This window comes from Oncorhynchus kisutch, unplaced genomic scaffold (genome assembly GCF_002021735.2).
Source record: "Oncorhynchus kisutch isolate 150728-3 unplaced genomic scaffold, Okis_V2 scaffold884, whole genome shotgun sequence".
Lineage (NCBI taxonomy): Eukaryota > Metazoa > Chordata > Actinopteri > Salmoniformes > Salmonidae > Oncorhynchus > Oncorhynchus kisutch.
The window spans coordinates 1-63,873 of NW_022262829.1; the positions used below are offsets into that span (position 1 = coordinate 1).

Below are 63,873 nucleotides of genomic sequence, written 5' to 3' on the forward strand. Positions count from 1 at the left end.
ACCACCACCCCACTACCACTATCAGATAAGAGCCATAAGGGAGCCAATACATCTACCACCCCATTTACCACTATTCAGATATAAGAGCCATAAGGGAGACTAGACAATCGTACCCACCCCACTACCCACTATAAGATTAGCGCCATAATGTAGACTAGACATCTACCACCCCACTAACCACTATCAGATTAGAACCACAAGGTAGCCTAGACATCTACCACCCACTACCACTATCAGATTAGAGCCATAAAGGAGACTAGACATCTACCACCCCAACTACCACTATCAGATTAGAGCCATAAGGGATACTAGACATCTACCACCCCACTACCACTGTCAGATTAGAGCCATAAGGGAGCCTAGACATCTACCACCCACTACCACTATCAGATTAGAACCCATAAGGTACACTAGACATCTACCACCCCATTACCACAATCACATAGAGTCATAAGGGAGCCTAGACATCTACCACCCAATTACAACTATCGATTAGAGCCATAAGGGAGACTAGACATCTTCCACTCCATACCACTATCAGATTAGAGCCATAAGGGAGACTAGAAATCTACCAACCCACTACCACAATCAATTAGAACCATAAGGGAGCCTAGACATCTACCAACCCACTACCACTATCACATTAGAGTCATAAGGGAGCCTAGACATCTACCACCCAATTACCACTATCAGATTAGAACCATAAGGGAGACTAGACATCTACCACCCCACTACCACTATCAGATTAGAGCCATAAAGCAGACTAGGCTTATACCAATGTCAGATTAGAGCCATAAAGGAGATTAGACATCTTCCACTCCATTACCACTATCAGATTAGAGCCATAAGGGAGACTAGAAATCTACCAACCCACTACCACTATCAGATTAGAACCATAAGGGAGCCTAGACATCTACCACCCCACTACCACTATCAGATTAGAGCCATAAGGGATACTAGGCATCTACCACCCCACTACCACTGTCAGATTAGAGCCATAAGGGAGCCTAGACATCTACCACCCCACTACCACTATCAGATTAGAACCATAATGTACACTAGACATCTACCACCCCATTACCACAATCACATTAGAGTCATAAGGGAGCCTAGACATCTTCCACCCAATTACAACTATCAGATTAGAGCCATAAGGGAGACTAGACATCTTCCACTCCATTACCACTATCAGATTAGAGCCATAAGGGAGACTAGAAATCTACCAACCCACTACCACTATCAGATTAGAGCCATAAGGGAGCCTAGACATCTACCACCCAATTACCACTATCAGATTAGAACCATAAGGGGGACTAGACATCTACCACCCCACTATCACTATCAGATTAGACCCATAAGGGAGACTAGACATATTCTACCCCACTACCACTATTAGATTAGAACCATAAGGGAGATTAGACATCTACCACCCAATTACCACTATCAGATTAGAGCCTTAAGGGAGACTAGACATCTACAACCCTACTACCACTATCAGATTAGAACCATAAGGGAGAATAGACATCTACCACCCCACTATCACTATCAGATTAGAGCCATAAGGGAGACTAGACCTATTCTACCCCACTACCACTATTAGATTAGAACCATAAGGGAGATTAGACATCTACCACCCAATTACCACAATCAGATTAGAGCCATAAGGGAGACTAGACATCTACCACCGCATTACCACTATCAGATTAGAGGCCTAAAGCAGACTGGGCATATAACACTACCAGATTAGAGCCATAAGGGACACTAGACATCTACCACCCCATTACCACTATCAGATTAGAGCCACCAAGCAGACTAGGCATCTACCACTATCAGATTATAGCCAAAAGGGAGATTAGACCTCCACTACCCCACTACCACTATCAGATTAGAGCCATAAGGGAGACTAGACATCTACCACCGCATTACCACTATCAGATTAGAGCCAAATGGGAGACTAGACGTCTTCCACCCCGCTTCCACTATCAGATTAGAGCAATAAAGCAGACTAGGTTTATACCACTATCAGATTAGAGCCATAAAGGAGACTAGACATCTACAACCCCACCACCACTATGAGATTAGAGCCATAAGGGAGACTAGACATATTCTACCCCACTACCACTATTAGATTAGAACCATAAGGGAGACTAGACATCTACAACCCCACCACCACTATCAGATTAGAGCCATAAGGGAGACTAGACATATTCTACCCCACTACCACTATTAGATTAGAACCATAAGGGAGACTAGACATCTACCACCCCACTATCACTATCAGATTAGAGCCATAAAGCAGACTAGGCTTATACCACTATCAGATTAGAGCCATAAAGGAGACTAGAAATCTACCAACCCATTACCACTATCACATTAGAGTCATAAGGGAGACTAGACATCTACAACCCTACTAACACTATCAGATTAGAACCATAAGGGAGACTAGACATCTACCACTATCAGATTATAGCCAAAAGGGAGATTAGACCTCCACTACCCCACTACCACTATCAGATTAGAGCCATAAGGGAGACTAGACATCTACCACCGCATTACCACTATCAGATTAGAGCCAAATGGGAGACTAGACGTCTTCCACCCCGCTTCCACTATCAGATTAGAGCCATAAAGCAGACTAGGCTTATACCACTATCAGATTAGAGCCATAAAGGAGACTAGACATCTACAACCCCACCACCACTATCAGATTAGAGCCATAAGGGAGACTAGACATATTCTACCCCACTACCACTATTAGATTAGAACCATAAGGGAGACTAGACATCTACAACCCCACCACCACTATCAGATTAGAGCCATAAGGGAGACTAGACATATTCTACCCCACTACCACTATTAGATTAGAACCATAAGGGAGACTAGACATCTACCACCCCACTACCACTATAACATTAGAGTCATAAAGGAGCCTAGACATCTACCACCCAATTACCACTATCAGATTAGAGCCATAAGGGAGACTAGACATCTACAACCCCACTACCACTATCACATTAGAGCCATAAGGGAGCCTAGACATCTACCACTATCAGATTATAGCCAAAAGGGAGATTAGACCTCCACTACCCCACTACCACTATCAGATTAGAGCCATAAGGGAGACTAGACATCTACCACCGCATTACCACTATCAGATTAGAGGCCTAAAGCAGACTGGGCATATAACACTACCAGAGCCATAAGGGACACTAGACATCTACCACCCCATTACCACTATCAGATTAGAGCCACCAAGCAGACTAGGCATCTACCACTATCAGATTATAGCCAAAAGGGAGATTAGACCTCCACTACCCCACTACCACTATCAGATTAGAGCCATAAGGGAGACTAGACATCTACCACCGCATTACCACTATCAGATTAGAGCCAAATGGGAGACTAGACGTCTTCCACCCCGCTTCCACTATCAGATTAGAGCAATAAAGCAGACTAGGTTTATACCACTATCAGATTAGAGCCATAAAGGAGACTAGACATCTACAACCCCACCACCACTATGAGATTAGAGCCATAAGGGAGACTAGACATATTCTACCCCACTACCACTATTAGATTAGAACCATAAGGGAGACTAGACATCTACAACCCCACCACCATTATCAGATTAGAGCCATAAGGGAGACTAGACATATTCTACCCCACTACCACTATTAGATTAGAACCATAAGGGAGACTAGACATCTACCACCCCACTATCACTATCAGATTAGAGCCATAAAGCAGACTAGGCTTATACCACTATCAGATTAGAGCCATAAAGGAGACTAGAAATCTACCAACCCATTACCACTATCACATTAGAGTCATAAGGGAGACTAGACATCTACAACCCTACTAACACTATCAGATTAGAACCATAAGGGAGACTAGACATCTACCACTATCAGATTATAGCCAAAAGGGAGATTAGACCTCCACTACCCCACTACCACTATCAGATTAGAGCCATAAGGGAGACTAGACATCTACCACCGCATTACCACTATCAGATTAGAGCCAAATGGGAGACTAGACGTCTTCCACCCCGCTTCCACTATCAGATTAGAGCCATAAAGCAGACTAGGCTTATACCACTATCAGATTAGAGCCATAAAGGAGACTAGACATCTACAACCCCACCACCACTATCAGATTAGAGCCATAAGGGAGACTAGACATATTCTACCCCACTACCACTATTAGATTAGAACCATAAGGGAGACTAGACATCTACCACCCCACTACCACTATAACATTAGAGTCATAAAGGAGCCTAGACATCTACCACCCAATTACCACTATCAGATTAGAGCCATAAGGGAGACTAGACATCTACAACCCCACTACCACTATCACATTAGAGCCATAAGGGAGCCTAGACATCTACCACTATCAGATTATAGCCAAAAGGGAGATTAGACCTCCACTACCCCAATAACCACTATCAGATTAGAGCCCTAAAGCAGACTGGGCATATAACACTACCAGATTAGAGCCATAAGGGACACTAGACATCTACCACCCCATTACCACTATCAGATTAGAGCCACCAAGCAGACTAGGCATCTACCACTATCAGATTATAGCCAAAAGGGAGATTAGACATCCACTACCCCACTACCACTATCAGATTAGAGCCATAAGGGAGACTAGACATCTACCACCGCATTACCACTATCAGATTAGAGCCAAATGGGAGACTAGACGTCTTCCACCCCGCTTCCACTATCAGAATAGAGCCATAAAGCAGACTAGACATCTACCACCCCACTATCACTATCAGATTAGAGCCATAAAGCAGACTAGGCTTATACCACTATCAGATTAGAGCCATAAAGGAGACTAGAAATCTACCAACCCATTACCACTATCACATTAGAGTCATAAGGTAGACTAGACATCTACAACCCTACTAACACTATCAGATTAGAACCATAAGGGAGACTAGACATCTTCCACCCCACTATCACTATCAGATTAGAGCCATAAGGGAGCCTAGACATCTACCACTATCAGATTATAGCCAAAAGGGAGATTAGACCTCCACTACCCCACTACCATTATCAGATTAGAGCCATAAGGGAGACTAGACATCTACCACCGCATTACCACTATCAGATTAGAGGCCTAAAGCAGACTGGGCATATAACACTACCAGATTAGAGCCATAAGGGAGATTAGACCTCCACTACCCCACTACCACTATCAGATTAGAGCCATAAGGGAGACTAGACATATTCTACCCCACTACCACTATTAGATTAGAACCATAAGGGAGACTAGACATCTACCACCCCACTATCACTATCAGATTAGAGCCATAAAGCAGACTAGGCTTATACCACTATCAGATTAGAGCCATAAAGGAGACTAGAAATCTACCAACCCATTACCACTATCACATTAGAGTCATAAGGGAGACTAGACATCTACAACCCTACTAACACTATCAGATTAGAACCATAAGGGAGACTAGACATCTTCCACCCCACTATCACTATCAGATTAGAGCCATAAGGGAGACTAGACATATTCTACCCCACTACCACTATTAGATTAGAACCATAAGGGAGACTAGACATCTACCACCCCACTACCACTATCAGATTAGAGCCATACGGGTTACTAGACATCTACCACCCAATTACCACTATCAGATTAGAGCCATAAGGGAGACTAGACATCTACCACCCCACTACCACTATCAGATTAGAGCCATAAAGGAGACTAGACATCTACCACCCCATTACCACAATCACATTAGAGTCATAAGGGAGCCTAGACATCTACCACCCAATTACCACTATCAGATTAGAGCCATAAGGGACAATAGACATCTACCATCCAATTACCACTATCAGATTAGAGCCATAAGGGAGACTAGACATCTTCCACTCCATTACCACTATCAGATTAGAGCCATAAGGGAGACTAGAAATCTACCAACCCACTACCACAATCAGATTAGAACCATAAGGGAGCCCAGACATCTACCAACCCACTACCACTATCAGATTAGAACCATAAGGGAGACTAGACATCTACAACCCCACTACCACTATCACATTTAGAGCCATAAGGGAGCCTAGACATCTACCACCCAATAACCACTATCAGATTAGAGCCCTAAAGCAGACTGGGCATATAACACTACCAGATTAGAGCCATAAGGGACACTAGACATCTACCACCCCATTACCACTATCAGATTAGAGCCACCAAGCAGACTAGGCATCTACCACTATCAGATTATAGCCAAAAGGGAGATTAGACATCCACTACCCCAGTATCACTATCAGATTAGAGCCATAAGGGAGACTAGACATCTACCACCGCATTACCACTATCAGATTAGAGCCAAATGGGAGACTAGACGTCTTCCACCCCGCTTCCACTATCAGAATAGAGCCATAAAGCAGACTAGACATCTACAACCCCACCACCACTATCAGATTAGAGCCATAAGGGAGACTAGACATATTCTACCCCACTACCACTATTAGATTAGAACCATAAGGGAGACTAGACATCTACCACCCCACTATCACTATCAGATTAGAGCCATAAAGCAGACTAGTCTTATACCACTATCAGATTAGAGCCATAAAGGAGACTAGAAATCTACCAACCCACTACCACTATCAGATTAGAACCATAAGGGAGCCTAGACATCTACCAACCCACTACCACAATCAGATTAGAACCATAAGGGAGCCCAGACATCTACCAACCCACTACCACTATCAGATTAGAACCATAAGGGAGACTAGACATCTACAACCCCACTACCACTATCACATTTAGAGCCATAAGGGAGCCTAGACATCTACCACCCAATAACCACTATCAGATTAGAGCCCTAAAGCAGACTGGGCATATAACACTACCAGATTAGAGCCATAAGGGACACTAGACATCTACCACCCCATTACCACTATCAGATTAGAGCCACCAAGCAGACTAGGCATCTACCACTATCAGATTATAGCCAAAAGGGAGATTAGACATCCACTACCCCAGTATCACTATCAGATTAGAGCCATAAGGGAGACTAGTCTTATACCACTATCAGATTAGAACCATACGGGAGCCTAGACATCTACCACCCAATTATCACTATCAGATTAGAGCCAAAGGGGAGACTAGACATCTACAACCCCACCACCACTATCAGATTAGAGCAATAAGGGAGACTAGACATATTCTACCCCACTACCACTATTAGATTAGAACCATAAGGGAGACTAGACATCTACCACCCCACTATCACTATCAGATTAGAGCCATAAAGCAGACTAGTCTTATACCACTATCAGATTAGAACCATACGGGAGCCTAGACATCTACCACCCAATTATCACTATCAGATTAGAGCCAAAGGGGAGACTAGACATCTACAACCCCACCACCACTATCAGATTAGAGCAATAAGGGAGACTAGACATATTCTACCCCACTACCACTATTAGATTAGAACCATAATGGAGACTAGACATCTACCACCCCACTATCACTATCAGATTAGAGCCATAAAGCAGACTAGGCTTATACCACTATCAGATTAGAGCCATAAAGGAGACTAGAAATCTACCAACCCATTACCACTATCACATTAGAGTCATAAGGGAGACTAGACATCTACAACCCTACTAACACTATCAGATTAGAACCATAAGGGAGACTAGACATCTTCCACCCCACTATCACTATCAGATTAGAGCCATAAGGGAGACTAGACATATTCTACCCCACTACCACTATTAGATTAGAACCATAAGGGAGACTAGACATCTACCACCCCACTACCACTATCAGATTAGAGCCATACGGGTTACTAGACATCTACCACCCAATTACCACTATCAGATTAGAGCCATAAGCTAGACTAGACATCTACCACCCCACTACCACTATCAGATTAGAGCCATAAAGGAGACTAGACATCTACCACCCCATTACCACAATCACATTAGAGTCATAAGGGAGCCTAGACATCTACCACCCAATTACCACTATCAGATTAGAGCCATAAGCTAGACTAGACATCTACCACCCCACTACCACTATCAGATTAGAGCAATAAGGGAGACTAGACATATTCTACCCCACTACCACTATTAGATTAGAACCATAAGGGAGACTAGACATCTACCACCCCACTATCACTATCAGATTAGAGCCATAAAGCAGACTAGTCTTATACCACTATCAGATTAGAACCATACGGGAGCCTAGACATCTACCACCCAATTATCACTATCAGATTAGAGCCAAAGGGGAGACTAGACATCTACAACCCCACCACCACTATCAGATTAGAGCAATAAGGGAGACTAGACATATTCTACCCCACTACCACTATTAGATTAGAACCATAATGGAGACTAGACATCTACCACCCCACTATCACTATCAGATTAGAGCCATAAAGCAGACTAGGCTTATACCACTATCAGATTAGAGCCATAAAGGAGACTAGAAATCTACCAACCCATTACCACTATCACATTAGAGTCATAAGGGAGACTAGACATCTACAACCCTACTAACACTATCAGATTAGAACCATAAGGGAGACTAGACATCTTCCACCCCACTATCACTATCAGATTAGAGCCATAAGGGAGACTAGACATATTCTACCCCACTACCACTATTAGATTAGAACCATAAGGGAGACTAGACATCTACCACCCCACTACCACTATCAGATTAGAGCCATACGGGTTACTAGACATCTACCACCCAATTACCACCATCAGATTAGAGCCATAAGCTAGACTAGACATCTACCACCCCACTACCACTATCAGATTAGAGCCATAAAGGAGACTAGACATCTACCACCCCATTACCACAATCACATTAGAGTCATAAGGGAGCCTAGACATCTACCACCCAATTACCACTATCAGATTAGAGCCATAAGGGACAATAGACATCTACCATCCAATTACCACTATCAGATTAGAGCCATAAGGGAGACTAGACATCTTCCACTCCATTACCACTATCAGATTAGAGCCATAAGGGAGACTAGAAATCTACCAACCCACTACCACAATCAGATTAGAACCATAAGGGAGCCCAGACATCTACCAACCCACTACCACTATCAGATTAGAACCATAAGGGAGACTAGACATCTACAACCCCACTACCACTATCACATTTAGAGCCATAAGGGAGCCTAGACATCTACCACCCAATAACCACTATCAGATTAGAGCCCTAAAGCAGACTGGGCATATAACACTACCAGATTAGAGCCATAAGGAACACTAGACATCTACCACCCCATTACCACTATCAGATTAGAGCCACCAAGCAGACTAGGCATCTACCACTATCAGATTATAGCCAAAAGGGAGATTAGACATCCACTACCCCAGTATCACTATCAGATTAGAGCCATAAGGGAGACTAGACATCTACCACCGCATTACCACTATCAGATTAGAGCCAAATGGGAGACTAGACGTCTTCCACCCCGCTTCCACTATCAGAATAGAGCCATAAAGCAGACTAGACATCTACAACCCCACCACCACTATCAGATTAGAGCCATAAGGGAGACTAGACATATTCTACCCCACTACCACTATTAGATTAGAACCATAAGGGAGACTAGACATCTACCACCCCACTATCACTATCAGATTAGAGCCATAAAGCAGACTAGTCTTATACCACTATCAGATTAGAGCCATAAAGGAGACTAGAAATCTACCAACCCACTACCACTATCAGATTAGAACCATAAGGGAGCCTAGACATCTACCAACCCACTACCACAATCAGATTAGAACCATAAGGGAGCCCAGACATCTACCAACCCACTACCACTATCAGATTAGAACCATAAGGGAGACTAGACATCTACAACCCCACTACCACTATCACATTTAGAGCCATAAGGGAGCCTAGACATCTACCACCCAATAACCACTATCAGATTAGAGCCCTAAAGCAGACTGGGCATATAACACTACCAGATTAGAGCCATAAGGGACACTAGACATCTACCACCCCATTACCACTATCAGATTAGAGCCACCAAGCAGACTAGGCATCTACCACTATCAGATTATAGCCAAAAGGGAGATTAGACATCCACTACCCCAGTATCACTATCAGATTAGAGCCATAAGGGAGACTAGTCTTATACCACTATCAGATTAGAACCATACGGGAGCCTAGACATCTACCACCCAATTATCACTATCAGATTAGAGCCAAAGGGGAGACTAGACATCTACAACCCCACCACCACTATCAGATTAGAGCAATAAGGGAGACTAGACATATTCTACCCCACTACCACTATTAGATTAGAACCATAAGGGAGACTAGACATCTACCACCCCACTATCACTATCAGATTAGAGCCATAAAGCAGACTAGTCTTATACCACTATCAGATTAGAACCATACGGGAGCCTAGACATCTACCACCCAATTATCACTATCAGATTAGAGCCAAAGGGGAGACTAGACATCTACAACCCCACCACCACTATCAGATTAGAGCAATAAGGGAGACTAGACATATTCTACCCCACTACCACTATTAGATTAGAACCATAAGGGAGACTAGACATCTACCACCCCACTATCACTATCAGATTAGAGCCATAAAGCAGACTAGGCTTATACCACTATCAGATTAGAGCCATAAAGGAGACTAGAAATCTACCAACCCATTACCACTATCACATTAGAGTCATAAGGGAGACTAGACATCTACAACCCTACTAACACTATCAGATTAGAACCATAAGGGAGACTAGACATCTTCCACCCCACTATCACTATCAGATTAGAGCCATAAGGGAGACTAGACATATTCTACCCCACTACCACTATTAGATTAGAACCATAAGGGAGACTAGACATCTACCACCCCACTACCACTATCAGATTAGAGCCATACGGGTTACTAGACATCTACCACCCAATTACCACTATCAGATTAGAGCCATAAGCTAGACTAGACATCTACCACCCCACTACCACTATCAGATTAGAGCCATAAAGGAGACTAGACATCTACCACCCCATTACCACAATCACATTAGAGTCATAAGGGAGCCTAGACATCTACCACCCAATTACCACTATCAGATTAGAGCCATAAGCTAGACTAGACATCTACCACCCCACTACCACTATCAGATTAGAGCAATAAGGGAGACTAGACATATTCTACCCCACTACCACTATTAGATTAGAACCATAAGGGAGACTAGACATCTACCACCCCACTATCACTATCAGATTAGAGCCATAAAGCAGACTAGTCTTATACCACTATCAGATTAGAACCATACGGGAGCCTAGACATCTACCACCCAATTATCACTATCAGATTAGAGCCAAAGGGGAGACTAGACATCTACAACCCCACCACCACTATCAGATTAGAGCAATAAGGGAGACTAGACATATTCTACCCCACTACCACTATTAGATTAGAACCATAAGGGAGACTAGACATCTACCACCCCACTATCACTATCAGATTAGAGCCATAAAGCAGACTAGGCTTATACCACTATCAGATTAGAGCCATAAAGGAGACTAGAAATCTACCAACCCATTACCACTATCACATTAGAGTCATAAGGGAGACTAGACATCTACAACCCTACTAACACTATCAGATTAGAACCATAAGGGAGACTAGACATCTTCCACCCCACTATCACTATCAGATTAGAGCCATAAGGGAGACTAGACATATTCTACCCCACTACCACTATTAGATTAGAACCATAAGGGAGACTAGACATCTACCACCCCACTACCACTATCAGATTAGAGCCATACGGGTTACTAGACATCTACCACCCAATTACCACTATCAGATTAGAGCCATAAGCTAGACTAGACATCTACCACCCCACTACCACTATCAGATTAGAGCCATAAAGGAGACTAGACATCTACCACCCCATTACCACAATCACATTAGAGTCATAAGGGAGCCTAGACATCTACCACCCAATTACCACTATCAGATTAGAGCCATAAGGGACAATAGACATCTACCATCCAATTACCACTATCAGATTAGAGCCATAAGGGAGACTAGACATCTTCCACTCCATTACCACTATCAGATTAGAGCCATAAGGGAGACTAGAAATCTACCAACCCACTACCACAATCAGATTAGAACCATAAGGGAGCCCAGACATCTACCAACCCACTACCACTATCAGATTAGAACCATAAGGGAGACTAGACATCTACAACCCCACTACCACTATCACATTTAGAGCCATAAGGGAGCCTAGACATCTACCACCCAATAACCACTATCAGATTAGAGCCCTAAAGCAGACTGGGCATATAACACTACCAGATTAGAGCCATAAGGAACACTAGACATCTACCACCCCATTACCACTATCAGATTAGAGCCACCAAGCAGACTAGGCATCTACCACTATCAGATTATAGCCAAAAGGGAGATTAGACATCCACTACCCCAGTATCACTATCAGATTAGAGCCATAAGGGAGACTAGACATCTACCACCGCATTACCACTATCAGATTAGAGCCAAATGGGAGACTAGACGTCTTCCACCCCGCTTCCACTATCAGAATAGAGCCATAAAGCAGACTAGACATCTACAACCCCACCACCACTATCAGATTAGAGCCATAAGGGAGACTAGACATATTCTACCCCACTACCACTATTAGATTAGAACCATAAGGGAGACTAGACATCTACCACCCCACTATCACTATCAGATTAGAGCCATAAAGCAGACTAGTCTTATACCACTATCAGATTAGAGCCATAAAGGAGACTAGAAATCTACCAACCCACTACCACTATCAGATTAGAACCATAAGGGAGCCTAGACATCTACCAACCCACTACCACAATCAGATTAGAACCATAAGGGAGCCCAGACATCTACCAACCCACTACCACTATCAGATTAGAACCATAAGGGAGACTAGACATCTACAACCCCACTACCACTATCACATTTAGAGCCATAAGGGAGCCTAGACATCTACCACCCAATAACCACTATCAGATTAGAGCCCTAAAGCAGACTGGGCATATAACACTACCAGATTAGAGCCATAAGGGACACTAGACATCTACCACCCCATTACCACTATCAGATTAGAGCCACCAAGCAGACTAGGCATCTACCACTATCAGATTATAGCCAAAAGGGAGATTAGACATCCACTACCCCAGTATCACTATCAGATTAGAGCCATAAGGGAGACTAGTCTTATACCACTATCAGATTAGAACCATACGGGAGCCTAGACATCTACCACCCAATTATCACTATCAGATTAGAGCCAAAGGGGAGACTAGACATCTACAACCCCACCACCACTATCAGATTAGAGCAATAAGGGAGACTAGACATATTCTACCCCACTACCACTATTAGATTAGAACCATAAGGGAGACTAGACATCTACCACCCCACTATCACTATCAGATTAGAGCCATAAAGCAGACTAGTCTTATACCACTATCAGATTAGAACCATACGGGAGCCTAGACATCTACCACCCAATTATCACTATCAGATTAGAGCCAAAGGGGAGACTAGACATCTACAACCCCACCACCACTATCAGATTAGAGCAATAAGGGAGACTAGACATATTCTACCCCACTACCACTATTAGATTAGAACCATAAGGGAGACTAGACATCTACCACCCCACTATCACTATCAGATTAGAACCATAAGCGAGCCTAGACATCTACCAACCCACTACCACTATCAGATTAGAACCATACGGGAGCCTAGACATCTACCACCCAATTACCACTATCAGATTAGAGCCAAAAGGGAGACTAGACATCTACAACCCCACCACCACTATCAGATTAGAGCCATAAGGGAGACTAGACATATTGTACCCCACTACCACTATTATATTAGAACCATAAGGGAGACTAGACATCTACAACCCCACCACCACTATCAGATTAGAGCCATAAGGGAGACTAGACATATTCTACCCCACTACCACTATTAGATTAGAACCATAAGGGAGACTAGACATCTACCACCCCATTACCACTATCAGATTAGAGCCATAAAGGAGCCTAGACATCTACCACCCCACTACCACTATCAGATTAGAGCCATCAAGTAGACTAGGCATCTACCACTATCAGATTATAGCCAAAAGGGAGATTAGACATCCACTACCCCACTACCACTATCAGATTAGAGCCATAAGGGAGACTAGACATCTACCACCCCATTACCACTATCAGATTAGAGCCAAATGGGAGACTAGACGTCTTCCACCCCACTTCCACTATCAGATTAGAGCCATAAAGCAGACTAGCCTTGTACCACTATCAGATTAGAGCCATAAAGGAAACTAGACATCTTCCAGATCTTAACATTGAAAGTCAAAATATATAAAAAATATTTAAATAAATAAAAAGAGTTCTTAACAGGGCGTGTTTTTTTTTACCCACGCAGGTGTCGTCTCCTTCAGACATGAGCTCGTCGTCAGAGCAGATGTTGAGCACGTTAACCAGCATCTCTGTCACTTTCTCGAAAGATGAGATCTGCTTTTTTCCATCTACGTAACATTGCAAAAATCTGAAACTTTCTGTCCAAAAATGATGCAGAAAAATTAATCCATGCTTTTGTCACTTCTAGGTTAGACTACTGCAATGCTCTATTTTCTGGCTACCCGGATAAAGCACTAAATAAACTTCAGTTAGTGCTAAATACGGCTGCTAGAATCCTGACTAGAACCAAAAAATGTGATCATATTACTCCAGTGCTAGCCTCTCTACACTGGCTTCCTGTCAAAGCAAGGGCTGATTTCAAGGTTTTACTGCTAACCTACAAAGCATTACATGGGCTTGCTCCTACCTATCTCTCTGATTTGGTCCTGCCGTACATACCTATACGTACGCTACGGTCACAAGACGCAGGCCTCCTAATTGTCCCTAGAATTTCTAAGCAAACAGCTGGAGGCAGGGCTTTCTCCTATAGAGCTCCATTTTTATGGAACGGTCTGCCTACCCATGTCAGAGACGCAAACTCGGTCTCAACCTTTAAGTCTTTACTGAAGACTCATCTCTTCAGTGGGTCATATGATTGAGTGTAGTCTGGCCCAGGAGTGGGAAGGTGAACGGAAAGGCTCTGGAGCAACGAACCGCCCTTGCTGTCTCTGCCTGGCCGGTTCCCCTCTTTCCACTGGGATTCTCTGCCTCTAACCCTATTACAGGTCACTGGCTTGTCACTGGCTTGCTGGGGCTCTCTCATGCCGTCCCTGGAGGGGGTGCGTCACCTGAGTGGGTTGATTCACTGTTGTGGTCATCCTGTCTGGGTTTGCGCCCCCCCTTGGGTTGTGCCGTGGCAGAGATCTTTGTGGGCTATACTCAGCCTTGTCTCAGGATGGTAAGTTGGTGGTTGAAGATATCCCTCTAGTGGTGTGGGGGCTGTGCTTTGGCAAAGTGGGTGGGGTTATATCCTTCCTGTTTGGCCCTGTCCGGGGGTGTCCTCGGATGGGGCCACAGTGTCTCCTGACCCCTCCTGTCTCAGCCTCCAGTATTTATGCTGCAGTAGTTTATGTGTCGGGGGGCTGGGGTCAGTTTGTTATATCTGGAGTACTTCTCCTGTCTATTCGGTGTCCTGTGTGAATCTAAGTGTGCGTTCTCTAATTCTCTCCTTCTCTCTTTCTTTCTCTCTCTCGGAGGACCTGAGCCCTAGGACCATGCCCCAGGACTACCTGACATGATGACTCCTTGCTGTCCCCAGTCCACCTGGCCATGCTGCTGTTCCAGTTTCAACTGACCTGAGCCATAGGACCATGCCCCAGGACTACCTGACATGATGACTCCTTGCTGTCCCCAGTCCACCTGGCCATGCTGCTGCTCCAGTTTCAACTTCCACCTGACTGTGCTGCTGCTCCAGTTTCAACTGTTCTGCCTTATTATTATTCGACAATGCTGGTCATTTATGAACATTTGAACATCTTGGCCATGTTCTGTTATAATCTCCACCCGGCACAGCCAGAAGAGGACTGGCCACCCCGCATAGCCTGGTTCCTCTCTAGGTTTCTTCCTAGGTATTGGCCTTTCTAGGGAGTTTTTCCTAGCCACCGTGCTTCTACACCTGCATTGCTTGCTGTTTGGGGTTTTAGGCTGGGTTTCTGTACAGCACTTTGAGATATCAGCTGATGTACGAAGGGCTATATAAATAAATGTGATTTGATTTGATTCCAGTCCATTACCACTATCAGATTAGAGCCATAAAGGAGACTAGAAATCTACCAACCCACTACCACTATCAGATTAGAACCATAACGGAGCCAAGACATCTACCAACCCACTACCACTATCAGATTAGAACCATAAGGGAGCCTAGACATCTACCACCCACTACCACTATCAGATTAGAACCATGTGGGAGACTAGACATCTACCACCCCATCACCACTATCACATTAGAGTCATAAGGGAGCCTAGACATCTACCACCCAATTACCACTATCAGATTAGAGCCATAAGGGATACTAGACATCTACCACCCCACTACCAATGTCAGATTAGAGCCATAAGGGAGACTAGACATCTACCACCCCACTACCACTATCAGAATAGAACCATAAGGGACAGTAGACATCTACCACTCCATTACCACAATCACATTAGAGTCATAAGGGAGCCTAGACATCTACCACCCCACTACCACTATCAGAATAGAACCATAAGGGACACTAGACATCTACCACGCCATTACCACAATCACATTAGAGTCATAAGGGAGCCTAGACATCTACCACCCAATTACCACAATCAGATTAGAGCCATAAGGGAGACTAGACATCTTCCAATCCATTACCACTATCAGATTAGAGCCATAGGGGATACTAGACATCTACCACCCTATTACCACTATCAGATTAGAGCCAAATGGGAGACTAGACATCTACCAACCCACTACCACTATCAGATTAGAACCATAAGGGAGCCCAGACATCTACCAACCCACTACCACTATCAGATTAGAACCATAAGGGAGACTAGACATCTACCACCCCATTACCACTATCACATTAGAGTCATAAGGGAGCCTCGACATCTACCACCCCATTACCACTATCAGATTAGAGCCAAATGGGAGACTAGACGTCTTCCACCCCACTGCCACTATCAGATTAGAGCCATAAAGCAGACTAGGTTTATACCACTATCAGATTAGAGCCATAAAGGAGACTAGACATCTTCCACTCCATTACCACTATCAGATTAGAGCCATAAGGGATAGTAGACATCTACCACCCCACTACCAATGTCAGATTAGAGCCATAAGGGAGCCTAGACATCTACCACCCCACTACCACTATCAGATTAGAACCATAAGGGACACTAGACATCTACCACCCCATTACCACAATCACATTAGAGTCATAAGGGAGCCTAGACATCTACCACCCAATTACCACTATCAGATTAGAGCCATAAGGGAGACTAGACATCTTCCACTCCATTACCACTATCAGATTAGAGCCATAAGGGAGACTAGAAATCTACCAACCCACTACCACAATCAGATTAGAACCATAAGGGAGCCCAGACATCTACCAACCCACTACCACTATCAGATTAGAACCATAAGGGAGACTAGACATGTACCACCCATTACCACTATCACATTAGAGTCATAAGGGAGCCTAGACATCTACCACCCAATTACCACTATCAGATTAGAGCCATAAGGGAGACTAAACATCTTCCACTCCATTACCACTATCAGATTAGAGCCATAAGGGAGACTAGAAATCTACCAACCCACTACCACAATCAAATTAGAACCATAAGGGAGCCTAGACATCTACCAACCCACTACCACTATCACATTAGAGTCGTAAGGGAGCCTAGAATCTACCACCCAATTACCACTATCAGATTAGAACCATAAGGGAGACTAGACATCTACTACCCCACTATCACTATCAGATTAGAGCCATAAGGGAGACTAGACATATTCTACCCCACTACCACTATTAGATTAGAACCATAAGGGAGATTAGACATCTACCACCCAATTACCACTATCAGATTAGAGCCATAAGGGAGACTAGACATCTACCACCCCACTACCACGATCAGATTAGAGCCGTCAAGCAGACTTGGCATCTACCACTATCAGATTATAGCCAAAAGGGAGACTAGAAATCCACTGTCCCACTACCACTATCATAGAGCCATAATGTAGACTAGACATCTACCACCCCACTAAACACTATCAGATTAGAGCCATGAGGGAGACTAGACATCTACCACTCCACTAACACTATCAGATTAGAGCCATAAGGGAGCTTAGACATCTACCACCCCACTACCACTATCAGATTAGAGCCATAAGGGAGTCTAGACATCTACCACCCCATTACCACTATCACATTAGAGTCATAAGGGATACTAGACATCTACCACCCCACTACCACTATCAGATAAGAGCCATAAGGGAGCCAATACATCTACCACCCCATTACCACTATCAGATAAGAGCCATAAGGGAGACTAGACATCTACCACCCCACTACCACTATAAGATTAGAGCCATAATGTAGACTAGACATCTACCACCCCACTAACCACTATCAGATTAGAACCACAAGGTAGCCTAGACATCTACCACCCCACTACCACTATCAGATTAGAGCCATAAAGGAGACTAGACATCTACCACCCCACTACCACTATCAGATTAGAGCCATAAGGGATACTAGACATCTACCACCCCACTACCACTGTCAGATTAGAGCCATAAGGGAGCCTAGACATCTACCACCCCACTACCACTATCAGATTAGAACCATAAGGTACACTAGACATCTACCACCCCATTACCACAATCACATTAGAGTCATAAGGGAGCCTAGACATCTACCACCCAATTACAACTATCAGATTAGAGCCATAAGGGAGACTAGACATCTTCCACTCCATTACCACTATCAGATTAGAGCCATAAGGGAGACTAGAAATCTACCAACCCACTACCACAATCAAATTAGAACCATAAGGGAGCCTAGACATCTACCAACCCACTACCACTATCACATTAGAGTCATAAGGGAGCCTAGACATCTACCACCCAATTACCACTATCAGATTAGAACCATAAGGGAGACTAGACATCTACCACCCCACTACCACTATCAGATTAGAGCCATAAAGCAGACTAGGCTTATACCAATGTCAGATTAGAGCCATAAAGGAGATTAGACATCTTCCACTCCATTACCACTATCAGATTAGAGCCATAAGGGAGACTAGAAATCTACCAACCCACTACCACTATCAGATTAGAACCATAAGGGAGCCTAGACATCTACCACCCCACTACCACTATCAGATTAGAGCCATAAGGGATACTAGGCATCTACCACCCCACTACCACTGTCAGATTAGAGCCATAAGGGAGCCTAGACATCTACCACCCCACTACCACTATCAGATTAGAACCATAATGTACACTAGACATCTACCACCCCATTACCACAATCACATTAGAGTCATAAGGGAGCCTAGACATCTTCCACCCAATTACAACTATCAGATTAGAGCCATAAGGGAGACTAGACATCTTCCACTCCATTACCACTATCAGATTAGAGCCATAAGGGAGACTAGAAATCTACCAACCCACTACCACTATCAGATTAGAGCCATAAGGGAGCCTAGACATCTACCACCCAATTACCACTATCAGATTAGAACCATAAGGGGGACTAGACATCTACCACCCCACTATCACTATCAGATTAGACCCATAAGGGAGACTAGACATATTCTACCCCACTACCACTATTAGATTAGAACCATAAGGGAGATTAGACATCTACCACCCAATTACCACTATCAGATTAGAGCCTTAAGGGAGACTAGACATCTACAACCCTACTACCACTATCAGATTAGAACCATAAGGGAGAATAGACATCTACCACCCCACTATCACTATCAGATTAGAGCCATAAGGGAGACTAGACCTATTCTACCCCACTACCACTATTAGATTAGAACCATAAGGGAGATTAGACATCTACCACCCAATTACCACAATCAGATTAGAGCCATAAGGGAGACTAGACATCTACCACCCCACTACCACTATCAGATTAGAGCCATAAAGGAGACTAGACATCTACCACCCCACTACCACTATCAGATTAGAGCCATAAGGGATACTAGACATCTACCACCCCACTACCACTGTCAGATTAGAGCCATAAGGGAGACTAGACATCTACCACCCCACTACCACTATCAGATTAGAACCATAAGGTACACTAGACATCTACCACCCCATTACCACAATCACATTAGAGTCATAAGGGAGCCTAGACATCTACCACCCAATTACAACTATCAGATTAGAGCCATAAGGGAGACTAGACATCTTCCACTCCATTACCACTATCAGATTAGAGCCATAAGGGAGACTGGAAATCTACCAACCCACTACCACTATCAGATTAGAGCCATAATGTAGACTAGACATCTACCACCGCCCTAAAAACTATCAGATTAGAGCCATAAGGGATACTAGACATCTACCACCCCACTACCACTGTCAGATTAGAGCCATAAGGGAGCCTAGACATCTACCACCCCACTACCACTATCAGATTAGAACCATAAGGTACACTAGACATCTACCACCCCATTACCACAATCACATTAGAGTCATAAGGGAGCCTCGACAACTACCACCACATTACCACTATCAGATTAGAGCCAAATGGGAGACTAGACGTCTTCCACCCCACTTCCACTATCAGATTAGAGCCATAAAGCAGACTAGGTTTATACCACTATCAGATTAGAGCCATAAGGAGACTAGACATCTTCCACTCCATTACCACTATCAGATTAGAGCCATAAGGGATACTAGACATCTACCACCGCACTACCACTATCAGATTAGAACCATAAGGGACACTAGACATCTACCACCCCATTACCACAATCACATTAGAGTCATAAGGGAGCCTAGACATCTACCACCCAATTAACACTATCAGATTAGAGCCATAAGGGAGACTAGACATCTTCCACTCCATTACCACTATCAGATTAGAGCCATAAGGGAGACTAGAAATCTACCAACCCACTACCACAATCAAATTAGAACCATAAGGGAGCCTAGACATCTACCAACCCACTACCACTATCACATTAGAGTCATAAGGGAGCCTAGACATCTACCACCCCACTACCACTATCAGATTAGAGCCATAAAGCAGACTAGGCTTATACCACTATCAGATTAGAGCCATAAAGGAGACTAGACATCTTCCACTCCATTACCACTAACAAGGTTATGAGTTCAAGCCCCACCAGGAGCAAGTATTCTTCTGAAGCCTCTGCCGGTCTATTTCTTGTCAAGAAAAGGAGCATTTACTCAATCCATTTAGGAGTACAATTCATCTGTAATGGGGATGTCATTGAGATGACAGGTCAGAGTGCAGGCAGAGATAGAATTCAAATTATTAGCCTTCTGTATCACCAGCTATGCAGGGTGGCAAGACTCCTCGAAATTCCAAGCAGATGGTTGTTTGCGAAGTGAGTTGGTGTTTGGCAGAGAAAATAATCACCTAACGTGGGGCTCGAACACAGACCCTGAGATTAAGAGTCTCTGCTCTACGACTGAGCTAGCCAGGTACCTCTATATTATTTTTGACTTTTTCGAAAATAGTACATCCAGTTTCTGATAAATATGGTGATCAGTGAGTGTTGTTGATGGATCTGTGGTGCAATCTGTTAGCGTGTTGTACTTATACAGCAGAATACAGCAATTAGATGACAAGGTTATGAGTTCAAGCCCCACCAGGAGCAAGTTCTTCTTGAAGCCTCTGCCTGTCTATTTTGTCAAGAAAAGGAGCATTTACTCAATCCATTTAGGAGTACAATTCATCTGTAATGGGGATGTCATTGAGATGACAGGTCAGAGTGCAGGCAGAGATAGAATTCAAATTCTTAGCCTTCTGTATCACCAGCTATGCAGGGTGGCAAGACTCCTCAAAATTCCAAGCCGATGGTTGTTTGCGAAGAAGTGAGTTGGTGTTTCGGCAGAGAAAATAATCACCTAACGTGGGGCTCGAACACACAACCTGAGATTAAGAGTCTCATGCTCTACCGACTGAGCTAGCCAGGTACCTCTATATTATTTTTGACTTTTTCGAAAATAGTACATTCCAGTTTCTGATAAATATGGTGATCAGTGAGTGTTGTTGATGGATCTGTGGTGCAATCTGTTAGCGTGTTGTACTTATACAGCAGAATACAGCAATTAGATGACAAGGTTATGAGTTCAAGCCCCACCAGGAGAAGTATTCTTCTTGAAGCCTCTGCCTGTCTATTTCTTGTCAAGAAAAGGAGCATTTACTCAATCATTTAGGAGTACAATTATCTGTAATAGGGATGTCATTGAGATGACAGGTCAGAGTGCAGGCAGAGATAGAATTCAAATTCTTAGCCTTCTGTATCACCAGCTATGCAGGGTGGCAAGCCTGCTCAAAATTCCAAGCGGATGGTTGTTGCGAAGTGAGTTGGTGTTCGGCAGAGAAAATAATCACCTAACGTGGGGCTCGAACCCACGACCTGAGATTAAGAGTCTCATGCTCTACCGACTGAGCTAGCCAGGTACCTCTATATTATTTTGACTTTTCGAAAATAGTACATTCCAGTTTCTGATAAATATGGTGATCAGTGAGTGTTGTTGATGGATGCTGTGGTGCAATCTGTTAGCGTGTTGTACTTATACAGCAGAATACAGCAATTAGATGACAAGGTTATGAGTTCAAGCCCCACCAGGAGCAAGTATTCTTCTTGAAGCCTCTGCCTGTCTATTCTTGTCAAGAAAAGGAGCATTTACTCAATCCATTTAGGAGAGTACAATTCATCTGTAATAGGGATGTCATTGAGATGACAGGTCAGAGTGCAGGCAGAGATAGAATTCAAATTCTTAGCCTTCTGTATCACCAGCTATGCAGGGTGGCAAGACTCCTCAAAATTCCAAGCGGATGGTTGTTTGCGAAGTGAGTTGGTGTTTCGGCAGAGAAAATAATCACCTACGTGGGGCTCGAACCCACGACCCTGAGATTAAGAGTCTCATGCTCTACCGACTGAGCTAGCCAGGTACCTCTATATTATTTTGACTTTTCGAAAATAGTACATTCCAGTTCTGATAAATATGGTGATCAGTGAGTGTTGTTGATGGATCTGTGGTGCAATCTGTTAGCGTGTTGTACTTATACAGCAGAATACAGCAATTAGATGACAAGGTTATGAGTTCAACCCACCAGGAGCAAGTATTCTTCTTGAAGCCTCTGCCTGTCTATTTCTTGTCAAGAAAAGGAGCATTTACTCAATCCATTTAGGAGTACAATTCATCTGTAATAGGGATGTCATTGAGATGACAGGTCAGAGTGCAGGCAGAGATAGAATTCAAATTATTAGCCTTCTGTATCACCAGCTATGCAGGGTGGCAAGACCTCTCAAATTCCAAGCAGATGGTTGTTTGCGAAGTGAGTTGGTGTTTCGGCAGAGAAAAATAATCACCTAACGTGGGGCTCGAACCCACGACCCTGAGATTAAGAGTCTCATGCTCTACCGACTGAGCTAGCCAGGTATCTCTATATTATTTTGACTTTTTCGAAAATAGTACATTCCAGTTTCTGATAAATATGGTGATCAGTGAGTGTTGTTGATGGATCCTGTGGTGCAATCTGTTAGCGTGTTGTACTTATACAGCAGAATACAGCAATTAGATGACAAGGTTATGAGTTCAAGCCCCACCAGGAGCAAGTATTCTTCTTGAAGTCTCTGCCTGTCTATTTCTTGTCAAGAAAAGGAGCATTTACTCAATCCATTTAGGAGTACAATCATCTGTAATGGGGATGTCATTGAGATGACAGGTCAGAGTGCAGGCAGAGATAGAATTCAAATTCTTAGCCTTCTGTATCACCAGCTATGCAGGGTGGCAAGCCTGCTCGAAATTCCAAGCGGATGGTTGTTTGCGAAGTGAGTTGGTGTTTCGGCAGAGAAAATAATCACCTAACGTGGGGCTCGAACCACGACCCTGAGATTAAGAGTCTCATGCTCTACCGACTGAGCTAGCAGGTACCTCTATATTATTTTTGACTTTTTCGAAAATAGTACATTCCAGTTTCTGATAAATATGGTGATCAGTGAGTGTTGTTGATGGATCATGTGGTGCAATCTGTTAGCGTGTTGTACTTATACAGCAGTATACAGCAATTAGATGACAAGGTTATGAGTTCAAGCCCCACCAGGAGCAAGTATTCTTCTTGAAGCCTCTGCCTGTCTATTTCTTGTCAAGAAAAGGAGCATTTACTCAATCCATTTAGGAGTACAATTCATCTGTAATAGGGATGTCATTGAGATGACAGGTCAGAGTGCAGGCAGAGAGATAGAATTCAAATTCTTAGCCTTCTGTATCACCAGCTATGCAGGGTGGCAAGCCTGCTCAAAATTCCAAGCGGATGGTTGTTGCGAAGTGAGTTGGTGTTTCGGCAGAGAAAATAATCACCTAACGTGGGGCTCGAACCCACGACCCTGAGATTAAGAGTCTCATGCTCTACCGACTGAGCTAGCCAGGTACCTCTATATTATTTTTGACTTTTTCGAAAATAGTACATTCCAGTTTCTGATAAATATGGTGATCAGTGAGTGTTGTTGATGGATCATGTGGTGCAATCTGTTAGCGTGTTGTACTTATACAGCAGAATACAGCAATTAGATGACAAGGTTATGAGTTCAAGCCCCACCAGGAGCAAGTATTCTTCTTGAAGTCCTCTGCCTGTCTATTTCTTGTCAAGAAAAGGAGCATTTACTCAATCCATTTAGGAGTACAATTCATCTGTAATAGGGATGTCATTGAGATGACAGGTCAGAGTGCAGGCAGAGATAGAATTCAAATCTTAGCCTTCTGTATCACCAGCTATGCAGGGTGGCAAGACTCCTCAAATTCCAAGCCGATGGTTGTTTGCGAAGTGAGTTGGTGTTTCGGCAGAGAAAATAATAACCTAACGTGGGGCTCGAACACACAACCCTGAGATTAAGAGTCTCATGCTCTACCGACTGAGCTAGCAGGTAGCAAGGTACCTCTATTATTTTTTTGACTTTTTCGAAAATAGTACATTCCAGTTTCTGATAAATATGGTGATCAGTGAGTGTTGTTGATGGATCATGTGGTGCAATCTGTTAGCGTGTTGTACTTATACAGCAGAATACAGCAATTAGATGACAAGGTTATGAGTTCAAGCCCCCACCAGGAGCAAGTATTCTTCTTGAAGCCTCTGCCTGTCTATTTCTTGTCAAGAAAAGGAGCATTTACTCAATCCATTTAGGAGTACAATTCATCTGTAATGGGGATGTCATTGAGATGACAGGTCAGAGTGCAGGCAGAGATAGAATTCAAATTCTTAGCCTTCTGTATCACCAGCTATGCAGGGTGGCAAGCTGCTCGAAATTCAAGCGGATGGTTGTTTGCGAAGTGAGTTGGTGTTTCGGCAGAGAAAATAATCACCTAACGTGGGGCTCGAACCCACGACCCTGAGATTAAGAGTCTCATGCTCTACCACTGAGCTAGCCAGGTACTCTATATTATTATTGACTTTTTCGAAAATAGTACATTCCAGTTTCTGATAAATATGGTGATCAGTGAGTGTTGTTGATGGATGCTGTGGTGCAATCTGTTAGCGTGTTGTACTTATACAGCAGTATACAGCAATTAGATGACAAGGTTATGAGTTCAAGCCCCACCAGGAGCAAGTATTCTTCTTGAAGCCTCTGCCTGTCTATTTTTGTCAGAAAAGGAGCATTTACTCAATCCATTTAGGAGTACAATTAATCTGTAATAGGGATGTCATTGAGATGACAGGTCAGAGTGCAGGCAGAGATAGAATTCAAATTATTAGCCTTCTGTATCACCAGCTATGCAGGGTGGCAAGACTCCTCAAAATTCCAAGCAGATGGTTGTTTGCGAAGTGAGTTGGTGTTTCGGCAGAGAAATAATCACCTAACGTGGGGCTCGAACCCACGACCTGAGATTAAGAGTCTCATGCTCTACCGACTGAGCTAGCAGGTACCTCTATATTATTTTGACTTTTCGAAAATAGTACATTCCAGTTTCTGATAAATATGGTGATCAGTGAGTGTTGTTGATGGATCATGTGGTGCAATCTGTTAGCGTGTTGTACTATATACAGCAGAATACAGCAATTAGATGACAAGGTTATGAGTTCAAGCCCCACCAGGAGCAAGTATTCTTCTTGAAGTCTGCCTGTCTATTTCTTGTCAAGAAAAGGAGCATTTACTCAATCCATTTAGGAGTACAATTAATCTGTAATAGGGATGTCATTGAGATGACAGGTCAGAGTGCAGGCAGAGATAGAATTCAAATTATTAGCCTTCTGTATCACCAGCTATGCAGGGTGGCAAGACTCCTCAAATTCCAAGCCGATGGTTGTTTGCGAAGTGAGTTGGTGTTTCGGCAGAGAAAATAATCACCTAACGTGGGGCTCGAACACACGACCCTGAGATTAAGAGTCTCATGCTCTACCGACTGAGCTAGCAAGGTACCTCTATATTATTTTTGACTTTTTCGAAATAGTACATTCCAGTTTCTGATAAATATGGTGATCAGTGAGTGTTGTTGGGATCATGTGGTGCAATCTGTTAGCGTGTTGTACTTATACAGCAGAATACAGCAATTAGATGACAAGGTTATGAGTTCAAGCCCCACCAGGAGCAAGTATTCTTCTTGAAGCCTCTGCCTGTCTATTTCTTGTCAAGAAAAGGAGCATTTACTCAATCCATTTAGGAGTACAATTATCTGTAATGGGATGTCATTGAGATGACAGGTCAGAGTGCAGGCAGAGATAGAATTCAAATTCTTAGCCTTCTGTATCACCAGCTATGCAGGGTGGCAAGCCTGCTCGAAATTCCAAGGGATGGTTGTTTGCGAAGTGAGTGAGTTGTGTTTCGGCAGAGAAAATAATCACCTAACGTGGGGCTCGAACCACGACCTGAGATTAAGAGTCTCATGCTCTACCGACTGAGCTAGCAGGTACCTCTATATTATTTTGACTTTTTCGAAATAGTACATTCCAGTTTCTGATAAATATGGTGATCAGTGAGTGTTGTTGATGGATGCTGTGGTGCAATCTGTTAGCGTGTTGTACTTATACAGCAGTATACAGCAATTAGATGACAAGGTTATGAGTTCAAGCCCCACCAGGAGCAAGTATCTTCTTGAAGCCTCTGCCTGTCTATTTCTTGTCAAGAAAAGGAGCATTTACTCAATCCATTTAGGAGTACAATTCATCTGTAATAGGGATGTCATTGAGATGACAGGTCAGAGTGCAGGCAGAGATAGAATTCAAATTATTAGCCTTCTGTATCACCAGCTATGCAGGGTGGCAAGACTCCTCAAAATTCCAAGCAGATGGTTGTTTGCGAAGTGAGTTGGTGTTCGGCAGAGAAAATAATCACCTAACGTGGGGCTCGAACCACGACCCTGAGATGATAAGAGTCTCATGCTCTACCGACTGAGCTAGCCAGGTATCTCTATATTATTTTTGACTTTTCGAAAATAGTACATTCCAGTTTCTGATAAATATGGTGATCAGTGAGTGTTGTTGATGGATCATGTGGTGCAATCTGTTAGCGTGTTGTACTTATACAGCAGAATACAGCAATTAGATGACAAGGTTATGAGTTCAAGCCCCACCAGGAGCAAGTATTCTTCTTGAAGTCTCTGCCTGTCTATTTCTTGTCAAGAAAAGGAGCATTTACTCAAAACATTTAGGAGTACAATTAATCTGTAATAGGGATGTCATTGAGATGACAGGTCAGAGTGCAGGCAGAGATAGAATTCAAATTATTAGCCTTCTGTATCACCAGCTATGCAGGGTGGCAAGACTCCTCAAAATTCCAAGCAGATGGTTGTTTGCGAAGTGAGTTGGTGTTTCGGCAGAGAAAATAATCACCTAACGTGGGGCTCGAACCCACGACCCTGAGATTAAGAGTCTCATGCTCTACCGACTGAGCTAGCCAGGTACCTCTATATTATTTTTGACTTTTTCGAAAATAGTACATTCCAGTTTGATAAATATGGTGATCGTGAGTGTTGTTGATGGATGCTGTGGTGCAATCTGTTAGCGTTGTTGTACTTATACAGCAGAATACAGCAATTAGATGACAAGGTTATGAGTTCAAGCCCACCAGGAGCAAGTATTCTTCTTGAAGCCTCTGCCTGTCTATTTCTTGTCAAGAAAAGGAGCATTTACTCAATCCATTTAGGAGTACAATTCATCTGTAATGGGGATGTCATTGAGATGACAGGTCAGAGTGCAGGCAGAGATAGAATTCAAATTCTTAGCCTTCTGTATCACCAGCTATGCAGGGTGGCAAGCCTGCTCGAATTCCAGCGGATGGTTGTTTGCGAAGTGAGTTGGTGTTTCGGCAGAGAAAATATATCACCTAACGTGGGGCTCGAACCACGACCCTGAGATTAAGAGTCTCATGCTCTACCGACTGAGCTAGCCAGGTACCTCTATATATTTTTGACTTTTCGAAAATAGTACATTCCAGTTTCTGATAAATATGGTGATCAGTGAGTGTTGTTGATGGATCCTGTGGTGCAATCTGTTAGCGTGTTGTACTTATACAGCAGAATACAGCAATTAGATGACAAGGTTATGAGTTCAAGCCCCACCAGGAGCAAGTATTCTTCTTGAAGCCTCTGCCTGTCTATTTCTTGTCAAGAAAGGAGCATTTACTCAAAACATTTAGGAGTACAATTCATCTGTAATAGGGATGTCATTGAGATGACAGGTCAGAGTGCAGGCAGAGATAGAATTCAAATTCTTAGCCTTCTGTATCACCAGCTATGCAGGGTGGCAAGACTCCTCAAAATTCCAAGCCGATGGTTGTTTGCGAAGTGAGTTGGTGTTGTCGGCAGAGAAAATAATCACCTAACGTGGGGCTCGAACCCACAACCTGAGATTAAGAGTCTCATGCTCTACCGACTGAGCTAGCCAGGTACCTCTATATTATTTTGACTTTTTCGAAAATAGTACATTCCAGTTTCTGATAAATATGGTGATCAGTGAGTGTTGTTGATGGATCATGTGGTGTGCAATCTGTTAGCGTGTTGTACTATACAGCAGAATACAGCAATTAGATGACAAGGTTATGAGTTCAAGCCCCACCAGGAGCAAGTATTCTTCTTGAAGCCTCTGCCTGTCTATTTCTTGTCAAGAAAAGGAGCATTTACTCAATCCATTTAGGAGTACAATTCATCTGTAATAGGGATGTCATTGAGATGACAGGTCAGAGTGCAGGCAGAGATAGAATTCAAATTATTAGCCTTCTGTATCACCAGCTATGCAGGGTGGCAAGACTCCTCAAATTCCAAGCCGATGGTTGTTTGCGAAGTGAGTTGGTGTTTCGGCAGAGAAAACTCAATCACCTAACGTGGGGCTCGAACCCAGACCCTGAGATTCAAGAGTCATCATGCTCTACGACTGAGCTAGCCAGGTATCTCTATATTATTTGTGACTTTTTCGAAAATAGTACATTCCAGTTTCTGATAATATGGTGATCAGTGAGTGTGTTGATGGATGCTGTGGTGCAATCTGTTAGCGTGTTGTACTTATACAGCAGATACAGCAATTAGATGACAAGGTTATAGTTCAAGCCCCACAGGAGCACGTATTCTTCTTGAAGCTCTCTGCCTGTCTATTTCTTGTCAAGAAAGGAGCATTTACTCAATCAATTTAGGAGTACAATTCATCTGTAATGGGGATGTCATTGAGATGACAGGTCGAGTGCAGGCAGAGATAGAATTCAAATTCTTAGCTCTGTATCACAGCTATGCAGGGTGGCAAGACTCTCCAAATTCCAAGCAGATGGTTGTTTGCGAAGTGAGTTGGTGTTTCGGCAGAGAAAATAATCACCTAACGTGGGGCTCGAACCCACGACCCTGAGATTAAGAGTCTCATGCTCTACCGACTGAGCTAGCCAGGTACCTCTATATTATTTTGACTTTTTCGAAAATAGTACATTCCAGTTCTGATAAATATGGTGATCAGTGAGTGTTGTTGATGGATGTGTGGTGCAATCTGTTAGCGTGTTGTACTTATACAGCAGATACAGCAATTAGATGACAAGGTTATGAGTTCAAGCCCCACCAGGAGCAAGTATTCTTCTTGAAGCCTCTGCCTGTCTATTTCTTGTCAAGAAAAGGAGCATTTACTCAATCCATTTAGGAGTACAATTCATCTGTAATGGGGATGTCATTGAGATGACAGGTCAGAGTGCAGGCAGAGATAGAATTCAAATTCTTAGCCTTCTGTATCACCAGCTATGCAGGGTGGCAAGACTGCTCGAAATTCCAAGCGGATGGTTGTTTGCGAAGTGAGTTGGTGTTTCGGCAGAGAAAATAATCACCTAACGTGGGGCTCGAACCCACGACCCTGAGATAAGAGTCTCATGCTCTACCAACTGAGCTAGCCAGGTATCTCTATATTATTTTTGACTTTTTCGAAAATAGTACATTCCAAGTTTCTGATAAATATGGTGATCAGTGAGTGTTGTTGATGGATCCTGTGGTGCAATCTGTTAGCGTGTTGTACTTATACAGCAGAATACAGCAATTAGATGACAAGGTTATGAGTTCAAGCCCCACCAGGAGCAAGTCTTCTCTTGAAGCCTCTGCCGGTCTATTTCTTGTCAAGAAAAGGAGCATTTACTCAATCCATTTAGGAGTACAATTCATCTGTAATAGGGATGTCATTGAGATGACAGGTCAAGAGTGCAGGCAGAGATAGAATTCAAATTATTAGCCTTCTGTATCACCAGCTATGCCGGGTGGCAAGACTCCTCAAAATTCCAAGCAGATGGTTGTTTGCGAAGTGAGTTGGTGTTTCGGCAGAGAAAATAATCACCTAACGTGGGGCTCGAACCCACGACCCTGAGATTAAGAGTCTCATGCTCTACCGACTGAGCTAGCCAGGTATCTCTATATTATTTTTGACTTTTTCGAAAATAGTACATTCCAGTTTCTGATAAATATGGTGATCAGTGAGTGTTGTTGATGGATCATGTGGTGGTGCAATCTGTTAGCGTGTTGTACTTATACAGCAGAATACAGCAATTAGATGACAAGGTTATGAGTTCAAGCCCCACCAGGAGCAAGTATTCTTCTTGAAGCCTCTGCCTGTCTATTTCTTGTCAAGAAAAGGAGATTTACTCAATCCATTTAGGAGTACAATTAATCTGTAATAGGGATGTCATTGAGATGACAGGTCAGAGTGCAGGCAGAGATAGAATTCAAATTCTTAGCCTTCTGTATCACCAGCTATGCAGGGTGGCAAGACTCCTCAAAATTCCAAGCGGATGGTTGTTTGCGAAGTGAGTTGGTGTTTCGGCAGAGAAAATAATCACCTAACGTGGGGCTCGAACCACGACCCTGAGATTAAGAGTCTCATGCTCTACCGACTGAGCTAGCCAGGTACCTCTATATTATTTTTGACTTTTTCGAAAATAGTACATTCCAGTTTCTGATAAATATGGTGATCAGTGAGTGTTGTTGATGGATGCTGTGGTGCAATCTGTTAGCGTGTTGTACTTATACAGCAGAATACAGCAATTAGATGACAAGGTTATGAGTTCAAGCCCCACCAGGAGCAAGTAGTATTCTTCTTGAAGCCTCTGCCTGTCTATTTCTTGTCAAGAAAAGGAGCATTTACTCAATCCATTTAGGAGTACAATTCATCTGTAATGGGGATGTCATTGAGATGACAGGTCAGAGTGCAGGCAGAGATAGAATTCAAATTCTTAGCCTTCTGTATCACCAGCTATGCAGGGTGGCAAGCCTGCTCGAAATTCCAAGCGGATGGTTGTTTGCGAAGTGAGTTGGTTTCGGCAGAGAAAATAATCACCTAACGTGGGGCTCGAACCCACGACCCTGAGATTAAGAGTCTCATGCTCTACCGACTGAGCTAGCAGGTACTCTATATATTTTTGACTTTTTCGAAAATAGTACATTCCAGTTTATGAATAATATGGTGATCAGTGAGTGTTGTTGATGGATCTGTGGTGCAATCTGTTAGCGTGGTTGTACTTATACAGCAGAATACAGCAATTAGATGACAGGGTACGAAGGGCTATATAAATAAATTTGATTTGATTTGATTTTGATTTAGTGGTAATGGGGTAGTGGATGTCTAGTCTCCCTTATGGCTCTAATCTGATAGTGGTAGTGGGGTGGTAGATGTCTAGGCTCCCTTATGGCTCTAATCTGATAGTGGTAGTGGGTTGGTAGATGTCTGGGCTCCCTTATGGTTCTAATCTGATTGTGGTAGTGGGTTGGTAGATTTCTAGTCCCCCTTATGGCTCTAATCTGATAGTGGTAATGGAGTGGAAGATGTCTAGTCTCCCTTATGGCTCTAATCTGATAGTGGTAATTGGGTGGTAGATGTCTAGTGTCCCTTATGGCTCTAATCTGATAGTGTTATATGCCCAGTCTGCTTTAGGGCTCTAATCTGATAGTGGTTATTGGGTGGTAGATGTCTAGGCTCCCCTATGGCTCTAATGTGATAGTGGTAGTGGGGTTGTAGATGTCTAGTCTCCCTTATGGCTCTAATCTGATAGTGGTAATTGGGTGGTAGATGTATAGGCTCCCTTATGACTCTAATGTGATAGTGGTAATGGGGTGGTACATGTCTAGTCTCCCTTATGGTTCTAATCTGATAGTGGTAGTGGGTTGGTAGATGTCTGGGCTCCCTTATGGTTCTAATCTGATTGTGGTAGTGGGGTGGTAGATTTCTAGTCTCCCTTATGGCTCTAATCTGATAGTGGTAATGGAGTGGAAGATATCTAGTCTCCCTTATGGCTCTAATCTGATAGTGGTAATTGGGTGGTAGATGTCTAGGCTCCTTATGACTCTAATGTGATTGTGGTAATGGGGTGGTAGATGTCTAGTCTCCTTTATGGCTCTAATCTGATAGTGGTAGTGGGGTGGTAGATGTCTAGTCTCCCTTATGGCTCTAATCTGATAGTGGTAATTGGGTGGTAGATGTCTAGTAACCCGTATGGCTCTAATCTGATAGTGGTAGTGGGGTAGAATATGTCTAGTCTCCCTTATGGCTCTAATCTGATAGTGATAGTGGGGTGGTAGATGTCTAGTCTCCCTTTTGGCTCTAATCTGATAGTGGTAATTGGGTGGTAGATGTCTAGGCTCCCTTATGACTCTAATGTGATAGTGGTAATGGGGTGGTAGATTTCTAGTCTCCCTTATGGCTCTAATCTGATAGTGGTAATGGAGTGGAAGATGTCTAGTCTCCCTTATGGCTCTAATCTGATAGTGGTAATTGGGTGGTAGATGTCTAGGGCTCCCTTATGGCTCTAATGTGATAGTGGTAGTGGGGTTGTAGATGTCTAGTCTCCCTTATGGCTCTAATCTGATAGTGGTAATTGGGTGGTAGATGTCTAGGCTCCCTTATGACTCTAATGTTATAGTGGTAATGGGGTGGTAGATGTCTAGTCTGCTTGGTGGCTCTAATCTGATAGTGGTAATGGGGTGGTAGATGTCTATAGTCCCTTATGGCTCTAATCTGGTAGTGTTATATGCCAAGTCTGCTTTAGGGCTCTAATCTGATAGTGGTAATTGGGTGGTAGATGTCTAGGCTCCCTTATGACTCTAATGTGATAGTGGTAATGGGGTGGTAGATGTCTAGTCTCCCGTATGGTTCTAATCTGATAGTGGTAGTGGGTTGGTAGATGTCTAGTCTCCCTTTTGGCTCTAATCTGATAGTACAGCACTTTGTGATATCAGCTGATGTACGAAGGGCTATATAAATAAATTTGATTTGATTTGATTTTGATTTAGTGGTAATGGGGTAGTGGATGTCTAGTCTCCCTTATGGCTCTAATCTGATAGTGGTAGTGGGGTGGTAGATGTCTAGGCTCCCTTATGGCTCTAATCTGATAGTGGTAGTGGGTTGGTAGATGTCTGGGCTCCCTTATGGTTCTAATCTGATTGTGGTAGTGGGTTGGTAGATTTCTAGTCCCCCTTATGGCTCTAATCTGATAGTGGTAATGGAGTGGAAGATGTCTAGTCTCCCTTATGGCTCTAATCTGATAGTGGTAATTGGGTGGTAGATGTCTAGTGTCCCTTATGGCTCTAATCTGATAGTGTTATATGCCCAGTCTGCTTTAGGGCTCTAATCTGATAGTGGTTATTGGGTGGTAGATGTCTAGGCTCCCCTATGGCTCTAATGTGATAGTGGTAGTGGGGTTGTAGATGTCTAGTCTCCCTTATGGCTCTAATCTGATAGTGGTAATTGGGTGGTAGATGTCTAGGCTCCCTTATGACTCTAATGTGATAGTGGTAATGGGGTGGTACATGTCTAGTCTCCCTTATGGTTCTAATCTGATAGTGGTAGTGGGTTGGTAGATGTCTGGGCTCCCTTATGGTTCTAATCTGATTGTGGTAGTGGGGTGGTAGATTTCTAGTCTCCCTTATGGCTCTAATCTGATAGTGGTAATGGAGTGGAAGATGTCTAGTCTCCCTTATGGCTCTAATCTGATAGTGGTAATTGGGTGGTAGATGTCTAGGCTCCCTTATGACTCTAATGTGATTGTGGTAATGGGGTGGTAGATGTCTAGTCTCCTTTATGGCTCTAATCTGATAGTGGTAGTGGGGTGGTAGATGTCTAGTCTCCCTTATGGCTCTAATCTGATAGTGGTAATTGGGTGGTAGATGTCTAGTAACCCGTATGGCTCTAATCTGATAGTGGTAGTGGGGTAGAATATGTCTAGTCTCCCTTATGGCTCTAATCTGATAGTGATAGTGGGGTGGTAGATGTCTAGTCTCCCTTTTGGCTCTAATCTGATAGTGGTAATTGGGTGGTAGATGTCTAGGCTCCCTTATGACTCTAATGTGATAGTGGTAATGGGGTGGTAGATTTCTAGTCTCCCTTATGGCTCTAATCTGATAGTGGTAATGGAGTGGAAGATGTCTAGTCTCCCTTATGGCTCTAATCTGATAGTGGTAATTGGGTGGTAGATGTCTAGGCTCCCTTATGGCTCTAATGTGATAGTGGTAGTGGGGTTGTAGATGTCTAGTCTCCCTTATGGCTCTAATCTGATAGTGGTAATTGGGTGGTAGATGTCTAGGCTCCCTTATGACTCTAATGTTATAGTGGTAATGGGGTGGTAGATGTCTAGTCTGCTTGGTGGCTCTAATCTGATAGTGGTAATGGGGTGGTAGATGTCTATAGTCCCTTATGGCTCTAATCTGGTAGTGTTATATGCCAAGTCTGCTTTAGGGCTCTAATCTGATAGTGGTAATTGGGTGGTAGATGTCTAGGCTCCCTTATGACTCTAATGTGATAGTGGTAATGGGGTGGTAGATGTCTAGTCTCCCGTATGGTTCTAATCTGATAGTGGTAGTGGGTTGGTAGATGTCTAGTCTCCCTTTTGGCTCTAATCTGATAGTACAGCACTTTGTGATATCAGCTGATGTACGAAGGGCTATATAAATAAATTTGATTTGATTTGATTTTGATTTAGTGGTAATGGGGTAGTGGATGTCTAGTCTCCCTTATGGCTCTAATCTGATAGTGGTAGTGGGGTGGTAGATGTCTAGGCTCCCTTATGGCTCTAATCTGATAGTGGTAGTGGGTTGGTAGATGTCTGGGCTCCCTTATGGTTCTAATCTGATTGTGGTAGTGGGTTGGTAGATTTCTAGTCCCCCTTATGGCTCTAATCTGATAGTGGTAATGGAGTGGAAGATGTCTAGTCTCCCTTATGGCTCTAATCTGATAGTGGTAATTGGGTGGTAGATGTCTAGTGTCCCTTATGGCTCTAATCTGATAGTGTTATATGCCCAGTCTGCTTTAGGGCTCTAATCTGATAGTGGTTATTGGGTGGTAGATGTCTAGGCTCCCCTATGGCTCTAATGTGATAGTGGTAGTGGGGTTGTAGATGTCTAGTCTCCCTTATGGCTCTAATCTGATAGTGGTAATTGGGTGGTAGATGTCTAGGCTCCCTTATGACTCTAATGTGATAGTGGTAATGGGGTGGTACATGTCTAGTCTCCCTTATGGTTCTAATCTGATAGTGGTAGTGGGTTGGTAGATGTCTGGGCTCCCTTATGGTTCTAATCTGATTGTGGTAGTGGGGTGGTAGATTTCTAGTCTCCCTTATGGCTCTAATCTGATAGTGGTAATGGAGTGGAAGATGTCTAGTCTCCCTTATGGCTCTAATCTGATAGTGGTAATTGGGTGGTAGATGTCTAGGCTCCCTTATGACTCTAATGTGATTGTGGTAATGGGGTGGTAGATGTCTAGTCTCCTTTATGGCTCTAATCTGATAGTGGTAGTGGGGTGGTAGATGTCTAGTCTCCCTTATGGCTCTAATCTGATAGTGGTAATTGGGTGGTAGATGTCTAGTAACCCGTATGGCTCTAATCTGATAGTGGTAATTGGGTGGTAGATGTCTAGGCTCCCTTATGACTCTAATGTTATAGTGGTAATGGGGTGGTAGATGTCTAGTCTGCTTGGTGGCTCTAATCTGATAGTGGTAATGGGGTGGTAGATGTCTATAGTCCCTTATGGCTCTAATCTGGTAGTGTTATATGCCAAGTCTGCTTTAGGGCTCTAATCTGATAGTGGTAATTGGGTGGTAGATGTCTAGGCTCCCTTATGACTCTAATGTGATAGTGGTAATGGGGTGGTAGATGTCTAGTCTCCCGTATGGTTCTAATCTGATAGTGGTAGTGGGTTGGTAGATGTCTAGTCTCCCTTTTGGCTCTAATCTGATAGTACAGCACTTTGTGATATCAGCTGATGTACGAAGGGCTATATAAATAAATTTGATTTGATTTGATTTTGATTTAGTGGTAATGGGGTAGTGGATGTCTAGTCTCCCTTATGGCTCTAATCTGATAGTGGTAGTGGGGTGGTAGATGTCTAGGCTCCCTTATGGCTCTAATCTGATAGTGGTAGTGGGTTGGTAGATGTCTGGGCTCCCTTATGGTTCTAATCTGATTGTGGTAGTGGGTTGGTAGATTTCTAGTCCCCCTTATGGCTCTAATCTGATAGTGGTAATGGAGTGGAAGATGTCTAGTCTCCCTTATGGCTCTAATCTGATAGTGGTAATTGGGTGGTAGATGTCTAGTGTCCCTTATGGCTCTAATCTGATAGTGTTATATGCCCAGTCTGCTTTAGGGCTCTAATCTGATAGTGGTTATTGGGTGGTAGATGTCTAGGCTCCCCTATGGCTCTAATGTGATAGTGGTAGTGGGGTTGTAGATGTCTAGTCTCCCTTATGGCTCTAATCTGATAGTGGTAATTGGGTGGTAGATGTCTAGGCTCCCTTATGACTCTAATGTGATAGTGGTAATGGGGTGGTACATGTCTAGTCTCCCTTATGGTTCTAATCTGATAGTGGTAGTGGGTTGGTAGATGTCTGGGCTCCCTTATGGTTCTAATCTGATTGTGGTAGTGGGGTGGTAGATTTCTAGTCTCCCTTATGGCTCTAATCTGATAGTGGTAATGGAGTGGAAGATGTCTAGTCTCCCTTATGGCTCTAATCTGATAGTGGTAATTGGGTGGTAGATGTCTAGGCTCCCTTATGACTCTAATGTGATTGTGGTAATGGGGTGGTAGATGTCTAGTCTCCTTTATGGCTCTAATCTGATAGTGGTAGTGGGGTGGTAGATGTCTAGTCTCCCTTATGGCTCTAATCTGATAGTGGTAATTGGGTGGTAGATGTCTAGTAACCCGTATGGCTCTAATCTGATAGTGGTAGTGGGGTAGAATATGTCTAGTCTCCCTTATGGCTCTAATCTGATAGTGATAGTGGGGTGGTAGATGTCTAGTCTCCCTTTTGGCTCTAATCTGATAGTGGTAATTGGGTGGTAGATGTCTAGGCTCCCTTATGACTCTAATGTGATAGTGGTAATGGGGTGGTAGATTTCTAGTCTCCCTTATGGCTCTAATCTGATAGTGGTAATGGAGTGGAAGATGTCTAGTCTCCCTTATGGCTCTAATCTGATAGTGGTAATTGGGTGGTAGATGTCTAGGCTCCCTTATGGCTCTAATCTGATAGTGGTAATTGGGTGGTAGATGTCTAGGCTCCCTTATGACTCTAATGTTATAGTGGTAATGGGGTGGTAGATGTCTAGTCTGCTTGGTGGCTCTAATCTGATAGTGGTAATGGGGTGGTAGATGTCTATAGTCCCTTATGGCTCTAATCTGGTAGTGTTATATGCCAAGTCTGCTTTAGGGCTCTAATCTGATAGTGGTAATTGGGTGGTAGATGTCTAGGCTCCCTTATGACTCTAATGTGATAGTGGTAATGGGGTGGTAGATGTCTAGTCTCCCGTATGGTTCTAATCTGATAGTGGTAGTGGGTTGGTAGATGTCTAGTCTCCCTTTTGGCTCTAATCTGATAGTACAGCACTTTGAGATATCAGCTGATGTACGAAGGGCTATATAAATAAATTTGATTTGATTTGATTTTGATTTAGTGGTAATGGGGTAGTGGATGTCTAGTCTCCCTTATGGCTCTAATCTGATAGTGGTAGTGGGGTGGTAGATGTCTAGGCTCCTTTATGGCTCTAATCTGATAGTGGTAGTGGGTTGGTAGATGTCTGGGCTCCCTTATGGTTCTAATCTGATTGTGGTAGTGGGTTGGTAGATTTCTAGTCCCCCTTATGGCTCTAATCTGATAGTGGTAATGGAGTGGAAGATGTCTAGTCTCCCTTATGGCTCTAATCTGATAGTGGTAATTGGGTGGTAGATGTCGAGTGTCCCTTATGGCTCTAATCTGATAGTGTTATATGCCCAGTCTGCTTTAGGGCTCTAATCTGTTAGTGGTTATTGGGTGGTAGATGTCTAGGCTCCCCTATGGCTCTAATGTGATAGTGGTAGTGGGGTTGTAGATGTCTAGTCTCCCTTATGGCTCTAATCTGATAGTGGTAATTGGGTGGTAGATGTCTAGGCTCCCTTATGACTCTAATGTGATAGTGGTAATGGGGTGGTACATGTCTAGTCTCCCTTATGGTTCTAATCTGATAGTGGTAGTGGGTTGGTAGATGTCTGGGCTCCCTTATGGTTCTAATATGATTGTGGTAGTGGGTTGGGTGATTTCTATCTCCCTTATGGCTCTAATCTGATAGTGGTAATGGAGTGGAAGATGTCTAGTCTCCCTTATGGCTCTAATCTGATAGTGGTAATTGGGTGGTAGATGTCTAGGCTCCCTTATGACTCTAATGTGATTGTGGTAATGGGGTGGTAGATGTCTAGTCTCCTTTATGGCTCTAATCTGATAGTGGTAGTGGGGTGGTAGATGTCTAGTCTCCCTTATGGCTCTAATCTGATAGTGGTAATTGGGTGGTATATGTCTAGTAACCCGTATGGCTCTAATCTGATAGTGGTAGTGGGGTGGTAGATGTCTAGTCTCCCTTATGGTTCTAATCTAATAGTGGTAGTGGGGTAGAATATGTCTAGTCTCCCTTATGGCTCTAATCTGATAGTGGGGTGGTAGATGTCTAGTCTCCCTTTAGGCTCTAATCTGATAGTGGTAATTGGGTGGTAGATGTCTAGGCTCCCTTATGACTCTAATGTGATAGTGGTAATGGGGTGGTAGATGTCTAGTCTCCCGTATGGTTCTAATCTGATAGTGGCAGTGGGTTGGTAGATGTCTAGTCTCCCTTTTGGCTCTAATCTGATAGTACAGCACTTTGAGATATCAGCTGATGTACGAAGGGCTATATAAATACATTTGATTTGATTTGATTTTGATTTAGTGGTAATGGGGTAGTGGATGTCTAGTCTCCCTTATGGCTCTAATCTGATAGTGGTAGTGGGGTGGTAGATGTCTAGGCTCCCTTATGGCTCTAATCTGATAGTGGTAGTGGGTTGGTAGATGTCTGGGCTCCCTTATGGTTCTAATCTGATTGTGGTAGTGGGTTGGTAGATTTCTAGTCCCCCTTATGGCTCTAATCTGATAGTGGTAATGGAGTGGAAGATGTCTAGTCTCCCTTATGGCTCTAATCTGATAGTGGTAATTGGGTGGTAGATGTCTAGTGTCCCTTATGGCTCTAATCTGATAGTGTTATATGCCCAGTCTGCTTTAGGGCTCTAATCTGATAGTGGTTATTGGGTGGTAGATGTCTAGGCTCCCCTATGGCTCTAATGTGATAGTGGTAGTGGGGTTGTAGATGTCTAGTCTCCCTTATGGCTCTAATCTGATAGTGGTAATTGGGTGGTAGATGTCTAGGCTCCCTTATGACTCTAATGTGATAGTGGTAATGGGGTGGTACATGTCTAGTCTCCCTTATGGTTCTAATCTGATAGTGGTAGTGGGTTGGTAGATGTCTGGGCTCCCTTATGGTTCTAATCTGATTGTGGTAGTGGGTTGGTAGATTTCTAGTCTCCCTTATGGCTCTAATCTGATAGTGGTAATGGAGTGGAAGATGTCTAGTCTCCCTTATGGCTCTAATCTGATAGTGGTAATTGGGTGGTAGATGTCTAGGCTCCCTTATGACTCTAATGTGATTGTGGTAATGGGGTGGTAGATGTCTAGTCTCCTTTATGGCTCTAATCTGATAGTGGTAGTGGGGTGGTAGATGTCTAGTCTCCCTTATGGCTCTAATCTGATAGTGGTAATTGGGTGGTAGATGTCTAGTAACCCGTATGGCTCTAATCTGATAGTGGTAGTGGGGTGGTAGATGTCTAGTCTCCCTTATGGTTCTAATCTAATAGTGGTAGTGGGGTAGAATATGTCTAGTCTCCCTTATGGCTCTAATCTGATAGTGGGGTGGTAGATGTCTAGTCTCCCTTTTGGCTCTAATCTGATAGTGGTAATTGGGTGGTAGATGTCTAGGCTCCCTTATGACTCTAATGTGATAGTGGTAATGGGGTGGTAGATGTCTAGTCTCCCGTATGGTTCTAATCTGATAGTGGTAGTGGGTTGGTAGATGTCTAGTCTCCCTTTTGGCTCTAATCTGATAGTACAGCACTTTGAGATATCAGCTGATGTACGAAGGGCTATATAAATACATTTGATTTGATTTGATTTTGATTTAGTGGTAATGGGGTAGTGGATGTCTAGTCTCCCTTATGGCTCTAATCTGATAGTGGTAGTGGGGTGGTAGATGTCTAGGCTCCCTTATGGCTCTAATCTGATACTGGTAGTGGGTTGGTAGATGTCTGGGCTCCCTTATGGTTCTAATCTGATTGTGGTAGTGGGTTGGTAGATTTCTAGTCCCCCTTATGGCTCTAATCTGATAGTGGTAATGGAGTGGAAGATGTCTAGTCTCCCTTATGGCTCTAATCTGATAGTGGTAATTGGGTGGTAGATGTCTAGTGTCCCTTATGGCTCTAACCTGATAGTGTTATATGCCCAGTCTGCTTTAGGGCTCTAATCTGATAGTGGTTATTGGGTGGTAGATGTCTAGGCTCCCCTATGGCTCTAATGTGATAGTGGTAGTGGGGTTGTAGATGTCTAGTCTCCCTTATGGCTCTAATCTGATAGTGGTAGTGGGTTGGTAGATGTCTGGGCTCCCTTATGGTTCTAATCTGATTGTGGTAGTGGGTTGGTAGATTTCTAGTCTCCCTTATGGCTCTAATCTGATAGTGGTAATTGGGTGGTAGATGTCTAGGCTCCCTTATGGCTCTAATGTGATAGTGGTAGTGGGGTTGTAGATGTCTAGTCTCCCTTATGGCTCTAATCTGATAGTGGTAATTGGGTGGTAGATGTCTAGGCTCCCTTATGACTCTAATGTTATAGTGGTAATGGGGTGGTAGATGTCTAGTCTGCTTGGTGGCTCTAATCTGATAGTGGTAATGGGGGTGGTAGATGTCTATAGTCCCTTATGGCTCTAATCTGGTAGTGTTATATGCCAAGTCTGCTTTAGGGCTCTAATCTGATAGTGGTAATTGGGTGGTAGATGTCTAGGCTCCCTTATGACTCTAATGTGATAGTGGTAATGGGGTGGTAGATGTCTAGTCTCCCGTATGGTTCTAATCTGATAGTGGTAGTGGGTTGGTAGATGTCTAGTCTCCCTTTTGGCTCTAATCTGATAGTACAGCACTTTGAGATATCAGCTGATGTACGAAGGGCTATATAAATAAATTTGATTTGATTTGATTTTGATTTAGTGGTAATGGGGTAGTGGATGTCTAGTCTCCCTTATGGCTCTAATCTGATAGTGGTAGTGGGGTGGTAGATGTCTAGGCTCCCTTATGGCTCTAATCTGATAGTGGTAGTGGGTTGGTAGATGTCTGGGCTCCCTTATGGTTCTAATCTGATTGTGGTAGTGGGTTGTTAGATTTCTAGTCCCCCTTATGGCTCTAATCTGATAGTGGTAATGGAGTGGAAGATGTCTAGTCTCCCTTATGGCTCTAATCTGATAGTGGTAATTGGGTGGTAGATGTCTAGTCTCCCTTATGGTTCTAATCTGATAGTGGTAGTAGGGTTGTAGATGTCTAGTCTCCCTTTTGGCTCTAATCTCATAGTGGTAATTGGGTGGTAGATGTCTAGGCTCCCTTATGACTCTAATCTGATAGTGGTAATGGGGTGGTAGATGTCTTGGCTCCCGTATGACTCTAATGTCATAGTGGTAATGGGGTGGTAGATGTCTAGTCTCCCTTATGGTTCTAATCTGATAGTGGTAATTGGGTGGTAGATGTCTAGGCTCCCTTATGACTCTAATGTGATAGTGGTAGTGGGTTGGTAGATGTCTAGCCTCCCTTATGGTTCTAATTTGATTGTGGTAGTTGGTTGGTAGATTTCTAGTCTCCCTTATGGCTCTAATCTGATAGTGGTAATGGAGTGGAAGATGTCTAGTCTCCCTTATGGCTCTAATCTGATAGTGGTAGTGGGTTGGTAGATGTCTGGGCTCCCTTAGGTTTTAATCTGATAGTGGTAGTGGGTTGGTAGATTTCTAGGCTCCCTTATGGCTCTAATCTGATAGTTGTAATTGGGTGGTAGATGTCTAGGCTCCCTTATGACTCTAATGTGATTGTGGTAATGGGGTGGTAGATGTCTAGGCTACCTTGTGGTTCTAATCTGATAGTGTTTAGTGGGGTGGTAGATGTCTAGTCTACATTATGGCTCTAATCTGATAGTGGTAGTGGGTTGGTAGATTTCTAGTCTCCCTTATGGCTCTAATCTGATAGTGGTAATGGAGTGGAAGATGTCTAGTCTCCCTTATGGCTCTAATCTGATAGTTGTAATTGGGTGGTAGATGTCTAGGCTCCCTTATGACTCTAATGTGATTGTGGTTATGGGGTGGTAGATGTCTAGTGTACCTTATGGCTCTAATTTGATAGTGGTAGTGGAGTGGTAGATGTCTAGGCTCCCTTATTGCTCTAATCTGACAGTGGTAGTGGGGTGGTAGATGTCTAGCCTCCCTTATGGCTCTAATCTGATAGTGATAGTGGGGTGTTAGATGTCTAGTCTCCCTTATGGTTCTAATCTGATTGTGGTAGTGGGTTGCTAGATTTCTAGTCTCCCTTATGGCTCTATTCTGATAGTGGTAATGGAGTGGAAGATGTCTAGTCTCCCTTATGGCTCTAATCTGATAGTGGTAATTGGGTGGTAGATGTCTAGGCTCCCTTATGACTCTAATGTAATTGTGCTAATGGGGTGGTAGATGTCTAGTCTCCCGTATGGTTCTAATCTGATAGTGGCAGTGGGTTGGTAGATGTCTAGTCTCCCTTTTGGCTCTAATCTGATAGTACAGCACTTTGAGATATCAGCTGATGTACGAAGGGCTATATAAATACATTTGATTTGATTTGATTTTGATTTAGTGGTAATGGGGTAGTGGATGTCTAGTCTCCCTTATGGCTCTAATCTGATAGTGGTAGTGGGGTGGTAGATGTCTAGGCTCCCTTATGGCTCTAATCTGATAGTGGTAGTGGGTTGGTAGATGTCTGGGCTCCCTTATGGTTCTAATCTGATTGTGGTAGTGGGTTGGTAGATTTCTAGTCCCCCTTATGGCTCTAATCTGATAGTGGTAATGGAGTGGAAGATGTCTAGTCTCCCTTATGGCTCTAATCTGATAGTGGTAATTGGGTGGTAGATGTCTAGTGTCCCTTATGGCTCTAATCTGATAGTGTTATATGCCCAGTCTGCTTTAGGGCTCTAATCTGATAGTGGTTATTGGGTGGTAGATGTCTAGGCTCCCCTATGGCTCTAATGTGATAGTGGTAGTGGGGTTGTAGATGTCTAGTCTCCCTTATGGCTCTAATCTGATAGTGGTAATTGGGTGGTAGATGTCTAGGCTCCCTTATGACTCTAATGTGATAGTGGTAATGGGGTGGTACATGTCTAGTCTCCCTTATGGTTCTAATCTGATAGTGGTAGTGGGTTGGTAGATGTCTGGGCTCCCTTATGGTTCTAATCTGATTGTGGTAGTGGGTTGGTAGATTTCTAGTCTCCCTTATGGCTCTAATCTGATAGTGGTAATGGAGTGGAAGATGTCTAGTCTCCCTTATGGCTCTAATCTGATAGTGGTAATTGGGTGGTAGATGTCTAGGCTCCCTTATGACTCTAATGTGATTGTGGTAATGGGGTGGTAGATGTCTAGTCTCCTTTATGGCTCTAATCTGATAGTGGTAGTGGGGTGGTAGATGTCTAGTCTCCCTTATGGCTCTAATCTGATAGTGGTAATTGGGTGGTAGATGTCTAGTAACCCGTATGGCTCTAATCTGATAGTGGTAGTGGGGTGGTAGATGTCTTGGCTCCCGTATGACTCTAATGTCATAGTGGTAATGGGGTGGTAGATGTCTAGTCTCCCTTATGGTTCTAATCTGATAGTGGTAATTGGGTGGTAGATGTCTAGGCTCCCTTATGACTCTAATGTGATAGTGGTAGTGGGTTGGTAGATGTCTAGCCTCCCTTATGGTTCTAATTTGATTGTGGTAGTTGGTTGGTAGATTTCTAGTCTCCCTTATGGCTCTAATCTGATAGTGGTAATGGAGTGGAAGATGTCTAGTCTCCCTTATGGCTCTAATCTGATAGTGGTAGTGGGTTGGTAGATGTCTGGGCTCCCTTAGGTTTTAATCTGATAGTGGTAGTGGGTTGGTAGATTTCTAGGCTCCCTTATGGCTCTAATCTGATAGTTGTAATTGGGTGGTAGATGTCTAGGCTCCCTTATGACTCTAATGTGATTGTGGTAATGGGGTGGTAGATGTCTAGGCTACCTTGTGGTTCTAATCTGATAGTGTTTAGTGGGGTGGTAGATGTCTAGTCTACATTATGGCTCTAATCTGATAGTGGTAGTGGGTTGGTAGATTTCTAGTCTCCCTTATGGCTCTAATCTGATAGTGGTAATGGAGTGGAAGATGTCTAGTCTCCCTTATGGCTCTAATCTGATAGTTGTAATTGGGTGGTAGATGTCTAGGCTCCCTTATGACTCTAATGTGATTGTGGTTATGGGGTGGTAGATGTCTAGTGTACCTTATGGCTCTAATTTGATAGTGGTAGTGGAGTGGTAGATGTCTAGGCTCCCTTATTGCTCTAATCTGACAGTGGTAGTGGGGTGGTAGATGTCTAGCCTCCCTTATGGCTCTAATCTGATAGTGATAGTGGGGTGTTAGATGTCTAGGCTCCCTTATGGTTCTAATCTGATTGTGGTAGTGGGTTGCTAGATTTCTAGTCTCCCTTATGGCTCTATTCTGATAGTGGTAATGGAGTGGAAGATGTCTAGTCTCCCTTATGGCTCTAATCTGATAGTGGTAATTGGGTGGTAGATGTCTAGGCTCCCTTATGACTCTAATGTAATTGTGCTAATGGGGTGGTAGATGTCTAGTCTCCCGTATGGTTCTAATCTGATAGTGGCAGTGGGTTGGTAGATGTCTAGTCTCCCTTTTGGCTCTAATCTGATAGTACAGCACTTTGAGATATCAGCTGATGTACGAAGGGCTATATAAATACATTTGATTTGATTTGATTTTGATTTAGTGGTAATGGGGTAGTGGATGTCTAGTCTCCCTTATGGCTCTAATCTGATAGTGGTAGTGGGGTGGTAGATGTCTAGGCTCCCTTATGGCTCTAATCTGATAGTGGTAGTGGGTTGGTAGATGTCTGGGCTCCCTTATGGTTCTAATCTGATTGTGGTAGTGGGTTGGTAGATTTCTAGTCCCCCTTATGGCTCTAATCTGATAGTGGTAATGGAGTGGAAGATGTCTAGTCTCCCTTATGGCTCTAATCTGATAGTGGTAATTGGGTGGTAGATGTCTAGTGTCCCTTATGGCTCTAATCTGATAGTGTTATATGCCCAGTCTGCTTTAGGGCTCTAATCTGATAGTGGTTATTGGGTGGTAGATGTCTAGGCTCCCCCAAGGCTCTAATGTGATAGTGGTAGTGGGGTTGTAGATGTCTAGTCTCCCTTATGGCTCTAATCTGATAGTGGTAATTGGGTGGTAGATGTCTAGGCTCCCTTATGACTCTAATGTGATAGTGGTAATGGGGTGGTACATGTCTAGTCTCCCTTATGGTTCTAATCTGATAGTGGTAGTGGGTTGGTAGATGTCTGGGCTCCCTTATGGTTCTAATCTGATTGTGGTAGTGGGTTGGTAGATTTCTAGTCTCCCTTATGGCTCTAATCTGATAGTGGTAATGGAGTGGAAGATGTCTAGTCTCCCTTATGGCTCTAATCTGATAGTGGTAATTGGGTGGTAGATGTCTAGGCTCCCTTATGACTCTAATGTGATTGTGGTAATGGGGTGGTAGATGTCTAGTCTCCTTTATGGCTCTAATCTGATAGTGGTAGTGGGGTGGTAGATGTCTAGTCTCCCTTATGGCTCTAATCTGATAGTGGTAATTGGGTGGTAGATGTCTAGTAACCCGTATGGCTCTAATCTGATAGTGGTAGTGGGGTGGTAGATGTCTTGGCTCCCGTATGACTCTAATGTCATAGTGGTAATGGGGTGGTAGATGTCTAGTCTCCCTTATGGTTCTAATCTGATAGTGGTAATTGGGTGGTAGATGTCTAGGCTCCCTTATGACTCTAATGTGATAGTGGTAGTGGGTTGGTAGATGTCTAGCCTCCCTTATGGTTCTAATTTGATTGTGGTAGTTGGTTGGTAGATTTCTAGTCTCCCTTATGGCTCTAATCTGATAGTGGTAATGGAGTGGAAGATGTCTAGTCTCCCTTATGGCTCTAATCTGATAGTGGTAGTGGGTTGGTAGATGTCTGGGCTCCCTTAGGTTTTAATCTGATAGTGGTAGTGGGTTGGTAGATTTCTAGGCTCCCTTATGGCTCTAATCTGATAGTTGTAATTGGGTGGTAGATGTCTAGGCTCCCTTATGACTCTAATGTGATTGTGGTAATGGGGTGGTAGATGTCTAGGCTACCTTGTGGTTCTAATCTGATAGTGTTTAGTGGGGTGGTAGATGTCTAGTCTACATTATGGCTCTAATCTGATAGTGGTAGTGGGTTGGTAGATTTCTAGTCTCCCTTATGGCTCTAATCTGATAGTGGTAATGGAGTGGAAGATGTCTAGTCTCCCTTATGGCTCTAATCTGATAGTTGTAATTGGGTGGTAGATGTCTAGGCTCCCTTATGACTCTAATGTGATTGTGGTTATGGGGTGGTAGATGTCTAGTGTACCTTATGGCTCTAATTTGATAGTGGTAGTGGAGTGGTAGATGTCTAGGCTCCCTTATTGCTCTAATCTGACAGTGGTAGTGGGGTGGTAGATGTCTAGCCTCCCTTATGGCTCTAATCTGATAGTGATAGTGGGGTGTTAGATGTCTAGTCTCCCTTATGGTTCTAATCTGATTGTGGTAGTGGGTTGCTAGATTTCTAGTCTCCCTTATGGCTCTATTCTGATAGTGGTAATGGAGTGGAAGATGTCTAGTCTCCCTTATGGCTCTAATCTGATAGTGGTAATTGGGTGGTAGATGTCTAGGCTCCCTTATGACTCTAATGTAATTGTGCTAATGGGGTGGTAGATGTCTAGTCTCCCGTATGGTTCTAATCTGATAGTGGCAGTGGGTTGGTAGATGTCTAGTCTCCCTTTTGGCTCTAATCTGATAGTACAGCACTTTGAGATATCAGCTGATGTACGAAGGGCTATATAAATACATTTGATTTGATTTGATTTTGATTTAGTGGTAATGGGGTAGTGGATGTCTAGTCTCCCTTATGGCTCTAATCTGATAGTGGTAGTGGGGTGGTAGATGTCTAGGCTCCCTTATGGCTCTAATCTGATAGTGGTAGTGGGTTGGTAGATGTCTGGGCTCCCTTATGGTTCTAATCTGATTGTGGTAGTGGGTTGGTAGATTTCTAGTCCCCCTTATGGCTCTAATCTGATAGTGGTAATGGAGTGGAAGATGTCTAGTCTCCCTTATGGCTCTAATCTGATAGTGGTAATTGGGTGGTAGATGTCTAGTGTCCCTTATGGCTCTAATCTGATAGTGTTATATGCCCAGTCTGCTTTAGGGCTCTAATCTGATAGTGGTTATTGGGTGGTAGATGTCTAGGCTCCCCCAAGGCTCTAATGTGATAGTGGTAGTGGGGTTGTAGATGTCTAGTCTCCCTTATGGCTCTAATCTGATAGTGGTAATTGGGTGGTAGATGTCTAGGCTCCCTTATGACTCTAATGTGATAGTGGTAATGGGGTGGTACATGTCTAGTCTCCCTTATGGTTCTAATCTGATAGTGGTAGTGGGTTGGTAGATGTCTGGGCTCCCTTATGGTTCTAATCTGATTGTGGTAGTGGGTTGGTAGATTTCTAGTCTCCCTTATGGCTCTAATCTGATAGTGGTAATGGAGTGGAAGATGTCTAGTCTCCCTTATGGCTCTAATCTGATAGTGGTAATTGGGTGGTAGATGTCTAGGCTCCCTTATGACTCTAATGTGATTGTGGTAATGGGGTGGTAGATGTCTAGTCTCCTTTATGGCTCTAATCTGATAGTGGTAGTGGGGTGGTAGATGTCTAGTCTCCCTTATGGCTCTAATCTGATAGTGGTAATTGGGTGGTAGATGTCTAGTAACCCGTATGGCTCTAATCTGATAGTGGTAGTGGGGTGGTAGATGTCTAGTCTCCCTTATGGTTCTAATCTAATAGTGGTAGTGGGGTAGAATATGTCTAGTCTCCCTTATGGCTCTAATCTGATAGTGGGGTGGTAGATGTCTAGTCTCCCTTTTGGCTCTAATCTGATAGTGGTAATTGGGTGGTAGATGTCTAGGCTCCCTTATGACTCTAATGTGATAGTGGTAATGGGGTGGTAGATGTCTAGTCTCCCGTATGGTTCTAATCTGATAGTGGTAGTGGGTTGGTAGATGTCTAGTCTCCCTTTTGGCTCTAATCTGATAGTACAGCACTTTGAGATATCAGCTGATGTACGAAGGGCTATATAAATACATTTGATTTGATTTGATTTTGATTTAGTGGTAATGGGGTAGTGGATGTCTAGTCTCCCTTATGGCTCTAATCTGATAGTGGTAGTGGGGTGGTAGATGTCTAGGCTCCCTTATGGCTCTAATCTGATACTGGTAGTGGGTTGGTAGATGTCTGGGCTCCCTTATGGTTCTAATCTGATTGTGGTAGTGGGTTGGTAGATTTCTAGTCCCCCTTATGGCTCTAATCTGATAGTGGTAATGGAGTGGAAGATGTCTAGTCTCCCTTATGGCTCTAATCTGATAGTGGTAATTGGGTGGTAGATGTCTAGTGTCCCTTATGGCTCTAACCTGATAGTGTTATATGCCCAGTCTGCTTTAGGGCTCTAATCTGATAGTGGTTATTGGGTGGTAGATGTCTAGGCTCCCCTATGGCTCTAATGTGATAGTGGTAGTGGGGTTGTAGATGTCTAGTCTCCCTTATGGCTCTAATCTGATAGTGGTAGTGGGTTGGTAGATGTCTGGGCTCCCTTATGGTTCTAATCTGATTGTGGTAGTGGGTTGGTAGATGTCTAGGCTCCCTTATGGTTCTAATTTGATTGTGGTAGTTGGTTGGTAGATTTCTAGTCTCCCTTATGGCTCTAATCTGATAGTGGTAATGGAGTGGAAGATGTCTAGTCTCCCTTATGGCTCTAATCTGATAGTGGTAGTGGGTTGGTAGATGTCTGGGCTCCCTTAGGTTTTAATCTGATAGTGGTAGTGGGTTGGTAGATTTCTAGGCTCCCTTATGGCTCTAATCTGATAGTTGTAATTGGGTGGTAGATGTCTAGGCTCCCTTATGACTCTAATGTGATTGTGGTAATGGGGTGGTAGATGTCTAGGCTACCTTGTGGTTCTAATCTGATAGTGTTTAGTGGGGTGGTAGATGTCTAGTCTACATTATGGCTCTAATCTGATAGTGGTAGTGGGTTGGTAGATTTCTAGTCTCCCTTATGGCTCTAATCTGATAGTGGTAATGGAGTGGAAGATGTCTAGTCTCCCTTATGGCTCTAATCTGATAGTTGTAATTGGGTGGTAGATGTCTAGGCTCCCTTATGACTCTAATGTGATTGTGGTTATGGGGTGGTAGATGTCTAGTGTACCTTATGGCTCTAATTTGATAGTGGTAGTGGAGTGGTAGATGTCTAGGCTCCCTTATTGCTCTAATCTGACAGTGGTAGTGGGGTGGTAGATGTCTAGCCTCCCTTATGGCTCTAATCTGATAGTGATAGTGGGGTGTTAGATGTCTAGTCTCCCTTATGGTTCTAATCTGATTGTGGTAGTGGGTTGCTAGATTTCTAGTCTCCCTTATGGCTCTATTCTGATAGTGGTAATGGAGTGGAAGATGTCTAGTCTCCCTTATGGCTCTAATCTGATAGTGGTAATTGGGTGGTAGATGTCTAGGCTCCCTTATGACTCTAATGTAATTGTGCTAATGGGGTGGTAGATGTCTAGTCTCCCGTATGGTTCTAATCTGATAGTGGCAGTGGGTTGGTAGATGTCTAGTCTCCCTTTTGGCTCTAATCTGATAGTACAGCACTTTGAGATATCAGCTGATGTACGAAGGGCTATATAAATACATTTGATTTGATTTGATTTTGATTTAGTGGTAATGGGGTAGTGGATGTCTAGTCTCCCTTATGGCTCTAATCTGATAGTGGTAGTGGGGTGTTAGATGTCTAGACTCCCTTATGGCTCTAATCTGATAGTGGTAGTGGGTTGGTAGATGTCTGGGCTCCCTTATGGTTCTAATCTGATTGTGGTAGTGGGTTGGTAGATTTCTAGTCCCCCTTATGGCTCTAATCTGATAGTGGTAATGGAGTGGAAGATGTCTAGTCTCCCTTATGGCTCTAATCTGATAGTGGTAATTGGGTGGTAGATGTCTAGTGTCCCTTATGACTCTAATCTGATAGTGTTATATGCCCAGTCTGCTTTAGGGCTCTAATCTGATAGTGGTTAGTGGGTGGTAGATGTCTAGGCTCCCCTATGGCTCTAATGTGATAGTGGTAGTGGGGTTGTAGATGTCTAGTCTCCCTTATGGCTCTAATCTGATAGTGGTAATTGGGTGGTAGATGTCTAGGCTCCCTTATGACTCTAATGTGATAGTGGTAATGGGGTGGTACATGTCTAGTCTCCCTTATGGTTCTAATCTGATAGTGGTAGTGGGTTGGTAGATGTCTGGGCTCCCTTATGGTTCTAATCTGATTGTGGTAGTGGGTTGGTAGATTTCTAGTCTCCCTTATGGCTCTAATCTGATAGTGGTAATGGAGTGGAAGATGTCTAGTCTCCCTTATGGCTCTAATCTGATAGTGGTAATTGGGTGGTAGATGTCTAGGCTCCCTTATGACTCTAATGTGATTGTGGTAATGGGGTGGTAGATGTCTAGTCTCCTTTATGGCTCTAATCTGATAGTGGTAGTGGGGTGGTAGATGTCTAGTCTCCCTTATGGCTCTAATCTGATAGTGGTAATTGGGTGGTAGATGTCTAGTAACCCGTATGGCTCTAATCTGATAGTGGTAGTGGGGTGGTAGATGTCTAGTCTCCCTTATGGTTCTAATCTAATAGTGGTAGTGGGGTAGAATATGTCTAGTCTCCCTTATGGCTCTAATCTGATAGTGGGGTGGTAGATGTCTAGTCTCCCTTTTGGCTCTAATCTGATAGTGGTAATTGGGTGGTAGATGTCTAGGCTCCCTTATGACTCTAATGTGATAGTGGTAATGGGGTGGTAGATGTCTAGTCTCCCGTATGGTTCTAATCTGATAGTGGTAGTGGGTTGGTAGATGTCTAGTCTCCCTTTTGGCTCTAATCTGATAGTACAGCACTTTGAGATATCAGCTGATGTACGAAGGGCTATATAAATACATTTGATTTGATTTGATTTTGATTTAGTGGTAATGGGGTAGTGGATGTCTAGTCTCCCTTATGGCTCTAATCTGATAGTGGTAGTGGGGTGGTAGATGTCTAGGCTCCCTTATGGCTCTAATCTGATACTGGTAGTGGGTTGGTAGATGTCTGGGCTCCCTTATGGTTCTAATCTGATTGTGGTAGTGGGTTGGTAGATTTCTAGTCCCCCTTATGGCTCTAATCTGATAGTGGTAATGGAGTGGAAGATGTCTAGTCTCCCTTATGGCTCTAATCTGATAGTGGTAATTGGGTGGTAGATGTCTAGTGTCCCTTATGGCTCTAACCTGATAGTGTTATATGCCCAGTCTGCTTTAGGGCTCTAATCTGATAGTGGTTATTGGGTGGTAGATGTCTAGGCTCCCCTATGGCTCTAATGTGATAGTGGTAGTGGGGTTGTAGATGTCTAGTCTCCCTTATGGCTCTAATCTGATAGTGGTAGTGGGTTGGTAGATGTCTGGGCTCCCTTATGGTTCTAATCTGATTGTGGTAGTGGGTTGGTAGATTTCTAGTCTCCCTTATGGCTCTAATCTGATAGTGGTAATTGGGTGGTAGATGTCTAGGCTCCCTTATGGCTCTAATGTGATAGTGGTAGTGGGGTTGTAGATGTCTAGTCTCCCTTATGGCTCTAATCTGATAGTGGTAATTGGGTGGTAGATGTCTAGGCTCCCTTATGACTCTAATGTTATAGTGGTAATGGGGTGGTAGATGTCTAGTCTGCTTGGTGGCTCTAATCTGATAGTGGTAATGGGGTGGTAGATGTCTATAGTCCCTTATGGCTCTAATCTGGTAGTGTTATATGCCAAGTCTGCTTTAGGGCTCTAATCTGATAGTGGTAATTGGGTGGTAGATGTCTAGGCTCCCTTATGACTCTAATGTGATAGTGGTAATGGGGTGGTAGATGTCTAGTCTCCCGTATGGTTCTAATCTGATAGTGGTAGTGGGTTGGTAGATGTCTAGTCTCCCTTTTGGCTCTAATCTGATAGTACAGCACTTTGAGATATCAGCTGATGTACGAAGGGCTATATAAATAAATTTGATTTGATTTGATTTTGATTTAGTGGTAATGGGGTAGTGGATGTCTAGTCTCCCTTATGGCTCTAATCTGATAGTGGTAGTGGGGTGGTAGATGTCTAGGCTCCCTTATGGCTCTAATCTGATAGTGGTAGTGGGTTGGTAGATGTCTGGGCTCCCTTATGGTTCTAATCTGATTGTGGTAGTGGGTTGTTAGATTTCTAGTCCCCCTTATGGCTCTAATCTGATAGTGGTAATGGAGTGGAAGATGTCTAGTCTCCCTTATGGCTCTAATCTGATAGTGGTAATTGGGTGGTAGATGTCTAGTCTCCCTTATGGTTCTAATCTGATAGTGGTAGTAGGGTTGTAGATGTCTAGTCTCCCTTTTGGCTCTAATCTCATAGTGGTAATTGGGTGGTAGATGTCTAGGCTCCCTTATGACTCTAATCTGATAGTGGTAATGGGGTGGTAGATGTCTTGGCTCCCGTATGACTCTAATGTCATAGTGGTAATGGGGTGGTAGATGTCTAGTCTCCCTTATGGTTCTAATCTGATAGTGGTAATTGGGTGGTAGATGTCTAGGCTCCCTTATGACTCTAATGTGATAGTGGTAGTGGGTTGGTAGATGTCTAGGCTCCCTTATGGTTCTAATTTGATTGTGGTAGTTGGTTGGTAGATTTCTAGTCTCCCTTATGGCTCTAATCTGATAGTGGTAATGGAGTGGAAGATGTCTAGTCTCCCTTATGGCTCTAATCTGATAGTGGTAGTGGGTTGGTAGATGTCTGGGCTCCCTTAGGTTTTAATCTGATAGTGGTAGTGGGTTGGTAGATTTCTAGGCTCCCTTATGGCTCTAATCTGATAGTTGTAATTGGGTGGTAGATGTCTAGGCTCCCTTATGACTCTAATGTGATTGTGGTAATGGGGTGGTAGATGTCTAGGCTACCTTGTGGTTCTAATCTGATAGTGTTTAGTGGGGTGGTAGATGTCTAGTCTACATTATGGCTCTAATCTGATAGTGGTAGTGGGTTGGTAGATTTCTAGTCTCCCTTATGGCTCTAATCTGATAGTGGTAATGGAGTGGAAGATGTCTAGTCTCCCTTATGGCTCTAATCTGATAGTTGTAATTGGGTGGTAGATGTCTAGGCTCCCTTATGACTCTAATGTGATTGTGGTTATGGGGTGGTAGATGTCTAGTGTACCTTATGGCTCTAATTTGATAGTGGTAGTGGAGTGGTAGATGTCTAGGCTCCCTTATTGCTCTAATCTGACAGTGGTAGTGGGGTGGTAGATGTCTAGCCTCCCTTATGGCTCTAATCTGATAGTGATAGTGGGGTGTTAGATGTCTAGTCTCCCTTATGGTTCTAATCTGATTGTGGTAGTGGGTTGCTAGATTTCTAGTCTCCCTTATGGCTCTATTCTGATAGTGGTAATGGAGTGGAAGATGTCTAGTCTCCCTTATGGCTCTAATCTGATAGTGGTAATTGGGTGGTAGATGTCTAGGCTCCCTTATGACTCTAATGTAATTGTGCTAATGGGGTGGTAGATGTCTAGTCTCCCTTATGGTTCTAATCTAATAGTGGTAGTGGGGTAGAATATGTCTAGTCTCCCTTATAGCTCTAATCTGATAGTGATAGTGGAGTGGTAGATGTCTAGTCTCCCTTATGGTTCTAATCTGATAGTGGTAGTAGGGTTGTAGATGTCTAGTCTCCCTTATGGCTCTAATGTGATTGTGGTAATGGGGTGGTAGATGTCTAGTGTACCTTATGGTTCTAATCTGATAGTGGTGGTGGGGTGGTAGATGTCTAGGCTACCTTGTGGTTCTAATCTGATAGTGTTTAGTTGGGTGGTAGATGTCTAGTCTACATTATGGCTCTAATCTGATAGTGGTAGTGGGTTGGTAGATTTCTAGTCTCCCTTATGGCTCTAATCTGATAGTGGTAATGGAGTGGAAGATGTCTAGTCTCCCTTATGGCTCTAATCTGATAGTTGTAATTGGGTGGTAGATGTCTAGGCTCCCTTATGACTCTAATGTGATTGTGGTAATGGGGTGGTAGATGTCTAGTGTACCTTATGGTTCTAATGTGATAGTGGTAGTGGGGTGGTAGATGTCTAGGCTCCCTTATGGCTCTAATCTGACAGTGGTAGGGTGGTGGTAGATGTCTAGTATCCCTTATGGCTCTAATCTGATAGTGTTTAGTGGGGTGGTAGATGTCTAGTCTCCCTTATGACTCTAAGCTGATAGTGGTAGTGGGTTGGTAGATTTCTAGTCTCCCTTATGGTTCTAATTTGATAGTGGTAGTAGGGTTGTAGATGTCTAGTCTCCCTTATGGCTCTAATCTGATAGTGGTAATTGGGTGGTAGATGTCTAATCTCCCTTATGGTTCTAATCTAATAGTGGTAGTGGGGTAGAATATGTCTAGTCTCCCTTATGGCTCTAATCTCATAGTGGTAATTGGGTGATAGATGTCTAGGCTCCCTTATGACTCTAATCTGATAGTGGTAATGGGGTGGTAGATGTCTTGGCTCCCGTATGACTCTAATCTGATAGTGGTAGTGGGTTGGTAGATGTCTAGGCTCCCTTATGACTCTAATCTGATAGTGGTAGTGGGTTGGTAGATGTCTAGGCTCCCTTATGGTTCTAATTTGATTGTGGTAGTGGGTTGGTAGATTTCTAGTCTCCCTTATGGCTCTAATCTGATAGTGGTAATGGAGTGGAAGATGTCTAGTCTCCCTTATGGCTCTAATCTGATAGTGGTAGTGGGTTGGTAGATGTCTGGGCTCCCTTATGGTTTTAATCGGATAGTGGTAGTGGGTTGGTAGATTTCTAGCCTCCCTTATGGCTCTAATCTGATAGTTGTAATTGGGTGGTAGATGTCTAGGCTCCCTTATGACTCTAATGTGATTGTGGTAATGGGGTGGTAGATGTCTAGTGTACCTTATGGTTCTAATCTGATAGTGGTAGTGGGGTGGTAGATGTCTAGGCTACCTTGTGGTTCTAATCTGATAGTGTTTAGTGGGTTGATAGATTTCTAGTCTCCATTATGGCTCTAATCTGATAGTGGTAATGGAGTGGAAGATGTCTAGTCTCCTTTATGGCTCTAATCTGATAGTGGTATAAACCTAGTCTGCTTTATGGCTCTAATCTGATAGTGGAAGTGGGGTGGAAGACGCCTAGTCTCTAATTTGGCTCTAATCTGATAGTGGTAATGGGGTATTGGATGTCTAATCTCCCTTTTGGCTATAATCTGATAGTGGTAGATGCCTAGTCTACTTGATGGCTCTAATCTGATAGTGGTAGTGGGGTGGTAGATGTCTAGGCTCCTTTATGGCTCTTATCTGATAGTGGTAATGGGGTGGTAGATGTCTTGGCTCCCGTATGACTCTAATGTGATAGTGGTAATAGGGTGGTAGACGTCTAGTGTCCCTTATGGTTCTAATATGATAGTGGTAGTGGGGTGGTAGATGTCTAGGCTCCCTTATGGCTGTAATCTGACAGTGGTAGTGGGGTGGTAGAAGTCTAGTCTCCCTTATGGCTCTAATTTGATAGTGGTAGTGGAGTGGTAGATGTCTAGTCTCCTTTATGGCACTAATCTGATAGTGGTAGTGGGGTGGTCGATGTCTAGGCTCCCTTATTGCTCTAATCTGACAGTGGTAGTGGGGTGGTAGATGTCTAGTCTCCCTTATGGTTCTAATCTAATAGTGGTAGTGGGGTACAATGTGTCTAGTCTCCCTTATGGCTCATATCTGATAGTGGTGGTGGGGTTGTAGATGTCTAGTCTCCCTTATGGTTCTAATCTAATAGTGGTAGTGGGGTAGAATATGTCTAGTCTCCCTTATGGCTCTAATCTGATAGTGGTGGTGGGGTTGTAGATGGCTAGTCTCCCTTATGGCTCTAATCTGATAGTGGTAGTGGGTTGGTAGATGTCTAGGCTCCCTTATGGTTCTAATCTGATAGTGATAGTGGGGTGGTAGATGTCTAGTCTCCCTTATGGTTCTAATCTGATAGTGGTTGTGGGGTTGTAGATGTCTAGTCTCCCTTTTGGCTCTAATCTGATAGTGGTAATTGGGTGGTAGATGTCTAGGCTCCCGTATGGCTCTAATGTGATAGTGGTAGTGGGGTTGTAGATGTCTAGTCTCCCTTATGGCTCTAATCTGATAGTGGTAATTGGGTGGTAGATGTCTCTGCTCCCTTATGACTCTAATGTGATAGTGGTAATGGGTTGGTAGATGTCTAGTCTCCCTTATGGTTCTAATCTGATAGTGTTAGTGGGTTGGCAGATGTCTGGGCTCCCTTATGGTTCTAATCTGATTATGGTAGTGGGTTGGTAGATTTCTAGTCTCCCTTATGGCTCTAATCTGATAGTGGTAATGGAGTGGAAGATCTCTAGTCTCCCTAATGGCTCTAATCTGATAGTGGTAATTGGGTGGTAGATGTCTAATCTCCCTTATGACTCTAATGTAATTGTGCTAATGGGGTGGTAGATGTCTAGTCTCCCTTATGGTTCTAATCTAATAGTGGTAGTGGGGTAGAATATGTCTAGTCTCCCTTATGGCTCTAATCTGATAGTGATAGTGGAGTGGTAGATGTCTAGTCTCCCTTATGGTTCTAATCTGATAGTGGTAGTAGGGTTGTAGATGTCTAGTCTCCCTTTTGGCTCTAATCTCATAGTGGTAATTGGGTGTTAGATGTCTAGGCTCCCTTATGACTCTAATCTGATAGTGGTAATGGGGTGGTAGATGTCTTGGCTCCCGTATGACTCTAATGTCATAGTGGTAATGGGGTGGTAGATGTCTAGTGTCCCTTATGGTTCTAATATGATCGTGGTAGTGGGGTGGTAGATGTCTAGGCTCCTTTATGGCTCTTATCTGATAGTGGTAATGGGGTGGTAGATGTCTAGTCTCCCTTATGGTTCTAATCTGATAGTGGTAATTGGGTGGTAGATGTCTAGGCTCCCTTATGATTCTAATGTGATAGTGGTAGTGGGTTGGTAGATGTCTGGGCTCCCTTATGGTTTTAATCGGATAGTGGTAGTGGGTTGGTAGATTTCTAGCCTCCCTTACTGCTCTAATCTGATAGTTGTAATTGGGTGGTAGATGTCTAGGCTCCCTTATGACTCTAATGTGATTGTGGTAATGGGGTGGTAGATGTCTAGTGTACCTTATGGTTCTAATCTGATAGTGGTAGTGGGGTGGTAGATGTCTAGGCTACCTTGTGGTTCTAAACTGATAGTGTTTAGTGGGTTGATAGATTTCTAGTCTCCATTATGGCTCTAATCTGATAGTGGTAATGGAGTGGAAGATGTCTAGTCTCCTTTATGGCTCTAATCTGATAGTGGTATAAACCTAGTCTGCTTTATGGCTCTAATCTGATAGTGGAAGTGGGGTGGAAGACGCCTAGTCTCTAATTTGGCTCTAATCTGATAGTGGTAATGGGGTATTGGATGTCTAATCTCCCTTTTGGCTATAATCTGATAGTGGTAGATGCCTAGTCTACTTGATGGCTCTAATCTTATAGTGGTAGTGGGGTGGTAGATGTCTAGGCTCCTTTATGGCTCTTATCTGATAGTGGTAATGGGGTGGTAGATGTCTTGGCTCCCGTATGACTCTAATGTGATAGTGGTAATAGGGTGGTAGACGTCTAGTGTCCCTTATGGTTCTAATATGATAGTGGTAGTGGGGTGGTAGATGTCTAGGCTCCCTTATGGCTGTAATCTGACAGTGGTAGTGGGGTGGTAGAAGTCTAGTCTCCCTTATGGCTCTAATTTGATAGTGGTAGTGGAGTGGTAGATGTCTAGTCTCCTTTATGGCACTAATCTGATAGTGGTAGTGGGGTGGTCGATGTCTAGGCTCCCTTATTGCTCTAATCTGACAGTGGTAGTGGGGTGGTAGATGTCTAGTCTCCCTTATGGCTCTAATCTGATAGTGATAGTGGGGTGTTAGATGTCTAGTCTCCCTTATGGTTCTAATCTAATAGTGGTAGTGGGGTACAATGTGTCTAGTCTCCCTTATGGCTCTAATCTGATAGTGGTGGTGGGGTTGTAGATGTCTAGTCTCCCTTATGGTTCTAATCTAATAGTGGTAGTGGGGTAGAATATGTCTAGTCTCCCTTATGGCTCTAATCTGATAGTGGTGGTGGGGTTGTAGATGTCTAGTCTCCCTTATGGCTCTAATCTGATAGTGGTAGTGGGTTGGTAGATGTCTAGGCTCCTTTATGGTTCTAATCTGATAGTGATATATGGGTGGTAGATGTCTAGTCTCCCTTATGGTTCTAATCTAACAGTGGTTGTGGGGTTGTAGATGTCTAGTCTCCCTTTTGGCTCTAATCTGATAGTGGTAATTGGGTGGTAGATGTCTAGGCTCCCGTATGGCTCTAATGTGATAGTGGTAGTGGGGTTGTAGATGTCTAGTCTCCCTTATGGCTCTAATCTGATAGTGGTAATTGGGTGGTAGATGTCTCTGCTCCCTTATGACTCTAATGTGATAGTGGTAATGGGTTGGTAGATGTCTAGTCTCCCTTATGGTTCTAATCTGATAGTGTTAGTGGGTTGGCAGATGTCTGGGCTCCCTTATGGTTCTAATCTGATTGTGGTAGTGGGTTGGTAGATTTCTAGTCTCCCTTATGGCTCTAATCTGATAGTGGTAATTGGGTGGTAGATGTCTAATCTCCCTTATGACTCTAATGTAATTGTGCTAATGGGGTGGTAGATGTCTAGTCTCCCTTATGGTTCTAATCTAATAGTGGTAGTGGGGTAGAATATGTCTAGTCTCCCTTATGGCTCTAATCTGATAGTGATAGTGGAGTGGTAGATGTCTAGTCTCCCTTATGGTTCTAATCTGATAGTGGTAGTAGGGTTGTAGATGTCTAGTCTCCCTTTTGGCTCTAATCTCATAGTGGTAATTGGGTGTTAGATGTCTAGGCTCCCTTATGACTCTAATCTGATAGTGGTAATGGGGTGGTAGATGTCTTGGATCCCGTATGACTCTAATGTCATAGTGGTAATGGGGTGGTAGATGTCTAGTGTCCCTTATGGTTCTAATATGATCGTGGTAGTGGGGTGGTAGATGTCTAGGCTCCTTTATGGCTCTTATCTGATAGTGGTAATGGGGTGGTAGATGTCTAGTCTCCCTTATGGTTCTAATCTGATAGTGGTAATTGGGTGGTAGATGTCTAGGCTCCCTTATGATTCTAATGTGATAGTGGTAGTGGGTTGGTAGATGTCTAGGCTCCCTTATGGTTCTAATTTGATTGTGGTAGTGGGTTGGTAGATTTCTAGTCTCCCTTATGGCTCTAATCTGATAGTGGTAATGTAGTGGAAGATGTCTAGTCTCCCTTATGGCTCTAATCTGATAGTGGTAGTGGGTTGGTAGATGTCTGGGCTCCCTTATGGTTTTAATCTGATTGTGGTAGTGGGTTGGTAGATTTCTAGTCTCCCTTATGGCTCTAATCTGATAGTTGTAATTGGGTGGGAGATGTCTAGGCTCCCTTATGACTCTAATGTGATTGTGGTAATGGGGTGGTAGATGTCTAGTGTACCTTATGGTTCTAATCTGATAGTGGTAGCGGGGTGGTAGATGTCTAGGCTACCTTGTGGTTCTAATATGATAGTGTTTAGTGGGGTGGTAGATGTCTAGTCTACATTATGGCTCTAATCTGATAGTGGTAGTGGGTTGGTAGATTTCTAGTCTCCCTTATGGCTCTAATCTGATAGTGGTAATGGAGTGGAAGATGTCTAGTCTCCCTTATGGCTCTAATCTGATAGTTGTAATTGGGTGGTAGATGTCTAGGCTCCCTTATGACTCTAATGTGATAGTGGTAGTGGAGTGGTAGATGTCTAGTCTCCCTTATGGCTCTAATCTGATAGTGTTTAGTGGGGTGGTAGATGTCTAGTCTACATTATGGATCTATGATAGTGGTAGTGGGTTGGTAGATGTCTAGTCTCCCTTATGGCTCTAATCTGATATTGGTAATGGAGTGGAAGATGTCTAGTCTCCTTTATGGCTCTAATCTGATACTGGTATAAGCCTAGTCTGCTTTATGGCTCTAATCTGATAGTGGTAGTGGGGTGGTAGATGTCTAGTCTCCCGTATGGTTCTAATCTGATAGTGGTAGTGGGTTGGTAGATGTCTAGTCTCCCTTATGGCTCTAATCTGATAGTGGTAATGGAGTGGAAGATGTCTAGTCTCCTTTATGGCTCTAATCTGATACTGGTATAAGCCTAGTCTGCTTTATGGCTCTAATCTGATAGTGGTAGTGGGGTGGTAGATGTCTAGTCTCCCTTATTGCTCTAATCTGATAGTGGTAATTGGGTGGTAGATGTCTAATCTCCCTTATGGTTCTAATCTAATAGTGGTAGTGGGGTAGAATATGTCTAGTCTCCCTTATGGCTCTAATCTGATAGTGATAGTGGGGTGGTAGATGTCTAGTCTCCCTTATGGTTCTAATCTGATAGTGGTAGTAGGGTTGTAGATGTCTAGTCTCCCTTATGGCTCTAATCTGATAGTGGTAATTGGGTGGTAGATGTCTAATCTCCCTTATGGTTCTAATCTAATAGTGGTAGTGGGGTAGAATATGTCTAGTCCCCCTTATGGCTCTAATCTGATAGTGATAGTGGGGTGGTAGATGTCTAGTCTCCCTTATGGTTCTAATCTGATAGTGGTAGTAGGGTTGTAGATGTCTAGTCTCCCTTTTGGCTCTAATCTGATAGTGGTAATTGGGTGGTAGATGTCTAGGCTCCCTTATGGCTCTAATCTGATAGTGGTAGTGGGTTGGTAGATTTCTAGTCTCCCTTATGGTTCTAATCTAATAGTGGTAGTGGGGTAGAATATGTCTAGTCTCCCTTATGGCTCTAATCTGATAGTGATAGTGGGGGTGGTAGATGTCTAGTCTCCCTTATGGTTCTAATCTGATAGTGGTAGTAGGGTTGTAGATGTCTAGTCTCCCTTTTGGCTCTAATCTGATAGTGGTATTTGGGTGGTAGATGTCTAGGCTCCCTTATGACTCTAATGTGATAGTGGTAATGGGGTGGTAGATGTCTAGTCTCCCGTATGGTTCTAATCTGATAGTGGTAGTGGGGTGGTAGATGTCTAGTCTACTTTCTGGCTCTACTATGATAGTAGTCGTGGTGTGGTAGATCTCTAGACTCCCTTATGGCTCTAGTCTGATAGTGGTAGTGGGGTGGTAGATGTCAAGTCTCCCTTATGGCTATAATCTGATAGTGGATTTGGGGTGGTAGATGTCTATTCTCCCTTTTGGCTCTAATGTGATAGTGGTAGTGGGGTGGTAGATGTCTAGTCTACTTTATGGCTCTAATGTGATAGTGGTAATGTGTGGTAGATGTCTCGTCTCCCTGTGGTCTAATCTGATAGTGGTAGTGGGTGGTAGAAGTCTAGTCTCCTTTCTGGCTCTAATGTGATAGGGGTAATGGGGTGGTAGATGTCTAGTCTCCCTTATGGCTCTAATCTCATAGTGGTAGTGGGGTGGTAGATGTATTTTCCCTTATGGCTCTAATGTGATAGTGGTAGTGGGGTGGTAGATGTCTAGTCTACTTAATGGCTCTAATGTGATAGTGGTAATGTGTGGTAGATGTCTCATCTCCCTTGTGGACTCTAATCTGATAGTGGTAGTGGGGTGGTAGAAGTCTAGTCTCCTTTCTGGCTCTAATGTGATAGGGGTAATGGGATGGTAGATGTCTCGCCTCCCTTGTGGCTCTAATCTGATAATAGTATATGCCTAGTCTGCTTTATGGCTCTAATTTGATAGTGGTAGTGGGGGTGGTAGATGTCTAGTCTCCTTTCTGGCTCTAATCTGATAGTGGTAGTGGGATGGTAGATGTCTCGCCTCCCTTGTGGCTCTAATCTGATAATTGTATATGCCTAGTTTGCTTTATGGCTCTAATCTGATAGTGGTAGTGGGGTGGTAGATGTCTAGTCTACTTTATGGCTCTAATGTGATAGTGGTAATGGGTTGGTAGATGTCTAGTCTCCCTTATGGCTCTAATGTGATAGTGGTAGTGGGGTGGTAGATGTCTAGTCTCCCTTGTGGCTCTAATCTGATAGTGGTATATGCTTAGTCTGCTTATGGCTCTAAATTGATAGTGGTAGTGGGGTGGTAGATGTCTATTTTCCCTTATGGCTCTAATCTCATAGTGGTAGTGGGGGTGGTAGATGTTCTAGTCTCCCTTATGGCTCTAATGTGATAGTGGTATATGGTGGTAGATGGTCTAGTCTCCCCTATGGCTCTAAATCTGGTAGTGGTAGTGGTGTGGTGATGTCTAGTCTCCCTGTGGCTGAGTAATCTGATAGTGGTATATGCCTAGTCTGCTTTATGGCTCTAATCTGCTAGTGGTAGTGGTGTGGTAGATCTCTAGACTCCCTTATGTCTCTAATCTGATTGTGGTAGTGGGGTGGTAGATGTCTAGTCTCCCTTTTGGCTATATCTGATCGTGGTAATGGGTGGAAGATGTCAAGTC

General features: G+C 43.5%; 16 non-coding genes across 16 annotated transcripts; all 16 read right to left on the reverse strand.

Annotated features, from left to right (window-relative positions):
- Window positions 1–22,132: 22,132 nt before the first annotated feature.
- On the reverse strand, window positions 22,133–22,204 carry trnak-cuu (transfer RNA lysine (anticodon CUU)). The gene has a single exon. It is a non-coding gene; the product is annotated as a tRNA-Lys (tRNA).
- A 418-nt stretch (window positions 22,205–22,622) lies between these two features.
- On the reverse strand, window positions 22,623–22,694 carry trnak-cuu (transfer RNA lysine (anticodon CUU)). The gene has a single exon. It is a non-coding gene; the product is annotated as a tRNA-Lys (tRNA).
- A 423-nt stretch (window positions 22,695–23,117) lies between these two features.
- Window positions 23,118–23,189, reverse strand: trnak-cuu (transfer RNA lysine (anticodon CUU)). Its single transcript has one exon. It is a non-coding gene; the product is annotated as a tRNA-Lys (tRNA).
- A 418-nt stretch (window positions 23,190–23,607) lies between these two features.
- trnak-cuu (transfer RNA lysine (anticodon CUU)) lies at window positions 23,608–23,680 on the reverse strand. The gene has a single exon. It is a non-coding gene; the product is annotated as a tRNA-Lys (tRNA).
- A 918-nt stretch (window positions 23,681–24,598) lies between these two features.
- Window positions 24,599–24,671, reverse strand: trnak-cuu (transfer RNA lysine (anticodon CUU)). Its single transcript has one exon. It is a non-coding gene; the product is annotated as a tRNA-Lys (tRNA).
- A 926-nt stretch (window positions 24,672–25,597) lies between these two features.
- Window positions 25,598–25,669, reverse strand: trnak-cuu (transfer RNA lysine (anticodon CUU)). Its single transcript has one exon. It is a non-coding gene; the product is annotated as a tRNA-Lys (tRNA).
- Window positions 25,670–26,089: 420 nt separating this feature from the next.
- On the reverse strand, window positions 26,090–26,160 carry trnak-cuu (transfer RNA lysine (anticodon CUU)). The gene has a single exon. It is a non-coding gene; the product is annotated as a tRNA-Lys (tRNA).
- A 420-nt stretch (window positions 26,161–26,580) lies between these two features.
- Window positions 26,581–26,653, reverse strand: trnak-cuu (transfer RNA lysine (anticodon CUU)). The gene has a single exon. It is a non-coding gene; the product is annotated as a tRNA-Lys (tRNA).
- Window positions 26,654–27,564: 911 nt separating this feature from the next.
- trnak-cuu (transfer RNA lysine (anticodon CUU)) lies at window positions 27,565–27,638 on the reverse strand. The gene has a single exon. It is a non-coding gene; the product is annotated as a tRNA-Lys (tRNA).
- Window positions 27,639–28,061: 423 nt separating this feature from the next.
- Window positions 28,062–28,134, reverse strand: trnak-cuu (transfer RNA lysine (anticodon CUU)). The gene has a single exon. It is a non-coding gene; the product is annotated as a tRNA-Lys (tRNA).
- Window positions 28,135–28,554: 420 nt separating this feature from the next.
- On the reverse strand, window positions 28,555–28,626 carry trnak-cuu (transfer RNA lysine (anticodon CUU)). The gene has a single exon. It is a non-coding gene; the product is annotated as a tRNA-Lys (tRNA).
- A 422-nt stretch (window positions 28,627–29,048) lies between these two features.
- Window positions 29,049–29,120, reverse strand: trnak-cuu (transfer RNA lysine (anticodon CUU)). Its single transcript has one exon. It is a non-coding gene; the product is annotated as a tRNA-Lys (tRNA).
- Window positions 29,121–30,032: 912 nt separating this feature from the next.
- trnak-cuu (transfer RNA lysine (anticodon CUU)) lies at window positions 30,033–30,105 on the reverse strand. Its single transcript has one exon. It is a non-coding gene; the product is annotated as a tRNA-Lys (tRNA).
- A 917-nt stretch (window positions 30,106–31,022) lies between these two features.
- trnak-cuu (transfer RNA lysine (anticodon CUU)) lies at window positions 31,023–31,095 on the reverse strand. Its single transcript has one exon. It is a non-coding gene; the product is annotated as a tRNA-Lys (tRNA).
- Window positions 31,096–31,521: 426 nt separating this feature from the next.
- trnak-cuu (transfer RNA lysine (anticodon CUU)) lies at window positions 31,522–31,593 on the reverse strand. The gene has a single exon. It is a non-coding gene; the product is annotated as a tRNA-Lys (tRNA).
- Window positions 31,594–32,018: 425 nt separating this feature from the next.
- trnak-cuu (transfer RNA lysine (anticodon CUU)) lies at window positions 32,019–32,090 on the reverse strand. Its single transcript has one exon. It is a non-coding gene; the product is annotated as a tRNA-Lys (tRNA).
- Between the last annotated feature and the right edge of the window lie 31,783 nt (window positions 32,091–63,873).